The sequence below is a fragment of the Nicotiana tomentosiformis genome, chromosome 5 (assembly GCF_000390325.3).
Source record: "Nicotiana tomentosiformis chromosome 5, ASM39032v3, whole genome shotgun sequence".
Taxonomy (NCBI): Eukaryota; Viridiplantae; Streptophyta; class Magnoliopsida; order Solanales; family Solanaceae; genus Nicotiana; species Nicotiana tomentosiformis.
In genome coordinates, this window is record NC_090816.1 from 48,685,705 (window position 1) to 48,757,793 (window position 72,089).

The 72,089-nt window shown below is 40.9% G+C and overlaps 3 protein-coding genes and 1 non-coding gene across 4 annotated transcripts; all 4 read right to left on the reverse strand.

The window, feature by feature from the left end:
- Nucleotides 1–3,776: 3,776 nt before the first annotated feature.
- Nucleotides 3,777–3,883, reverse strand: LOC117281979 (small nucleolar RNA R71). Its single transcript, XR_004512614.1, has one exon. It is a non-coding gene; the product is annotated as a small nucleolar RNA R71 (small nucleolar RNA).
- Nucleotides 3,884–26,457: 22,574 nt separating this feature from the next.
- LOC138892307 (uncharacterized) lies at nucleotides 26,458–32,295 on the reverse strand. The gene is made up of 3 exons (XM_070176014.1): nucleotides 32,139–32,295; nucleotides 27,502–27,890; nucleotides 26,458–26,889 (listed from the first exon to the last, which is right to left on the reverse strand). The coding sequence occupies exons 1-3, from the start codon at nucleotides 32,293–32,295 to the stop codon at nucleotides 26,458–26,460; spliced, it is 978 nt and encodes a 325-aa protein (XP_070032115.1).
- Nucleotides 32,296–41,601: 9,306 nt separating this feature from the next.
- LOC138892308 (uncharacterized) lies at nucleotides 41,602–41,976 on the reverse strand. Its single transcript, XM_070176015.1, has one exon. The coding sequence runs from the start codon at nucleotides 41,974–41,976 to the stop codon at nucleotides 41,602–41,604; it is 375 nt and encodes a 124-aa protein (XP_070032116.1).
- A 28,176-nt stretch (nucleotides 41,977–70,152) lies between these two features.
- LOC138892309 (uncharacterized) lies at nucleotides 70,153–71,090 on the reverse strand. Its single transcript, XM_070176016.1, has 2 exons — nucleotides 70,955–71,090; nucleotides 70,153–70,778 (listed from the first exon to the last, which is right to left on the reverse strand). The coding sequence occupies exons 1-2, from the start codon at nucleotides 71,088–71,090 to the stop codon at nucleotides 70,153–70,155; spliced, it is 762 nt and encodes a 253-aa protein (XP_070032117.1).
- Between the last annotated feature and the right edge of the window lie 999 nt (nucleotides 71,091–72,089).

Here is a 72,089-nt window from a genome sequence, read left to right on the forward strand (position 1 = left end):
TATCAAAACAGTAACAACAATGGTCACCCCACACTTAAAATACTTAGAACAATTCAGACAATATGCACTAAGAAATTCAGGGGAAAAAACTCGTGGGTGTTAAGAATTTCCAAAAGATTACGCTAAAACGCACATATAATATATACCATGAACATGCTCAACCATCATCAAACTGAGCTTGTACTCATAATAAAAAAATTTGCATAAAAAATTATCCACAATATACATCATAAAATTATATAGTATGAGATCGATCAATATTCAAGCAACTATTCCAACACTTTCAATCACACCTCAAGGCAATATTGCTTGTTCTTAATTCAATGCCACCCCAACAATGGTCAAATGCTGCCTCAACTCATTCTCCAACACTAAATAAACCTCACCCCGAAATTAATTCACTCATGCAGAACGTAGGTGTCATGACTCTATAATCCCATCTTTAGGATAGTGATGGCACCTAGTACCTAGGACTATGTAAGCCTATCACATAGAAAGATCAACAGAACCAACACCAACTTAAATAATAACAAAAGAAGAAAAAGTGGTTTAACATAACCAAAAGCAAAAATACATAAATTACATAAATCCCATAACCGGTGCTACCGAGTCATAAGCTCTACAGAGAGTAAATGCGAAATCACAAATACAACAATGTTTGAAAATACAATAAATAATAGTAAGAAAATTAGCAGAAGGTGACTCCGAGGCCTGCAAGAATAATGGTAAGTATACCTTCAAGTCTCCACAGCAATCTCAAATCTGCTCACTAACGACCGACATGCTCAGAGGTATCTAGACCTGCACAAAAATGTGCAGAATTGTAGTATGAGTGCACTATAATTGGTACCCAGTAAGTATCAAGAATGACCTCAGTGGAGTAGTGACGAGGTTCAAGTCGAGACACTCACTAGACAATAAAACCTGTGCAGAATATCAATATAAAGCTTATAACGGAAAGCAAAATTAATAAATTGTGACATAGAGTAAACATTTGATAAAATAGCAAAATAACCAAAACACAGTTTAAATACAAGTGAAATCAATTAAGGAAAGCAATGACAATTGAAATCATCAAGCCGTTTCAATACAAAGTTTACAACAAGAATCACCCAGAGGTACCACACCTCATAATCACAAATCATGAATCACAAGTCCCCCTTTTGATGCCGTGTGAGCTTTACATTTTTAAAATATTTTTTCCGAAATAGCTTCACGCGCATAAGCCCCCTTTTGATGCCGTGTGAGCTTTACATTTTTAAAATATTTTTTCCGAAATAGCTTCACGCGCATAAGCCCCCTTATCCCGCCGTGTGTGCTTCGCTATAAAGTATTTTTCCTTACTAGCAACACATGCATAAGCCCGCTTATCTCACCACATGCGCATCAATATACACACCACCCTTATTCAGGAGCATGCGCATCTCAATCAAAACACAATAATAAAAATCATCCGCACCTCACATACACATGTGCCACAACATCACCACAATAACAGTACCAATGTCACAGCAAGATATAGCCCACGACTCAATAACAGTGTACAAGAATCATAACCATAATATAAGGGTGCGGGGAGTGAACAATAAAATAAAAGCATGTTTCATTTAACAAACAACTCCAAATAAGGCATACTAATAGCTTAAGGTCTAATCCGATCACAACCAACACATACACCCGTGTACACACTTGTCACCTTATGTACATGTCGTTTCACATAGTACAAATAATGCAAAATAGACTAAATCCTAAGAAAAATTTCCCCCACACAATGTTAAATAAGATACTTACCTCAATCAAGCTAAATCAATCCTCTAATAAGCCTTTCCCGCGTGAATCAACCTCCAGACAGCTCAAATCTAGTCAAAATAACTTAATATCATAAATAAAAGCCATATGAAACGATTCCGAATAATAAAGCTTCGATCTTTAACAAAAATCCAAAAGTCAATCTCGGGCCCGCACCTGTGCAATTTTCCCAGAGCTATTTTCCTGTTTCGGCTAAGAAAGGGTGGTTTCGTCCTGGCCCGACCATACTTGCTATAAATACATGGAAAACATTATTATCTAGGCTTTTGACATACTTTTGTCCTAAGGAGGAGTTGGAAGAATACAAGCACAAGGATTTCATCATTCCTTCCTCACTCAAGACCCGAGTATGGATCAAATCTATGTATTCCTATACTTTAATTATATTTGTGATAAATTTCTCCATGTATATGGAGTAGTTCCCTTTAGGATCTTATGGATTTGGTATATTGCTAATTGTTTATGGATTATAACTTTAATTTTATGTATTGAATTGTTTTGGAGGATTTAATTATTGCATCTATATTCACTAGTTCATGTAATCGAGAGAGGCATAACTTGTGATATCTTTGCATTATATTATTGGTTGAGTTCATAGGTTCTACTAAATAATCAAAAGAGGCTAGTTGAATCATTGATTAAACCTAGTTAGGAGAATAATCAAAAGAGGTTTTCCTAAGGACCAATCCACTACTCATTCTCGCATATCTTCACAGTGCTTAATTTCGTTCATCTTGTGAGGTTGAGACTTAATCGAGAGAGGAGTTTCTACTGAACGTTTGAACTAATAATTGAGTGAATTCGAGAAACTCCCTTGAACATTAGAAGTGAATTATCTAGAGTTAGATCCCAAACAATTATCTTACACCTATCCGGTCAAAACCCTCTCTTCTCCGCCTAATAACCTTATTTGCTTATTCCTTGTCTCGATAGTCACTAGTCAATAGCTTTCGATTTTGAGTTAATTTTAAGTAGTAATCATATAAATCTCAATTGTTGATCCTCCTGGATAGCAATCAAGATAGAAACTACAAGAATAATGTTTAAATCCAGTCCCTATGGATACGATATTATACTATACTATCTTTGATTAGCGAACATAATTTAAGTGTGTGTTTTGCGCTCGTCAAATTTTGGCGCCATTACCGGGGATTGGCAATCAATAGTGTTTGAAATAGTGTGTAGTGCTAATTCAAGATTTTTTTTCCTTTTATTATTTTTTTGGTCTTGTTACGTTTGGTGTTCTTTGATTGTGCACAGGTTACAAGTTAAGAGTGGTGCATGACTCAAGCTTCTGCGAAAGAAGTGCTACCATACAAGCCAGAGATAGAAAAACAACTGCTACAGCTGAGGAAGGAAAGAAATCTCACTGGGACATTGGAAAAGGTTGGGCAATCCTCAACCAAAGAAACTATGGCCAGAAACGGTGATGAAGAGGTAGATTTGGCTGCAATTGAGGCAACCCAACAACGAGAAAAAGTTGTGCGAGATGCTGAGGAAGCAGCTATTAGAGCTGCACAGGTTGTCTATGAAGAAGAGAGGGGTCAGAGAATTAATCAACATCAACCCTTGGTTGCAGACCAGTTCGAAAATATAGCTCCCGTACCTGGGAGACCACTCGACGACTATGCTAGACCGGTCTACAATCAAGGATTATCAAGTGTTAGACCACCTCCAATTGTAGCCAACAATTTCGAGTTGAAGCTAGGGTTGCTTCAAACCATTCAGAACTGTTATGTCTTTAGAGGGAAGATGAATGAAGATGCAAACACATATCTAATGGACTTTGAGGAGATTATCATCACCTTTCAATGCAATGGGGTGTCACAAGATGCAGTGTACTTAAGGGCATTTCACTTAAAGATGATGTGAATCAGTTTAGAAGCTCGCCCACGGGATCGATTAGAACATGGGATGAGATGACCAAAATATTTCTTGATAAATATTTTTCCTCAGCTAATACAGACAAGTTTAGACGAGAAATCCATAACTTTGCCCTGAAAGAGAATGAAATTATTTTTGAAGCATGGGAGAGATTTAAGGAGATAGTGAAAAGGTGTCAACATAGCGGAATTGAAATCTAGATGCAACTCCAGGATTTTTGGGAAGGATTGACACCAGACTCGCGTAGAACATTGAGAAATGCAGTTGGAGGCCCTTGGATGAAGAAGACTCCAGAGGAGATAGTTACAATTCTTGATGAGTTATCTGAAGATGCTAATCAGTGGCCTGCTGAGAGTGCTGAAAGAAGAAGATCAACTGGTGTTCACCAAGTTGATGCTAACACATCTGTGCAGGTACAACGCTATGTTATGGCTAAATAAATACGGAAGTTAACCTTAGCCACGATACAAAGTGAGCCTCATGCAGCTTGTGATATATATGGAAGAGGACAACCTACTCATGAGTGTCAAGCCTCAACTGAGGAAGTGAATGTTGTGGGAAATTATAATTTAAATGCAATGGGTCAGAAGCACCCCAATTTTTCATGGAGTTTACCTGGGGGTACCGCAAATGCATGGCAACAAAACAATCCCAGATTCTAGGGACAAGGAGCTCTTAGTTTTATGAATCAACAGAGGTCGCAGTTTCAGCCTCAATGGCCCAATCAGCCTGGTCTCGAAGATCTAGTGAATGCCTTCATTGTGAAAATTGATGAAAGATTTGAAGTACAAGGGGCAGCAATTCAAAATTTAGAGAAGCAAGTGGGACAAATTGCAATGATATTATCTGAGAGGGTTCCAGGAACTCTTCCTACTAATATTGAAAGAAATCCTAAGGAAATAGTGAATGGTGTAACTTTGAGAAGTAGGCAAGTATTGAAAGAGCTCACCCCATTCCAAAAAGATGTGAGACTTGAAAAAGAAAGTGGGGAGCAGCTGAAAAGTGATGTGGATAAGAAGAAGAAAGGCCGGACGAAAGCTGTGAATAAATAAGAAGGAAGAAAATACGATAAGGGAAGAACCAGAGGAGAGCAAGCATGTGCGTGCTCTACCTTTCCCCCAAAAGCTAAGTAGAGAAAAGCTGGACAAGTAGTTTGAGAGATTTCTGGATGTGCTAAAACAGGCTCATGTAAACTTACCATTCATAGAAGTTCCCTCACAAATGCCTGCTTATGCTAAGTTCTTAAAAGAGATCCTTACAAAGAAGAGGAAAATTGAGGAGACCTCAGTGATCAAGCGCACAGAGCATTGCAGCGCGATATTGCAAAATAAACTCCCACAAAAGTGTGGAGATCCATGGAGTTTTACTATACCTTGCTCTTTAGGAACTATTAATTTTGATAAATCCTTATATGATTCTGGTGCCTCCATTAATATAATTCCTCTATCTATCTATAGTAAACTGGAGTAGGAGATTGGAGAGATAAGGTTTGCACCCATATCTTTGTAGCTGGCAGACCAAACGACTATAACACCCAAGGGGATAGTGGAAGATGTGTTAGTTCGGGTGGATAAGTTCGTATTTCCTGTGGATTTTATAGTGGTAAATATGGAGAAGAACAAGAAGGTCCCTCTCATCCTAGGAAGACCATTCTTAGCGACGGGAAGAGCTATATTAGATATACAATAGAGAAAACTCATGCTTAGAGTAGGTAAGGAGACTGTGACTTTTAAAATGGATATAGCAAAGGGGAAGGAAAAAGACAAACCAGCTGCGAGTGTTGAGTGTAAAGTAAAGGGCTTGAAAGAGAAGGCTGCAGTGAGCAAGAAAGATAAGTGTGGGGTGTACCCTACGAAGGCCGAGAAGAAGCAATCTGCATGGATGTGTGAATTAGTTCGGACGTGAGGAATGGAGCCCAACTTCGACTTAGACCCCGACTATATATTCAGGAAAGTTTACTTTACCTTATGCTTTTTAATTGTGTGCCTTGGGGACATGCCACAATTTAAAGTATGGGGTGGGGGATATGTGTAAGTATGTATGTATATATTATGAATAATTAAAAAAATTGAGAGTAGAATAAGAGAAAGGGTAGGGGTTCGGAACTGGGCAAAACATTAGCGAACAAAATCAGACCTAGGTTAGAAACATGAAGGTTGAAACCCTAGGTCGCCGGATTTTGGTGGTCGACGGCTGGTGGGGTTAAGGGGGTTGCGATCAGAAAAAGAAGAAAAGAAAAAAAAAATAGAAGGAACAGTGAACGGTAAGAGACAAAAAAGAAGAGAAAAGGGAAAGGAGAAGAAGAGTGGGGAGGAGAACCTTACCTGGTCGCCAACGTGAAGGGGGTGGCAGCGGTGGAGGGGTAGTAGCAAAGGGATTTAGGGGCTGCTAGGTTATAGAGGGAAAACACACACACATACGGAAAAAGACCAGGTAAGTAATGTTTATACACTTAACCCAACCCGACAGGTGAGCCAAACAGTATAAGTTACAACTATAACTAGATATCATCATCAATAATAATAAAGAAGATTGTGAAAATCAATATAATTATCCCAATGTCACGACCCAAACTCTCCCTCCGTGAATCGTCGTGACGGCACCTAGTCTCTACGACTAGGTAAGCCTAACACTTGCGGAAAAGAAATGAAAAGCATGAAAATTAACAACTAATAGTAACAGATATTTTTAATAAGCAATTGAGATGCCGCTCGGCATATACGATAATCAACTCTCAAAATATACAAAACACTCCCAAGACCCGGAACACCGTAAGTCACAAGCTTCTATGAAGTTCTAACTGCTCTATACATCAGTGTCTATAGAAATAAGAGAAAAATCAACATAGGGGGATAGAGGGGGACTCCGAGGATCTGCGGGCGCGGGCAAATGTACCTTCAAGTTCTAAGAAAATAGCAGCGACTGCAACTAAGGACGAGGCTAGTAAAAGGAACCTGGATCTGCACACGAAATACATGTGCAGGAAAGGGCGTGAGTACACCACAACGGTATCCAATAAGTGCCGAGCCTAACCTCGGGTGAGTAGTGACGAGGTCAGGTCAGGCCCACAGGTATATAATAATGAAAACATGAGAATAAGCAGTATAATAAGAGACTAAAGTTCAACAAAGGAAAGCACCGTGAAATAACATAACAGTGCATGGAATTAAGCAACATGGGATCTCCCGAGATACCGTCTCGTAGTCCCAAAAGTAAATATGCAGGGAGAACTCCCGAGGTACCGCCTCGTAGTCTCAAAGTAAATGTGTAGGGGGATCTCCCGGGATACCGCCCCGTAGTCCCAAAACTAAATATGCAGGGGGATCTCCCGGGATATCGTCTCGTAGTCCCAAAAGTAAATACACAACGCAATCAATTACAAACGACAAGTACAGCAAGAGAATCTACAGTCTAAACTAAGTACAAGTCAGGAAAGAAGCAAGAATTCAATAGGCATGCTGCAAAGAGTTCAATTAAGAAAATAAGGCACGTAGACATGTTATTCTAAGCTAACTGGGTAACTACGCATACTAGTATATTCAATTAAGGTGGAAACAGGGAATTTCTCAGTAAAAATCAGGTTTTTCAACAAATAGCCCATGTACGCACTCATCACCTCGTGTACACGGTGCTCACATAGTAAAATCAGTACCAAATCCTAAGGGGATTTCCCCCACGCAAGGTTAGGCAAGCCACTTACCTCAAACCAAGCTCAATCAATCCATAACAATGGTCTTTCCACGAATATCCAGCTCTGAATGGCCCAAATCTAGCCAAAATCAATTACATACCATAAATACAACTATAAGAATTAATCTAATTAATGAAATCAAAGCTAAAGCAAGAAATTGAAAAATCGCCCTAAAAAGCCTCCCCGTGCCCACGTTTCGGAATCGAGTAAAAGTCACCAAATATGAACACCCATTCACTCATACCAAAATTACTCAAATCCGATACCAAAATCTCGATCAAAATCCCAAAATTCGGCCTAAGAACTTTTCTCAAATGTTTCCCAATTTTCCAACCCAAATCACTAATTTAATGATGAAATTAAAGACATGATCATTGGAATTAACCAAAACTAGGTAAGAATCACTTACCCCAAATACCCACGTGAAAATCCCTCCATGAATCGTCAAATTGCGAGCTCTCAAGTCCAAATGGTGAAAAATGGCATAAACCCTCGATTTTGAACTTTTAAATCTGCCCAGGTGTTACCTTCTTCGCGAACGCGAGATTGGATATTTCTGAGCCGATTCGAGTGTTGGCTTATGTGGTCTCTCAGTCTTCTCTTTATGATCGCATAAGGGAGCATCAGTATGATGACCCCTACCTGCTTGTCCTTAAGGACACGGTTCAGCACGATGATGCTAAGGAGGTCACTATTGGGGATGATGGCATATTGAGGATGCAGGGCAGGCTTTGTGTGCCTAATATAGATGGTTTGTATGAGTTGATTCTTCAGGAGGCTCATAGCTCACGGTACTCTATTCATCCTGGTGCCGCGAAGATGTATCAGGACTTGAGGCAGCATTACTGGTGGAGGAGGATGAAGAAAGACATAGTAGAGTATGTGGCTCGGTGCCTAAATTGCCAGCAGGTGAAGTATGAGCATCAGCGGCCGGGTGGGTTGCTTCAGAAGTTAGAGATTCTGGAGTGGAAATGGGAGCAGATCACTATGGATTTCGTTGTTGGACTCACACGGACTCAGCGGAGGTTTGATGTAGTTTGGGTGATTGTGGATAGGCTGACCATGTCAGCTCATTTCATTTATGTGATGACTACTTATTTTTTCGAGTAGCTGGCTCAAATTTACATCCGCAAGATCGTCAGGCTTCATAGAGTACCAGTATCTATCATCTCTGACCTAGGTACACAGTTTATATCACGGTTCTGGAGGGCTGTACAGCAGGAGCTGGGTACTCGGGTTGAGTTGAGCACAACATTTCACCCTCAGACGGATGGACAATCTGAGCGCACTATTCAGATACCGGAGGACATGCTTTGCACTTGTGTGATAGATTTTGGGGGTTCTTGGGATCAGTTCTTGCCACTTGCGGAGTTTGCCTACAACAACAGTTATCAGTCGAGCATTCATATGGCACCGTATATTGCATTCAGATGCTCTCTAGTGGGTTGGTTCGAGTCGGGCGAGGCTAGATTATTGGGTACAAACTTGGTTCAAGATGCCCTGGATAAAATGAAGGTGATTTAGTATCGACTTTGCACAGCCCAGTCCAGACAGAAGAGCTATGCAGACCGGAAGGTTCGCGATGTTGCATTCATGGTTGGAGAGCGGGTCTTGCTCCGTGTTTCACCTATGAAGGGCATTATGAGGTTCGAAAAAAAGGGCGAGCTAAGCCCACGGTTTATCGGCCCATTTGAGGTGTTGCGACGTGTTGGGGAGGTTGCTTATGAGATTGCCTTACCTCCCAGCCTAGCAAGAGCCCTTCCGATATTCCACGTTTCTATGCTCCGGAAGTATCACGGTGATCCGGCTCATGTATTAGATTTCAGCTCAGTCCAGTTAGACAAGGATCTATATTATGTTGAGGAGCCAGTGGCTATTTTGGATAGGCAGGTTCGAAAGCTGAGGTCAAAGAGCATTGCTTCCATGAAGATTTAGTGGAGGGGTTAGCCGGTCGAGGAGGCGACTTGGGAGACCGAGCATGTTATGCGCAACCGTTATCCTCATCTTTTCACCACTTTAGGTATGTCTTTATGCTCGTTCGAGGAAGAATGATTGTTTTAAGAGGGGAAGGATGTAACGACCCGGCCGGTCGTTTTGAGAGTTATAGCCCCGATCCCTATTAACTGCTTCTCCCATATCTTTTTCTGCTATTGTGACTTGCCGGGAGGCTTAAGCCTTAGGATTTGGACCGTAGTCAAAACTGTGTGAAGACGACTCCGAAATGGAGTTTCATCGGTTCTGTTAGCTCCGTTAGGTGATTTTGGACTTAGGGGCATGTCCGGATAGTGTTTTGGAGGTCTATATCTCATTTAGGCTTGAAATTGCAAAACTCGAAGTTTTGGAGATTTTGACCGGTAGTGGACTTTTTGATATCGGGGTCGGATTCCGGTTTCGGAAGTTGGGGTAGGTCCGTAAGGTTGATTAAGACTTGTGTGCAAAATTTGGGGTCAATCGGACGTGGTTTGGTAGGTTTCGGCATCGGTTGTCAAATTTGGAAGTTTCAAGTTTTTTAAGTTTGAATCGGAGGATGATTCGTGATTTTAGCATTGTTTGATGTGGTTTGAAGGCTCGACTAAGTTCGTAAAGTATTTTAGGACTTTTTGGTATGTTTGGTTGAGGTCCTGGGGGCCTCAGGTTGATTTCGGATGGTTAACGGACCTTTTGAACTTAAGAGAAGATAGCAGATTTCTGGTGTTTTTGTTGCACGTATTTCTTCATCGCTTTCATGAGAGAGGTCTCGCAATCGCGTAGGGCATCTAGGAGGCCAGCTCAAGTTTGTTCTTCGCGTTCGCGCGAAGGAGCCCACGTTCGCGAAGGTATGGTTAGTGGAAGCATCGCGAATGCGAAGAATTGAACGCGTTCGCGTAGAGGAAGTGAGGCAGCTGGGGACCCCGGTCATTTGGTCTATGCGTTCGTGTAGTGGGTATCACATTCGCGAAGGACCAGGAAGTGAAAGGTATGCATTCGCGAGAGGTCCCTCGCATTCTCGAAGGAGGAAATTTGGTCAGTGGAATTTTTTTATACGCGAACGCGAGTCAAAGCATCGGCCACCATATTGGCTTTCCCTGGGTAGTACAAAATGGTGACATCATAGTCCTTAAGTAGCTCCAACCACCTCCGTTGACGCAAGTTAAGATCCTTTTGCTTGAACAGATGCTGCCAACTCCGATTATCAATATAAATCTCACAAGGAACACCGTACAAATAGTGCCGCCAAATCTTCAGGGCATGAACAATAGCTGCTAACTCAAGGTCGTGGACAGGATAGTTCTTCTCATGCACCTTCAGCTATCTAGATGCGTAAGAAATCACCCTACCATCCTGCATCAACACCGCGCTAAGACCAATACGCGACACATCATAATATACAGTGTAGGACCCCGAACCTGTAGGCAATACCAAAACTGGGGCTGTAGCCAAAGCTATCTTGAACTTCTAAAAGCTCTCCTCACACTCCTCTGTCCACCTGAACGGAGCACCCTTCTAGGTCAGCCTAGTCATAGGTGCTGCAATAAATGAGAATCACTCTACAAAGCGACGGTAATACCCCGCCAAACCAAGAAAACTACGGATCTCTGTAGTCGATGACGGTCTAGGTTAGCTCGACACTGCTTCTACCTTCTTCGGATCCACCTTGATCCCATCACTCGATACTACATGGCCCAAGAATGCCACGGAGTCTAGCCAAAACTCACACTTAGAAAATTTTGCATATAACTTCTTTTCTCTCAAGGTCTGAAGCACAGTCCTCAAGTGCTGCTCATGATCCTCCCGAGTTCAGGAATACACTAGGATGTTGTCAATGAACACAATAACGAAGGAGTCAAGATAGGGCCGGAACAAACTGTGCATTAAATGCATAAAGGCTGTTGGGGCATTGGTCAGCCCGAAAAACATGACAAGAAACTCATAGTGACCATATCGGGTCCTGAAAGCAGTCTTCGGAATATCTGGCTCCCAAATCTTTAACTGATGATAGCCTAAACATAAGTCAATCTTGGAGAACACTTTGGCACCCTCTAACTGATCAAATAAGTCATTAATACGAGGTACTGGATACCTGTTCTTCACTGTAACTTTGTTCAGTTGGCAATAATCAATACACATACGCATAGAACTATCCTTCTTCTTTACAAACAAGACTGGAGCACCCCAAGGTGACACACTGAGCCGAATGAAGCCCTTATCAAGCAACTCCTACAACTGCTCCTTCAACTCCTTCAACTCAAGAGGAGCCATACGGTATGGAGGAATAGAGATGGGCTGAGTGCCCGGCATCAAATCAATGCCGAAATCAATATCTCTGTCGGGCGGCCTGCCCGGAAGATCAGCTGAAAACACATCTGGGAAATCCCTCACTACTGAAACTGTCTCAACTATAGGGGTATCAATACTGACATCTCTCACATAAGCTAAATATGCGTCGCACCCCTTCTCAACCATTGAGCCTTAAGAAATGAAATAACTCTACAGGGAGTATACTCTAAGGTACCTGTCCACTCTAATCACGGTAAGCCTGGCATAGCCAGCGTCACGGTCTTAGCGTGACAATCAAGAATAGCATAATGAGGCAACAACCAGTCCATGACCAAGATAACATCAAAGTCTACCATGCTGAGTAATAATAAATCAGCTCTGGTCTCAAAACCACTAAGAGCAATCAAGCACTACCGATACACGTGGTCCACAATAAGAGAATCTCCCACAAGAGTAGACACATAAACATGGGAACTCAAAGAATCCCGAGATACATCCAAATGTGGGGCAAAATAAGACGACACATATGAATACATAGAGCCTGGGTCAAATAATATCGACGCATCTCTATGACAGACTGGAACAATACCTATAATGATAGAGTAGGAAGCAACTGCCCTTGTACGAGCCGAAAGAGCATAATACATGGCATGGCCTCCCCCTCTAGGGCAACCTCGACCTCTCCGGTCTCCACCTCGAGCTGGCTGAGCAGGTGGGACGGTAGCTGGTGCTGGAATCATAACTTGAGGAGCCGGTGGAGTACGTGGTGGCTAAGAAGTCTGTGGAGGTGCAACCCTCCTAAGTCTGGGGCAATCCCTCACCATATGGTGGGTGTTGCCACACTCAAAACAACCCCTCGGAGGGCGTGGTTGTTGTAACTGACTCGGGCCAGGTCTGCTGGACTGGTCGCTAAAAGTACCCCGAGCAGGAGGCACACTAGCTACTGGCGGTGCATAATAAGCCTCCTTGGGCCTAGAAGAGGCTGGAACACCACTGACGGCTAGAAGAGCTGAATGAATAGGACGACCCACATAACCCCTACCATGGCGAGCTATTGGGGCACGATCTCCAAAATAAGAACCAGGCTCTCGAGACCTCTTTTCCTCTCTCTCCTCTCGGTCCCGGGCAAGCATTCCCTCCAATCTCCTAGCACTACTCACAACTTGCTGGTAAGAAATATCCATCTCCAGCTCCCTGACCATACTAATCTTGATACTGGGGTGGAGTCCCTCAATAAACCGACGAACCCTCTCTCGATCTGTGGCAACCAAGGCCGGTGTATGTCGGGCCAATCACTAAAGCAAACTGCATACTCTGACACAGTCGTAGCACCCTGGCGCAGCTACTTAAACTCCGCACGCCATGAGTCACTGAGGCTCTGAGGGACATACTCTATTAAAAATATGTCTGAGAACTGAGTCCATGTAAGTGAAGCTTCCTCTCCGGACTACTCAACTCATAAGCACGCTACCACTGATAGGCTGCTCCTCTAAGCTGAAGGGTGGTAAATGAAACCACACTCGTCTCCGCTACGCCCATCGTACGGAGAATACGATGACCCTCCTCCAGAAAATCCCGAGCATCATCTGTAGCCAATCCGCTGAAGGTGGTGGGTGGTACTTCTTGTACCTCTCAAGTCTGAGCTGCTCTGCCTCAGAAGCGGTTGTCCTAGTTTCATGCTGAACCGGGGCTACCGGCGGCATAGGAATGAACTCTGGGGCCTGATCAACTTGGACCCTCTGCTTAGGAGTGCGGGCTGTGGGAGTATGTGCCCCTCCCCCGGCCTGAGATGTGACAGGAGCTAATGGAATCAATCCAGCTTGAGCTAAGGTGCTGAACATGCTCATGAACTGGGCTAGAGTCTCCTGGAGGGCTGGTGCAGCAATAAGAATCTCCAGTGCCTGCCCTCTCGCTGGACCTGCTGGGGGCTCCTCTGTCACAGCTCGCGCGGGTGCTCTAGCTGCATCGCATTGCAGTACTCTACCCCGGCCCCGGCTCTACCGTCTCTCATAGGGGGCGCGGGTGCCTGGTCATCAGATCCTCCGGTACGGGTCCTCACTATCTATGAGAAAGAATATAATAGAGAAGTTTTAGAATTTGATGTCAATAACTCACACGACAAGGATTCAAAAGAAGTATGATTGTTCCTAACAGTTCCATAGCCTCACAAAGATAAGTACAGACATCTCCGTACCAATCCAAGAGACTCTAATAAACCGGCTTGTGACTCACGACACCTATGAACCTAGAGCTCTGATACCAACTTGTCACGACCCAAACTCTCCGTCCGTGAATCGTCGTGACGGCACCTAGTCTCTACGACTAGGTAAGCCTAACACTTGCGGAAAAGAAATGAAAAGCATGAAAATTAATAACTAACAGTAACAGATATTTTTAATAAGCAATTGAGATGCCGCTCTGCATATACAGTAATCAACTCTCGAAATATACAAAACACTCCCAAGACCTGGAACACCATAAGCCACAAGCTTCTACCAAGTTCTTACTGTTCTATACATCAGTGTCTATAGAAATAAGAGAAAAATCAACATAAGGGGATAGAGGGGGACTCCGAGGATCTGCGGGCGCGGGCAGATGTACCTTGAAGTTCTCCGAAAACAGCAGCGAATGCAACTATGGACGAGGCTGGTAAAAGGAACCTAGATCTGCACACAAAAAACATGTGCAGGAAAGGGCGTGAGTACACCACAGCGGTACCTAGTAAGTGCCGAGCCTAGCCTCGGTCGAGTAGTGATGAGGTCAGGTCAGGCCCACTGGTATATAATAATGAAAATAGGAGAATAAGCAGTATAATAAGAGACTAAAGTTCAACAAAGGAAAGCACAGTGAAATAACATAACAATGCACGGAATTAAGCGACATAGGATCTCCTGAGATACCGTCTCGTAGTCCCAAAAGTAAATATGTAGGGAGAACTCCCGAGGTACCGCCTCGTAGTCTAAAAGTAAATGTGCAGGGGGATCTCCCGGGATACTGTCCTGTAGTCCCAAAAGTAAATATGCAAGGGGATCTCCCGGGATACCGTCCCGTAGTCCCAAAAGTAAATACACAGCGCAATCAATTACAAATGACAAGTACATCAAGAGAATCTACAGTCTAGACTAAGTACAAGTCGGGAAAGAAGAAGGAATTCAATAGGCATGCTGCAAAGAGTTCAATTAAGCAAATAAGGCACGCAGACATGTTATTCTAAGCTAACTAGGTAACTATGCATACTAGTATATTCAATTAAGGTGGAAATAGGGAATTTCTCAGTAAAAATCAGGTTTTTCAACAAATAGCCCGTGTACGCACTCGTCACCTCGCATACACGACACTCCCATAGTAAAATTAGTACCAAATCCTAAGGGGATTTCCCCCACACAAGGTTAGGCAAGCCACTTACCTCAAACTAAGCTCAATCAATCCGCAACAATGCTTTTTCCACGAATATCCGACTCCAAATGGCCCAAATCTAGCCAAAATCAATTACATACCATAAATGCAACTATAAGAATTAATCTAATTAATGAAATCAGAGCTAAAGCAAGAAATTGGAAAATCTCCCTAAAAAGCCTCCCCGTGCCCACGTTTTGGAATCGAGTAAAGTCACCAAATACGAACACCCATTCACTCATACCAAAATTACTCAAATCCGATACCAAAATCTTGATCATAATTCCAAAATTCGGCCTAAGAACATTTCTCAAATGTTTCCCAATTTTCCAACCCAAATCACTAATTTAATGATGAAATTAAAGGCATAATCATGGGAATTAACCAAAACTAGGTAAGAATCACTTACCCCAAACACCCACGTGAACATCCCTCCATGAATCGCCAAATTCCGAGCTCTCGAGTCCAAATGGTGAAAAATGGCATAAACCCTCGATTTTGAACTTTTAAATCTGCCCAGGTGTTCCCTTCTTCGCGAACGCGGCCACTAACTCGCGTTCGCGTATAACAAAATTCCACTGACCAAAATTTCTACTTCGCGAATGCGAGGGACCTCTCGCAAACACGTACCTTTAACTTCCTGGTCCTTCGCGAACGTGATACCCACTATGCGAACGCGTATACCAAATGACTGGGTCCCCAGCTGCCTCACTTCCTCTACGCGAACGCGTTCCACTATTCGCGTTCGCGATGCTTCCACTGACAATACGTTCGCGAATGCGGGCTCCTTTTTTGCGAACGCGAAGAACAAACTTGAGCTGGCCTCCCAGATGCCCTACACGATCGCGAGACCTCTCTCGCGAACGCGATGAAGAAATGCCTATAACAAAAATGCCAGAAATTTGCTAACTTCTCTTAAGTTCAAAAGGTCCGTTAACTATCTGAAATCAACCCGAGTCCCCCGGGACCTCAACCAAACATACCAACAAGTCTTAAAATACCATAAGAACTTAGTCGAGCCTCCAAACCACATCAAACAATGCTAAAATCATGAATCATCCTCTGATTCAAACTTAAAAAACTTAAAACTTCCAAATTCGACAACCGATGCCGAAACCTACCAAACCACGTCCGATTGACCCCAAATTTTGCACACAAGTCATAATCAACCTTACGGACCTACTCAAACTTCAAGAATCGGAAGCCAACCCCTATATCAAAATCTCCAAAACTTCGACTTTCGCCATTTCAAGCCTAAATGAGCTATAAACCTCCAAAACACTATCCGGACACGCCCCTAAGTACAAAATCACCTAATGGAGCTAACGGAACTGACGGAACTCCATTTCAGAGTCATATTTACACAGTTCCGACTACAATCCAAATCCTAAGGCTTAAACCACCATTTAGGGACTAAGTATCCCAAAACACTCCAAAAAAACCAAAACGAAGCCTACCGGCAAGTCACAATAGAAAAAAAAGATATGGGAGAAGCAGTTAATAGGGGGATCGGGGTTATAACTCTCAAAACGACCGGTCAGGTCGTTACACCCAAGCACTGGTAGTACAAGTCACGAGCGACTAAGAATAAGAGTACAACTCTTGTTTGAGAAAAGATACATCATCTGCTTGAAATTCACATAAACATAAATATAAGTCTTAAACTACCACTACAAACGGTATCTTGTATTTGGAACGCAGGCATGTCTTCAATACTAAGCCTTGAACTCCATACCCGCTCATCTCCAAATATCTGCACACATGATGTAGAAGTGTAGTATAAGTACAACCAACCCCATGTACTCAGTAAGTTTCTTGACCAACCTCGGCAAAGTAGTGACGAGGTATCTAAGTTAAAAGATACTCACTTAATATAACATGTGCAGTTCATAAGCTAGAAAAATAATTAGGAGGAAGACAATAAATAATGAAAAGATTGAATAAAAGAAATAATGAGCATGTTTCACAATTATAACAGTCGAACCTCTCCACTAAATCATGTATATGAGGAGGAAACATTATACGTGAACCAATATAAGCCATAACTGCAAACCCGCATAATAAAAAGGGCTATGTTCAAGATATCAAATTAAATGGTAGAGCAACACCCTTCGTGCATTTATCTCCTCCTTACTAAACAAAGGCATGTATGTCAAATCAAATGGCACGGCAACACCCTTCATACATTTATCACTCTTCCTCATAATCACATGTATTACAACAACCAAATCAGGTAGAAGGCATATAGCTAAATAACAATAAGGTAGAAGGCATAGATGTGACAACAACAACATAGGTAGTAAACACAGATGTAATAATAACGAGCAAGGTAAAAGGCATACAGATATTACTAAAAAATAAGGTAGAGGCATACAGATGGCAGTAACAGGCAAGCTAGAAGGTATATAGATAAAAGTAATAGATAAGGTAGAGGCATGCATATAATAGTAACAACCAATATAGAAGGTATATATGTAACAACAACAAGTCAAGGAAAAAAGGCATATGTATGACAACACAAGATAGAAGGCATAGATAGAATAATAGCAAATATGGTAGAAGGCATAGACGCGACATCAAAAAACAAATATAACAACTTAGGAAAAAGGCATAAATGTGTAGGTGATGGAAAGAGAACACAATATAATGCATGTCTCTCGTCCTCGCCTACATGCAAACACCCTTCGTGCCATGAACTTTCATCCTCACTTGTACGAAAATACCCTTCGTGCCAATATCTTATCACTCTTCCTCATCAAGCACAAAAACATCCTTTGTGCAATAATAATAATATCAAGAAGCACGGAAACATCCTTCGTGCATCAATCACTCTTCCTCACAAGCATAGAAACATCCTTCATGCAATTATTTCTTCCTCACAAAGCATGTTTATAACAGTACTAAGTAAGGTAGGAAGCATAAACAACATCAAGAAGAGTTATTAAGCATAACACTCCATGTGATAGATAATCATAACTTTTTCACCAATAGGCAAGGCAATATTTCAAGACCCATACTGTTAAAGTATCTTAACAAAACTAAAACATGATCTTCAGCATAAATATGGAATCCAAGTATCATATGAATAACGGATATAGATATGTGTTCATGATATAGGCATTTCTACGGCCGAATTAAGTACATCAACAATCTCAAAAGTAGTCCGTTATATTCAATTAAGTTGTAATAAGCTAAAAACATGATCTCTAGCGTTGGTATTTATACTCATGTTATCATAGAAATCAAGTAAGACATAAGTCAAGAAAATCACAAAGTTCAACAAGGCACAAAGAAGCATATAATCTACCTCGAGCATAGATAAACCTGCTACATGCTTTAACACTCGTCATCTCACCCCCCCCCCCCCCCATGTAGCAAACAATATCATTTATTAGAAAAACATCCTTCAACAAAGTTAGACAAGATACTTACCTCATTTCAAAATAAATTCTACAACCCAATACCGTCTTCCTTAGAAATACTCTTCAAAACCATCAAAACCAACTCAAATATCATCTAAGGATGTTAAATAATGCTACAGGAATCATCCCCAATCAATAAAGGTTCAATCTTTGAAGAAATCCCAAGAGTCAACAAAAGTCAACTTGGGTCTACATGTTGTAAATTCAAAATCGAGACCAAATCCCGATGACCCATAGCCTCGCGGTCTAAATAAAAAATTAGTTTCAAGATCCGACCTCAAATTGAGGTCCAAATCTGCAAAATTAGCTCTCGTAAGTTTTACCCCAAAACCCCAATTTCTACACTATAAAATCTTGGATTTAAGAGTAGAAATCTATGAAGAATTATGAAATTAAATAAAAAATAAGTAAAAATTACTAACCTTAGAAGTTGGGAAGAAAATCAGCTAAACAATTGCCTCCTAACGAAGTCTAGGTCTCAAATATGGGATAAAATGAGCTAATCTCAGAACCCTTCCCTTATAACCCAGCTACAGATGTCTCAAATGTGAACAAAAGCATCGCAAATACAAAGCTCGTAAATATGATTAACTAATCGCAAATGCGAACTCCCATGAGCCTGCCTAGTCGCAAATACGACAATAACCTCGCAAATGTGATGTCTACAAATGCAACCAACTGATCGCAAATGTGAATGTCACGACCCAAACACGCTTGCTAGGAAAGCAAAACATAATAATAGCGGAACAAAATAACAGAAATAATGAGAATAATACAAGTCTAAAGACAATAACATAATATAATAGCGTCAATACATAATAAACTCCCAAAACTGGTAATACAAAGTCACGAGCTCTAAAACTGAAGTACATGCCTGTAATATAGAGTAAGATATTGTCTGAATGAAAGAAAAAATACAAATTACCATGCCCCTCTTTCTCGCGAAATCGGGTTTCGACATTGACAACTCTTTTAAAAAGGAAGGGTTATTAAAAGAGAGAGTCGCCACCTAACGGATTAAGGTGCGTTAGGGCACCTATTTGCAAATGACCCAGGTTTACTAGTTTACGTCACCAAAGATCGGGTAAGGGCTCAAATTACCTTGAGGAGAAGGTGTTAGGCACTCCTCTAGGTCCACAACGGTGGGTCCCGGCCGAACTCAAATCATGTGAATTAGTCTAAGAGAAAAGAAACAATTTAGACAAAGAAAGAACTATTTTAACAGGAATGGGGGGGTCCTAAGTTTTTTACCCTAAAGGATCACCCCGTGCAACATAAATAATACTTCGTAACTCCCTCAAGATGGGGTGTTACTCATATTATTCAGCGGGCACAGACTATCATCTCCTGCTACCCGATTACTATCTTTAAGTTATTTACCTAAAGCGCTCTATTTGATTCTAAGTCATATCTTATGCGTGCACTACCCGCCCCATGCCTATGGTCCAGGAGGCATTTGGACCTCTATTTCAGGGTAGTTCTAGACCTTAACTTAGGTTGCTCAAAAGGAGAAAACTAGGCGACATACAAAAACAGTTAGGACTTTCAAATAGAAACAAGTATGGGCTTAAGTTACCCTCTGCATTTAGACATCAAATACACGCCAAACTGATTAGCACTAACTAGTTTTATTAATTGCAAAATCGCAGAATCCTATAGGCAGGATCTCTATGTGATACTGAACAAATGAGGAGACAGTTATACACAAAAGCTAGTTTCTTAATACGATTACCAAGACCTACATAAATTTGCCGACTGATTTTAGCATAATGAGATTAAACCTACTAGCATGATGTCTAGATGTTTTACGTGATAATAAATAGTGGCAATCACAGAAGCATATCCAGAATCACTTGTTTTGATCCTATAGGCATGTTTTCTAATGAGGATAGTAGCACAGTGTGTGACAAAACTCCTAAACCAATAGGCAAAATGATAAATAAACTGATTCAAACCTATAGACATGCTTTCTACAATTTGGTCCAGTTTTAGATCCTATAGACATGGTTTCTAGAATAAGGCAACATGTAAACAGACTTTGTTTTGCACATACATTGAATCACACCATTTCCTATAAGCATGGTCTCTAACAAGCAGAAATAGAACACAATTGAACCAAGTATTGAACCTATAGGCAGGGTTGCTAGCATATGATGACTGAACATAACAAAGTACCTATAGGCATGATTTCTAACACACAACATATAATAACACATTATCGAACCTATAGGCATGATCTCTACCCAACTTGTTGCAGGTAAGATAAAAATCCCTTACCCAATTTTACTAATACCCCAGAATTGTTATTACAAATAATTATTACAGACCAGAATGAATATATTAAATTACAAAATAGATATAGCTATAGAAAGCGTAAAGCAGTCCCAAATACATCTAGACAGGCCAGGCCTTCATTCTCACAATTCACAATAGCTCCATAATTTCATATTCGTAGATACAAAATAGCTAATTATTGAGTGATTCACCCAGTGAGCATATGTCAAGGCTGAGCATACAGAACCCAAGACCCTACTGTGTCAGAGTTCCCAAGGGCTTCAAGAACTCAGGGCAGTGCTCACACTAAGGTAGTTGATCAGAAATAATTCAGAGGAAAGACTAGGGACCAGGTCCTAGTATGTCAGAGTTCACAAGGGTCTCAAATGAACCCTGAGCAGTGCTCACACTAGGGAGGTCAAAGGACAGAATCTAAGTAGCCTTGGCTTTCAGCCGGCGAAGGATAAGAATTCAGACGGACCAGATAGTAGAGGAACAGAATGAAGTCAATGGATTCCACTGAAGGACAGAATCAATTGAGCATATAAAACAAATAACAAACATGCTTAAACTTAAGGCACACTTAATCAAGTTTCAGGAAATGAATTCAATCATATGCTAACAAGGTAAGTTACAAGACAGATTTATAGTGGTAAAAGAGAATTCAGATTAGGCTAAGTGCAGAAACTAGTGTCATAAGAAGAAATCATACCAATTGGCAATAGACCATAACATGCTGAAAACTAATTAGCGTATGCAATTACTAGAGATGTCAAGATATGATGAAAACGGGATCAAAAAAGCCATATTATAGTGGATTCAGAAACAGACTTGTTATCCTATTAATGAATACATCCATACCTAGTTAACTAATCCATAGAAGGAGATATGAGAGCATGTTCAAAGAGCAGGATAATAACAAACTTAAACTTCAAGAGGTGGCTATCAGTGACATATAGGTTAGGCAGAATCAAATTAATCAACTCAAAGTAGGTCTAAACATGTCTCAAACTACGGACGTAATGGCATTTAGGTTAGCAGAGTCTAATTGAAGAAACACATTAAACGAAATGACAGATAAATCAGAATAAAATGGCAAAGGCTTGGTAACTCACCAGTTAAAATGAAACAAGAAAGAAAGGTATCCCACAGTATTGTGAATATTACTCAAAGAGCAAGAACTCAGAATTTCTAGCCTTGGCTTTTAGCCGGCCGAGAACCAGAGTACGAAACAAGATCATTCAAGAGTAAGGTTTATACAGCTTTAGTTTTATAGGTTTTTTAATGATTTTTCTAACTTAACCAAAGGGGAATGGGGAGGGGTTTAAATAGTGTAGGAACTAAACACATAAATATGGAAATATAATTCATTCAAACAATCAGTAAAGAAAAATTTTGAAACCCTAATTTTTAGGTAAATTCCACAAAATCGGCAGAAAATAAAGGCAAGGAATCACATATTGTATAAAATGAACATAGACATGAATATTATTCACAAAACACAGAATCGAACCAGATTTGGTTCAAATAAAAAGGATCTGAAACCCTAATTTAGGGCAAGTAAAGATAATCGGCAGAAATAGATAGATTCATACATAATAAGGTTAATATAGATGAGACAGTACTTAAAATTAAAGCTTGAACCAATTTCGGTTCGAATCAAAGAGAATTTGTAAACCCTAACCTTAGGGTTAAGTATGAATCAGCAAGATACGAACAAATCGGACTCATACGGTGCAAAATAACATTCGTCCAGATTCAAGAGACGAAAGTTAAATAGGATAGAATCAAAGTAAGAGTACTTGCCATGTTTAGGCAAGTACTAGGTAATACCGTAGAGAATCTCCCAATAATGAAAATATATTGAAATGGTAAGTGAATGGGAAGAAAATCCCATTAGAAGCGGGATTAGGAGAGGAGTTTTTGTGAGGCGGCGGGCTAGGGTTCTTCAAAGGGGAGAGAGTAGAGAGGCAGCGGGTTTGGAGGAATGGGGTTAGGGTTTGAGGACGGGTGATATAAGGAAAAAGGGGAGGCGTTTGTGAGCCGTTGATCATTTTTGATCAACGGCTGAGATTTGAGCAGGGGTTGGGTCGGGTTAATTAAATGGGTATAGGTATTGGGCTAATGAGTTTGGGCTTGGGGTAATTGGGCCATGTTTGGTTAGTTAGGTCCGAAATTAGTTATGAAATTAGGGCCAGATTTTAAATACCCAATTTTAATAAATAAACAATTTATAAAATAATAGATAAATAACAAAAATATCATTTGGGCATGCAAATGATTAAAAACAATTATTTAACATTATAAAAATATAAAATTTTATTTTTTGTATAAATAATGTAATTATATGTACATATGGGATATTATTGCAAAATGTGCAATTTAGCCCTGAAAAATGCAAATGTAATTATACGAAATGCACTGAAAATATTTAAAACCTCATATTGGTATAAATGATAAGTTTAGATGATTAAATAATCATAAAAATAATTAGGAGGGTAATTATTGGATATTTATATAATAAAATGAAGAAATAAATTGATTTAAAGTCTTTAAAAATCATGGAAGATTATGAAAAATACTTGTGTATGCTTGTAAATCAAATGATAATGCATATGCACTATTTTGAAAGTATATATAGATATATATATTTGAAAAAATATGAGTGAAAAATTGGGTATCAACAACTGCCCATCTTTACCCGGGAAGGATGAAAGAGTTATCGGGTAAAGAAATGATGACCGATTTTGACCGAATGGGGAGATTTGAAAAAATATAGGTCGGACCCTTGTCTCTGAGCTGCTTACATATCCCTGGTTTTACAGGAATCAGGTCATGTGTAGTTCCGGATCCAACGGTGGAATAAACTGATGGAGTTATTGTAAGAACAGACAAGATATTCTGGATAGGACAATATCGGGATTGGGAATGGATGTATCTGAGAATGGTTATGGATATTTGAACGGTTATCAGATGGCATGGGTAACAGACAGTGATCGGTTACGTTTGAAATAATTGAAGGATATGAACGTTGAATGGAAACCGGAGCGAAGATTGCTCCAGTTAGGAGAACGGTTATTTCCTGGGTCACCTGCAAACTCAAAACACGATGTATGCATAATATATATATTGATTATTTCAAGAATTTAAACATGATGCAAATTTCCTTTGGACCATGGAGATCGTCTTTGGACGGTAAGGATGACGTCCTTAGACCATGATGTCCCGAGACATGAATTGTGCGGTAAAGGATTCGCAGGCTATGAAATGATGTTCTCGGGCTATGAAGATGGTGCATCTGAACCATGATGCCTTTGAATAATGATGTGCAAGATTAAGAAATCCTCAATCCATGGCATAGTGTCTCTCGGCTAAGAGGATAATGCCTTTGAACTATGACGCCTTCGGACAAATTGGCTATGTATCAGCCCATGAGATGCAGAGATATGATGCTTGAGATAAAACAATATAGAGCTTAATCCTGTGTAGAGTCGGGAGCAGAGCTTAGTCTCGAGAGAAGAGAATAATGCAAGGTTTGGAGCAGAGCAACATTTGTGGTTATGCAAGGAGAGACAATGCTTAGTCTCATGCAATGAGAAGGCAATGCTTAGCCTTGTGCAGTTGAGGAGGCAGGGCTTAGCCTCATGCAAGATGGAGACAGTGCTTGGTCTCATGCAAGGGAAAGGAAATGCTTAGCCTTATGCAGTTGAGGAGGTAGGGCTTAGCCTCATGCAAGATTTGAGACAATGTTTAGCCTTATGCAAATGGAAGGCAATGCTTAGCCTTATGCAGTTGAGGAGGTAGGGCTTAGCCTCATGCAGGATAGAGACAATGCTTAGTCTCATGCAAATGGAAGGCAATGCTTAGCCTTATGTAGTTGAGGAGGCAGGGCTTAGCCTCATGCAGGATGGAGACAGTGCTTAGTCTCATGCAAATGGAAGACAATTCTTAGCCTTATATAGTTGAGGAGGCAGGGCTTAGCCTCATGCAGGATGGAGATAATGCTTAGTCTCATGCAAATGGAAGGCAATGCTTAGCCTTATGCAGTTGAGGAGGCAGGGCTTAGCCTCATGCAAGATGGAGACAATGCTTAGTCTCATGCAAATGGAAGGCAATGCTTAGCCTTATGCAGTTGAGGAGGTATGGCTTAGCCTTATTCAAGATTTGAGACAATGCTTAGTCTCATGCAAATGGAAGGCAATGCTTAGCCTTATGCAATTGATGAGGCAGGGCTTAGCCTCATGCAAGATTTGAGACAATGTTCAGTCTCATGCAATGGGAAGGCAAAGCTTTGCCTTATGCAATTGAGGAGGCAGGGCTTAGCCTCATGCAATATTTGAGACAATGCTTAGTCCCATGCAATGGGAAGGAAGAGCTTAGCCTTATGCAATTGAGGAGGTAGGGCTTAGCCTCATGCAAGATTTGAGACAATGCTTAGTCTCATGCAATGGGAAGGCAGAGCTTAGCCTTATGCAATTGAGGAGGCGGGGTTTAGCCTCATGCATGATTTGAGACAATGCTTAGTCTCATGCAATGGGAAGGCAGAGCTTAGCCTTATACAGTTGAGGAGGCAGGGCTTAGCCTCATGCAAGATTGAGATAACGCCTAGTCTCATGCAGTGAATAAATAATAAGTGATAGCGGAGTATGTTTTAGTTGTGGATACGTTCGGTAGCTTTGTTGTTGTGAAGACAGTGATTCTAAGGTGCGCACGTACTGGCGACTATCTCTTGTTCCTACATTCAAAGAAAAATTGTGAGTTTTGCAAGGGAGGTTAGTTCGTGCCTTTGTCTGCTCCGCTCCGCATTGGAATCCTATTCGAGTTACCATGGGTAGCATCTGGCTAAAAATAAAGTTTTCGAAAAATATGCATGCATAGTTATTCAAAACACAGTAATGTGCAATTTAAAAATTGATCAGGTGAACCAATAACTGCGACATTATTAGAAACATTGCGACCTTCTTGCCATAGAATTTTGAGGGTCCTCCTCAAAATTCTGCCCCAGTTACCTAGACGAATCTCTGGTTGTTCCGCATACAATGTCGTTGGCTGAACTTGCTTCGGAATTTTGAGGGTCCTCCTCAAAATTCTGCCCCAGTTTCCGATTATGGGGAAAATGGAAATTTTATTGTATTATGACCGAACCCACAGGGCTACCTACATATCCTCTCTTAAACGGGAATCAGGTCAAGCATAGTTCAGTTACATCAATTGCATAAATGTAAACAGCTTTAAACATAGTATTTTTTGACTGCATCTGAGTTAGTAGGCTTTGGCCAAATTTCTCCATCCATTTCTGCGAGTATGAGCGCTCCTCCTGTTAGTACCCTGTGAACCATATAAGGCCCTTTCTAGTTGGGTGAGAATTTTCCTTTGGCTTCATCCTGATGTGGAAAGATCCATTTCAGCACTGGCTGCCCCCGGTGCGAACTGTCTAGGTTTGACCCTTTTGTTGAAAGCTCTAGACATTCTATTCTGATAAAGCTGACCATGACACACCCCATTCATTCTTTTCCCATGAATGAGAGCTAACTGCTCGTGTCGGCTTCTTATCCATTCCGCATCACTGAGCTCAAATTCTTGTATAATTCTCAAGGAAGGAATTTCTACCTCGGCGGGGATGACGGCTTCAGTACCGTAGACCAATAGGTAAGGAGTTGCCCCTGTTGACATGCGAACTGTGATACGGTATCCCAATAAGGCAAATGGTAACTTCTTGTGCCACTACTTGTGATTCTCTACAATCTTCCTTAGTATCTTCTTAATGTTCTTGTTGGCGGCTTCCACAGCTCCATTCATTTGGGGTCGGTATGCTGTGGAGTTTTTGTGCTTGATCTTGAAGGTTTCGCACATGGCTTTCATTAGATCACTATTGAGATTGGCGGCATTGTCAATGATGATGGATTCTGGAACTCCGAATCGACAAACAATATGGTCCCTGACAAAATCTGTGACGACTTTCTTGGTTACAGCTTTGTAAGATGCAGCTTCAACCCACTTTGTGAAATAGTCGATGGCCACTAGAATGAACCTGTTCCTATTTGAAGCGGTGGGCTCGATTGGTCCAATGATATCCATTCCCCAGGCAGCAAAAGACCAAGGTGCGCCGGTTGCATTAAGTTCATTTGGAGGTACCCGTATCATATCTGCGTGTATCTAGCACTGATGACATTTCTGGACATACCGGATGCAGTTTGTTTCCATAGTCATCCAAAAGTATCCTGCTCTGAGTATCTTGTTTTCTAGGACGAAACCATTCATATGTGGGCCACAGGTTCTGGCGTGTATCTCTTCAAGTATTTTGGAGGCTTCTTTGGCGTCAACACACTGTAATAGCCCTAGATCTGGAGTTCTTCTATATAGAATTCCTCCACTCTGGAAGAAATGGTTAGACAACCTCTGAAGTGTGCGTTTCTGGGTGTGGCTTGCGTGCTCTTGATATTCTCCTTTTGTCAAATATTCCCTGATATCATGGAACTATAGATTCCCATATGTTTCTTCTTCAACATGAGCACAGTAAGCCAGCTGATTATGGATTCTTACCAGAATGGGATCGATGAAGTTCTTTTCCGGGTGTTGTATCATGGAGGACAAAGTGGCCAATGCATCTGCGAACTCATTCTGGATTCTCGGGACATGTCTAAACTCTATCTTCGTGAACCTCTTCATCATCTCTAGCATATGATATAGATATGGTAATATCTTGGTATTCTTTGTAGCCCATTCTCCCTGCACTTGATGTGCCAGTAGATTTGAATCGCCAATTACCAATAATTCTTGGATATTCATGTCAAAGGCCAAATTGAGCCCCAATATGCAAGCCTCATATTCTGCCATATTATTGGTGCATGGAAATCTGAGTGTCGCGGATACCAGATAATGTTGACCTATTTCTGACACCAAAACGGCTCCAATACCTACTCCTTTGAAGTTTGTGGCTCCATCGAAAAACATTCTCCACCCGTCATAGGCTTCGGAGATATCTTCTCCTACGAATGATACTTCTTCATCAGGAAAATACATTTTTAGTTGTTCGTATTCTCCTCCTACAAGATTTTTCGCAAGATGATCTGCTAATGCTTGTCCTTTAACTGCCTTCGGAGTCACATAGACAATGTCGAATTCACTCAACAATATCTGCCATTTTGCCAGCTTCCCTGTAGGCATGGGTTTCTGGAAGATGTACTTCAGAGGGTCCATACTTGATATGAGATATGTGGTATAGGCACAGAAGTAGTGCCTCAGTTTCTGGGCTATCCAGGTCAAAGCATAGCAGGTGTGTTCCAGCAAAGAATACCGTGGTTCATAAGGTGTGAACTTCTTACTCAAATAGTATATGGCTTGTTCTTTCCTTCTCGTCTCGTCGTGTTGTCCCACAACACAACCGAAAGCCCCATCTGATATGGAGAGATAGAGTAGCAGTGGTCTACCAAGTTCTAGTGGGACCAGGACTGGCATTGTGGACAAATATTCTTTGATTCTGTCAAAAGCTTTCTGGCAGTCTTCAGTCCAATTGGTTGCGGCATCCTTCTTTAACATTTTGAAAATCAGCTCACATATCACGGTTGATTGTGCTATGAAGCGGTTGATGTAATTAAGACGTCCCAAGAAGCTCATCACGTCTTTCTTGTTCTTTGGAGGCGGCAAATCCTGGATAGTCTTGACCTTTGATGGGTCTAGCTCAATTCCTCGGCGGCTAACGATGCACCCTAATAACTTTCCTGCGGGGACCCCGAAGGCACATTTTGCGGGATTCAATTTCAAATTGTACCTCTGAAGCTGATCAAAAAATTTCCTCAAGTCTGCTATGTGATCTGTACTCTTCTTGGATATGATGATGACGTCATCCATATATACCTCTATCTCCTTGTGTATCATGTCATAGAAAATAGTTGTCATGGCCCTCATATAAGTGGCCCCAACATTCTTCAGACCGAACGACATCATTTTATAGCAGTACACCCCACATGGTGTGATAAAAGCTGTCTTTTCGGCATCCTCTTCATCCATCCAGATCTGATGATATCCCGCGAAGCAATCCATAAAGGATTGGAGTTCATGCTTGGCGCAATTATCGATCAGTATGTGTATGTTGGGTAACGGTAAATCATCTTTGGGACTTGCTCTGTTTAGGTCCCGATAATCTACGCATACTCTGACTTTCCCGTCTTTCTTCGGAACCGGCACGATGTTGGCCAACCAAGTTGGATATTCAACCACCCTGAGAACCTTAGCTTTGATCTGTTTGGTGACTTCTTCTTTGATTTTCAAACTCATATCTGGCTTGAACTTTCTGAGCTTCTACTTTACTAGCGTACACATCGGATTGGTAGGTAGCTTATGAGCTACTATGGATGTGCTCAATCCGGTCATATCATACGATCATGCGAAAATGTCTTCATACTCTTTCAAGAAATGAGTGTATTCTTCCTTCCCTGATGGTGACAAGTGAATGCTTATGCGAGTTTCTTTGACTGTTTCGGAATCTCCCAAGTTGACTATCTCAGTTTCGTCCAGATTGGACTTGGGCTTATTCTCAAAATTCTCGACCTCTCCGACAATTTCCTCAGGTCATATCTTCTTCTTCTATTTCTTCTGAGTCACTGTCCTTATGTTGCGTTGTCTCATTACATGTCACAGTCGTAAGTTCATCGGGGTAGGTAATAATAATTCTGTAGAAAAAAACGTAAAGAATAATAATAAATACTAAAAACATCAATGCATTTAGATAAATCTTGAAAACGTTAAACAGGTGCGGCTCGATGACCCAGGCAATTATTTCAAAACAAAACAAGCTTAAAACAAAATGCTGAAAACGCCTTAAATGACCATAAAAATTGCTTTAAAAAATAAATGATGCTAATTGCCAGGCTACCCATGAACTCGATGGGCCCTTGATGGTACAGCAGTCCAATTCTTGAGAACAACTCCCTTCTCCACGATCTGAATAATGAGGCCTTCCTCCTCAACTATCACACTGCAATCCATGTCTCCATCATCCAGAAACAGATTCCTTATACCGGCTAGAACTTCATCTTCTTCGGACTCCCACATCATGTCAGCTTGGTGAAATGACTGGCTCAAATGTGGTACTTGTTGCTCTAGAGGGTAATAAGGACCACGCCATGGTGGTGACCAATTCTGATACTCGTGCCGGGTGAATTCATACCCAAGCCCAAAAGTTATGTCGTGACGCATTAGCTGTATTGGTTTGGTGATCCCCTGGAGATTCTTGCCAAGACCTTTGCCATGCTCATACCATGTCCATGCCAATATGCCTTCTATATTACTTCTCCACCATTTGTCCTATTCAATTGCGTTGACGTGCTCGATGCGATGGTATTTCTCCACCCAACTTCTTTCTATTCTTGATGACCGGAACAGTTTGACTGGTGTAAATGGGATTACTTCTGTCCCCGTGGATGATCACTTCCTGATGGTTCCGCTCAAACTTCACGACCTGTATCCCAGGTCGTCCCAATAATAGGTTGTAGGTAGTAGATATGTCCAACACTTGAAACTTAACATCAAACCAGGTTGGGCCCATCTGTAGGCTGAGGATGGTTTCCCCAAATTATGGCCCTTTGAGACCCATCAAATGCTTTCACATTCATACTTCTTGCTCGTATCTCGTGCAGGCCTTTACCTAATCTTTTCATAGTAGTTAGTGGACATATGTTAAGATTCGAACCCCCATCTATCAGGACTCTGGCAATGAACTTATCCTCAAATTGCACTGTGATATACAGTGCCCTGTTGTGACTTAGCCCTTCTGGTGGTAGCTCGTCTTCATGAAAAGTGATCTTGTGGCTTTCCAACACTTGTCCTACCATATTGGCCATCTCTCCACTGGTAATGTTGTTGGGTACACAAGCCTCACTCAACACTTTCATCAACGCGTTCCTGTGTGCCTCAAAATTTTGCAGTAGTGATAGAATGGATATCTGAGCAGGGGTTTTGTTCAAATAATCAACCACAGAATATTCCCTTGCTTGTACCTTTCTCCAAAGATCATCCGAGCCGGTTTCAATGATGGGCTACTTGGAAGCGGCTTCTTTACTTGTTCCCCCTAAATGCTCGGGCGTGTAAACCCTACCAATTCTGGTCATACCTTGTGCTGCACCAGTTTCTTCCATTTTCCCCTTTCCTTTCCTTCTTGCCTCTGCAACATAATCCCATGGTATAGCTTTAGACTTATAAGACGGTGTAGGTGCTACCATCACGGTGAAGGGTGTTGTTACTTCAACCTCAAACGGAGTTGGTGCAGCTACCTCAACTTCAATTGGTGTCTGAGTTTGTACTATGATAGGTGTGAGAGTGACTGGAGATGTTTCAGGATTATCCCCTTCTCGAATGAGTCCAATTGACCCCTCTGAGTCCCATTCTTCATCGGTCTCTACTCATGTTTACCCCTCCGCCCCTGTGATCCGGGAGAGGATTGTTACGGACATTGGGTGTAGCCTCCTTTGCATGTATGACTTTGGTGTCAATTAATGTCTGAATCTTATCCTTCAAAGTACGACACTCATCAATAGTATGACCTTTCATGCCTGAGTGATAGGCACATGTCTTATTTGGATTGACCCATTGAGAGGAAATTTCCATGGCGACAGCGGGAATGGGAGTGATATAACCGGCAACCTTCAGTCTCTCGTACAATTGGTCTACAGGTTCAGCAATTAGGGTGTATTGTCTAGGTGGTCTGCGGTCGAAATTTGGTCTAGGCTTTTGGTAGTTTTAGCGAGTCGGTGGTGAGTGGTAGTATGCGGGTTGGGTGTTATAGCTATGGTAAGTGGTCGCAGGTTGTTGGTATCTGGGAGGTGAAGGCTGATATGTGGGTGGAGGTGTTTGGTATGTGAGAGGAGACTTCGGACCTTGGGCTACCATTACTGCACCTACTTCTTTCTTCTTGGAGATACCTCCTGACTGCAAGGCCTTATTTGTGGCTTGGAGTGCTTCAAAATTTGTCACCATTCCGCTTTTGATCCCTTTTTCTATTCTCTCTCCCAACTTGATGATATCAGAAAATTTATGGTTCAATAACCATCAATCTTTTGTAGTATTGCGGATCCTGATCTCTAACGAAGAACTTATTCATCTGTTCTTCTTCCAGCGCTGGCCTTACTTTTGCAGCTTCAGACCTCCACCGAGTAGCATACTCGTGGAAAGTTTCCGTTGGCTTCTTCTTGAGATTTTGAATATAGAAAATGTCTGGTGCATTTTCTGTGTTAAACCTGAACCGATCCATGAAATCCGATGCCATGCCTACCCAATTAACCCATTTTTTTGTGTTTTGACTGATGTACCAAGACAGGGCATCTCCAGTGAGTCTTCTCATGAATAGCTTCATGCGGATTCTTTCATCCCTGCCAACTCCTACAAGCTCAAATGCACCTTCGGATCACCTGTTCCGTCAAACATCTCGAACTTGGGAGGTTTGTAACCCTCCGGCAGTTCTACGTCTGGCTGAATACACAGATCTTCATAGTTCAAACCTTCAATGACTTTACCCTCTTCGACACCCTGGACTCGGCTTCTGAGCTTCTTAAGTTCCTCTGCCATATTCTTGATGAGCAGGTCCTTCTCGGCAGATTCTACTATGTATGGGGTTTGTTGAATGGGGTGAGGTAGAGTTTCTACGTATATGGGGTTACTTTGGTGGATACCAGGGATTTGGGTGTAGTGATGATCATTGGTTGAGTTCTGCGGATCGGGGGTAGGTTGCAGTGTATTTTGAGGAGTATGGTAGGTAGTAGTTTGTGGTACTGAGTCGGAAGATGTTGGTGTTGAGGAGGGGTTGGCACTGGTGGAGGGTTAGGATTTTGAGGAGGTATGGCATATTGATGAGGTGCGGGAGGATTTTATGGATGTTGGTTTGGTATGTTTTGAGGAGGTGCTGGGTTTTGGGCATTCTGTTGGTTAATAACCGAGACGTTTAAGGTGAGGGAGAGGTTTGCCAAGTTGCGGACCTACTCAAGTTTCCCTTGCAATTCCAGTATTTTTTGCTCCAAACGTAGAATTAAATCATACTGTGCCGGAGTACTCCGACCATCTGAAGTTTCAACATTTTCTGCATGCGTAGCATTATCTTTCCTGATACCACTCATGTCATCCATCTTAGCCTTTACCTTACTTTTAGGATCACTTGGAGGAGGAGGAGGTGGAGGGCCTCTGGATCTGGTATGATACGCTGATAATGCCAGTATGCAAGAACCAACCTTAGGGGATGGGAATAATCAAAACAAAGAAAAGCAAAAAGGTAAACAAGTCAGAAGGGGATTTTGGAAGGATATTTGCAGTATTTAAACATGTATTGCGTAATTATAAATTCGTGTCCTAATTTTGGGGACCTCATTGTGCCTGAGGTAGGCCTAGCGACACATAGATTTGAAGAAACTTGATGCCGATAACTGCATCATTTCATTAATGTAATAAATAGATCAAACCTCTAAAATGACAATAATTAAAAGAGTTGCTAGTGGCATTTGCCTTATTACAATCAATTTCTAAAACGACTCTAGAAAAACAACAATTCTATTCTATTTGGTCCCAGAGGGACCCTCTCCAAGCTTGGCCTTCTTGGCCCCATTGATCAGATTCCCCAGGTCGCGCATGTCCAGCAGCAGATATGCCCTTTCTAGGTGTCCTCCTTCGTTGCCCTCTGCATTCTAACAATCCATGATCCTTTTCCTCATCTTCCCTTCAAGTTCCATTAGACCCTGCTCTAAGTACTCCAACTTCTCTGTTGATTTTGTAGCAACTTCCCTCCATTCATTGATTGATTCCATGTCTATCTTGTGTTGTTCCAAATGTCTGGCTTCAGACACAAGGATTCTCTTGCGCAACCTCTTGTATTTTACTTGTGCTTCAGCAGCATCGTCTATGACCCTATTTCCTCGATCGATCCCTGGCTCGACTTCTCCTACTATGTCATCATCCAACCATGATAGGTAGAAATACACATGACCGGTGTGGAACCGATCTGATTCGATGGTCAGGGCTATCCCAGGGTAGCCCGGCAAAACCTCTTATTTCCTCAAGAAGGGGAGTCATCTCTATGTTACCAAAACGGAAAACAGCCCTCTTTTCATTCCAGAAAATAGTAGCAGCCTCGATCAGTACATTGTTTGGCTGAATGTCCAGCAAAGAAGGTAAATTTCCAAGAATTCTTTTTACATGGTTCTTGTCGCTTGGCGATAGATTTTCCCACCAGTCTAGTAATAGAGGTGAGATACTTCGGACCATGCCAAACCTGGGGACTCCGTGCCTCATTTCTGCAAAACAAATAAAGTTAGCCCTTTCCCCCTCCGGTTTTGACTACTTACACATTAATGATTAGCATATCGGCACGTTTTCTCCAAATAATATACATATCTTGATCTTGCCCGTTGGATTATGGAAATCCCGATGGACTTTGGACAAGGCTTTCCTTAGAGAGTTATTATGCGGACAACATTCTAACTCATGCTAGGTTTGGACATGATGCATGCACAGTTAACATCAGAGTAGGGTTTTCTATAGAAGTCTAGACTGGTACCCTCAAGCGGACAACTTGAGAGGGAAAGGCACGGAATCGTCGACTGCACCACTGATCGACTAGTTTTACTGCAAATAAGCTTTCCAAATTTAAAAAGGGTAATATAGAAAGAGCACGGATACTCATCAAGTGCCGTTATGGTATTAATTGCGCACGAGTGGAATATGATGCAGAGCATGTAATTATGCAAAAAAAAAAACAACACCTTGTCAAGTATTTTGCATGATGAAAGCGATAAATGCAGTATTTAATAAATGTAAAGACAGGAAAGAAAGAAAAACAAAGAAGTAGTTAGTTCGCATAATAGAAAAATTATAATAAAACGGTAAAAGGGATAGGGATTGGGAAAGACATAAAGATTGAAGCCAGCGAACAAGGTTAAACGAAAAGTTGCATGTAAATTCATGTAAAAGGGAAAATAGGGAAGGGGGTGTGCATGTAGCAAATAAGCGGTGAATTTTAGCATAAAATAATAAAGACACGCTTATCGAGGAAGACTAATTCACACAGACCAAGTTCATTATGGTAAGAGCCTAAGGATATCCCCAGCAGAGTCGCCATGCTGTCGTGCCCCTCTTTCTCGCGAAATCAAGTTTCGACATTGACAACTCTTTTAAAAAGGAAGGGTTATTAAAAGAGAGAGTCGCCACCTAACGGATTAAGGTGCGTTAGGGCACCTATTTGCAAATGACTCAGGTTTACTAGTTTGCGTCACCAAAGATCGGGTAAGGGCTCAAATTACCTCGAGGAGAAGGTGTTAGGCACTCCTCGAGATCCACAACGGTGGGTCCTGGCCGAACTCAAATCATGTGAATTAGTCTAAGAGAAAAGAAACAATTTGGACAAAGAAAGAACTATTTTAATAGGAATGGGGGGGTCCTAAGTTTTTTAGCCTAAAGGATCACCCCGTGCAACATAAATAATACTTCGTAACTCCCTCAAGACGGGGTGTTACTCATATTATTCAGCGGGCACAGACTATCATCTCCTGCTACCCGATTACTATCTTTAAGTTGTTTACCTAAAGCGCTCTATTTGATTCTAAATCGTACCCTATGCGTGCACTACCTGTCCCATGCATATGGTCCAGAAGGCATTTGGACCTCTATTTCAGGGTAGTTCTAGACCTTAACTTAGGTTGCTCAAAAGGAGAAAACTAGACGATATACAAAAATAGCTAGGACTTTCAAATAGAAACAAGTATGGGCTCAAGTTACCCTCCGCATTTAGACATCAAATGCACGCCAAACTGATTAGCTCTAACAGGTTTTATTAATTGCAAAATCGCAGAATCCTATAGGTAGGATCTCTATGAGATATTGAACGAATGAGCAGACAGTTATACGCAAAAGCTAGTTTCTTAATACAATTACCAAGACCTACATAAATTTGCCTACTGATTTTTATCATAATGAGATTAAACCTACTAGCATGATGTCTAGATGTTTTATGCGATAATAAATAGTGGCAATCACAGAAGTATATCCAGAATCACTTGTTTTGATCCTATAGGCATGTTTTCTAATGAGGATAGTAGCACAGTGTTTGACAAAACTCCTGAACCAACGGGCAAAATGATAAATGAACTGATTCAAACCTATAGGCATGCTTTCTACAATTTGGTCCAATTTTAGATCCTATATACATGGTTTCTAGAATAAGGCAGCATGTAAATAGACTTTTTTTGCACATACATTGAATCACACCATTTCCTATAAGCATGGTCTCTAACAAGCAGAAATAGAATACAATTGAACCAAGTATTGAACCTATAGGCAGGGCTACTAGCATATGATGACCGAACATAACAAAGTACCTATAGGCATGATTTCTAACACACGACATATAATAACACATTATCGAACCTATAGGCATGATCTCTACCCAACTTGTTGCAAGTAAGATAAAAATCCCTTTCCCAATTTTACTAATACCCCAGAATTATTATTACAAATAATTATTACAGACCAGAATGAATATATTAAATTACAGAATAAATATAGCTATAGGGACCCTACAGCAGGCCCAAATACACTTGGACAGGCAAGGCCTTCATTATCACAATTCACAACAGCTCCAAAATTTCATATTCATAGATATAAAACAGCTAATCGTTGAGTACTTCACCCAGTGAGCATATGTCAAGGCTGAGCATATAGAACCCAAGACCCTAGTGTGTCCAAGTTCCCAAGGGCTTCAAGAACCCAAGGGCAGTGCTCACACTAGGAAGGTTGATCAGAAATAATTCAGAGGAAAGACTAGGGACCAGGTCCTAGTGTGTCAGAGTTCACAAGGGTCTCAAATGAACCCTGAGCAGTGCTCACGCTAGGGAGGTCAAAGGACAGAATCTAAGTAGCCTTGGCTTTCAGCTGACTAAGGATAAGAATTCAGAAGGACCAGATAGTAGAGGAACAGAATGAAGTCAAGGGATTCCACTGAAGGACAGAATAAATTGAGCATATAAAAACAAATAACATACATGCTTAAACTTAAGGCAGACTTAATCAAGTTTCAGGAAGTGAATTCAATCATATGCTAACAAGGCAAGTTACAAGACAGATTTATAGTGGTAAAAGAGAATTCAGATTAGGCTAAGTGCAAAAACTAGTGTCAAAAGAAGAAATCATATCAATTGGCAATAGACCATAACATGCTGAAAACTAATTAACGCATGCAATTACTAGAGATGTCAAGATATGATGAAAACAAGATCAAAAAGGCCACATTATAGTGGATTCAGAAACAGACTTGTTATCCTATTATTGAATACATCCATACCTAGTTAACTAATCCATAGTAGGAGATATGAGAGCATGTTCAAAGAGCAGGATAATAACAAACTTAAACTTCAAGAGGTGGCTATCAGTGACATATAGGTTAGGCAGAATCAAATTAATCAACGCAAAGTAGGTCTAAACATGTCTCAAACTACGGACGTAATGGCATTTAGGTTAGCAGAGTCTAATTGAAGTAACACATTAAACGAAATGACAGATAAATCAGAATAAAATGGCAAAGGCTTGGTAACTCACCAGTTAAAATGAAACAAGAAAGAAAGGAATCCCACAGTATTGTGAATATCACCCAAAGAGCAAGAACTCAGAATTTCTGGCCTTGGCTTTCAGCAGGCCGAGAACCAGAGTACGGAACAAGATCATTCAAGAGTAAGGTGTATACAGCTTTAGTTTTATAGGTTTTTTAATGATTTTTCTAACTTAACCAAAGGGGAATGGGGAGGGGTTTAAATAGTGTAGGAACTAAACACATAAATATGGAAATATAATTAATTCAAACAATCAGTAAAGAAAAATTTTGAAACCCTAGTTTTTAGGTAAATTCCACAAAATCATCAGAAAATAAAGGCAAGGAATCACATATTGTATAAAATAAACATAGACATGAATATTATTCACAAAAAACAGAATCGAACCAGATTTGGCTCAAATAAAAAGGATCTGAAACCCTAATTTAGGGCAAGTAAAAATAATCGGCAGAAATAGACAGATTCATACATAATAAGGAGAATATAGACGAGATAGTACTTAAAATTAAAGCTTGAACCAATTTCGGTTCGAATCAAAGAGAATCTGTAAACCCTAACCTTACGGTTAAGTATGCATCAGCAAGATACGAACAAATCAGACTCACACGGTGCAAACTAACGTGTTTGGACTCAATATCGTCCAGATTCAAGAGATGAAAGTTAAATAGGACAGAATCAAAGTAAGAGTACTTGCCATGTTTAGGCAAGTACTAGGTAATACCGTAGAGAATCTCCCAATAATGGAAATATATTGAAATGGTAAGTGAATGGTAAGAAAATCCCATTAGAAGCGGGATTAGGAGAGGAGTTTTTGTGAGGCAGTGGGCTAGGGTTCTTCAGAGGGGTGAGAGTAGAGAGGCGGCGGGTTTGGAGAAATAGGGTTAGGGTTTGAGGACGGGTGATATAAGGAAAAAGGGGAGGCGTTTGTGAGCCGTTGATCATTTCTTATCAACGGCTGGGATTTGAGCAGGGGTTGGGTCGGGTTAATTAAATGGTTATGGGTACTGTGCTAATGAGTTTGGGCTTGGGGTAATTGGGCTATATTTGGGTAGTTAGGTCCGAAACTAGTTTTGAAATTAGGGCCTAATTTTAAATACCCAATTTTAACAAATAAATAATTTATAAAAATAATAGATAAATAACAAAAATATTATTTAGGCATGCAAATGATTAAAAACAATTATTTAACATTATAAAAATATAAAAAGTTTTTTTTATATAAATAATGTAATTATATGTACATATGGGCTATTATTGTAAAATGTGCAATTTAGCCCTGAAAAATGCAAATGTAATTATACGAAATGCATTGAAAATATTTAAAACCTCATATTGGTATAAATGATAATTTTAGATGATTAAATTGTCATAAAAATAATTAGGAGGGTAATTATTGGATATTTATATAATAAAATACAGAAATAAATTGATTTAAAGTCTTTAAAAATCATGGAAGATTATGAAAAATATTTGTGTATGCTTGTAAATCAAATGATGATACATATGTACTATTTTGAAAGTGTATATATATATATATATATATATATATATATATATATATATATATATATGGAAAAATATGAGGCAAAAATTGGGTATCAACACAAATATGAAAAGAGACGCAAAGTCTGCGATCGAAATGCTGCTCTACCTCGTCTCTTTAAGATTATCACAGCAATAAAACACAGCTACTCCCAGCACGGTTCAACACCTGGATCTACATAATTAAGTGTTGACTGTAGTATGAGTACAACTGATCTTATATACTCATAAAGTATCATAACTAACCTCGGTAAGGTAATAGAGGCAAGAATTATTAGTGATACTCGCTAAACACCCGTACCGTTTATAAATCTTACAAGTACATAGTAATAACATCATCAAGTCATAAACTACGGAAAACTTCACCTCGGTGCCCAAAGATAATGTAACATGCTATGTTTCAGTTAACAATCCAGCATATAGAGAAGATAAGCAAAATAAGGCATGTATACATTTCTGATCTAGCATATAAAGAATATATGCGAATAAAACATGTATGCATCCAAGGAAATTGGAAGTAGAGAACAAATGGAATAACCAAAACACACTGGCTAGTTTTCCTCGTACAGCGTATACACCATCAAGAGAGAAATATGACAGGGTGACCCTAGGGGGATGGATCTTTATCCACACGTTGCACGGACAACTCACGTGCCATATATAACCACCGCACGGACAACGCACGTGCTATCAACCCAGTCCATATCACACAGAAAGCATATACAAGAATACATGCACATAAATATTGAATATCAACTTACATGCTCATGGGCTGGTATAAGTGACATGTTAAAGTGTATGCATGTGCGAAGTATGCTACCACAGCTCTAGTCAGGAGATTATGCCAGAAGAATAGCAACTAACATGTTTGAACAAGAGATCAATCAACATATAATCTCTAACATGACTCAACTAGCTCAAAAAAGGAGTACAACATGAGAAACATAATAACATGAAACTAAGCAATCAATTCGAGGGATATAATAGCCTAATCACTACCCCGAGCATGGATAATACCACAGTGTACGCACATGGGCTCAATCCCTTGACATGGGCGCCACTCATAGAACGTAGCTACCACTAATAACTCAGGCAACTAGTGCCTCAACCAAGTTTAGGTAAGATACTTACCTCAAGCAAGCCAAATAAATACTCTAGAAAGCCCTTCCCGAGTGAATCAACCTCCGAATGGCTCAAATCTAGCCAAAATAACTTAACTACATCAATAAAAGCCATAGGAAACAAACCCAAACAATAAATCTTTGATCTTTAACAAAATAAAAAAGTCAACTTGGGCTCGCCTCCCGAAACCCGGCGAAAGTCACAAATTCTGAACACCCCTTCGAAACCGAGTCTCACCATACAAGTTTCATCAAATTCTGACTACGAATCGGGGTTCAAATCCTCAAATTTCATTTAGAAACATTTTTACGAAAATCCCAAATTTCTTCACTTAGATTCACTAATCAAACGCTAAAGTCAAGGTTGAATCATGAATAATAAACAATTCTGAGTAAAAACACTTAACCCTATACAAATCGTGAAAATTCCCTCAAATTTCACCCAAATCCGAGCTCCTAGTCTCAAATATGATAAAATAAGTAAACCCCTAGAAATAGATTACTTAAGGGTCTGCCCAAGCATATGCATCGCAATCGCAGGACCCACATCGCGATCGCGAAGGCCAAAAACTCTCAAGCACAAAAATGCCTTTTGTGAACCCAAATTCCTTCACGCGAATGCAACCTTTCTCCAGACAGGCTTACGCGAACGCGACCACCCATGCGTGATTGCATAGGCAAAAACTCTAGTCAAGCCACGCATGCCTCCGCGAATGTGACACCTAAGCGCAAACGTGGAACATCACCTCCCAGAGCTCCACGAACGTGACCACAAAGCGTAAAGCCCCGCCTGCACAAAATTCCACTCCACGATCGCTAGCCTCCAACTGCGATCGCGATGAACAACCGCTGCACCAGAAATCAACATATCCAAAAATAGGAGAAATGTTCCGGAACCTATCCGAAACATACTCGAGGCCTCCGGGACCCCGTCCAATCACATAATCAATCCCAAAACGTAACACAGACCAACTCGAGGCATCAAATCACATAAAATAATATCAAAACCATAAATCGCACCTCAATCTAAAATTAATGAACTAATCCAAATTTCTGAATTCATATTACGTCGAACATGCCTAAACAACTCAAAATGACCTCAAATTTGGCATGCAAGTCTCAAATGACATAACGGACCTATTCTAACTCATGGAACAACAATCTAAACTCGATATCAAAAAGTCAACTCTCAGTCAAACCTATGAACCTTCCAAACCTTCAAGTTTCCAAATTTTGCCAAATAGAACCAAATCAGCCTAGGAATCTCCAAATCCAAATACGGACATACGCCTAAGTCCAAAATCACCATACAAACTTCTAAGAACCATCAAAATACCATTTCGGGGTTGTCTATGCAAAAGCCAAACACTGGTCAACCCTTAAAACTTAAGCCTCCAACCAAGGAACTAAGTGTCTCAATTCAATCCAGAACTCTCCCTAAACCAAACCAACCACCTAAGCAAGTCACATAATGATAAATACATATATGTAAAGCATCAAATAGATAAACGGGTCTAAAACACGCAAAATAACCCCAGAAAACATTCATCCTCGAACGAGTCTAGAATCATACCTGGGGTATAAAAATGGTGAAGATAACTGCTCCACATTTCCTGCTCGGTCTCTCATGTAGCCTCCTTGACCGGCTGACCTCTCCAATGAACCTTCACTGATGCTATATTCTTTGACCGCAACTTTCGAATTTGCCGGTCCAAAATGGTCGTCGGCTCCACATCATAAGTCAAATCCTCGTCCAACTGCACCGTGCTGAAGTCCAATATATGTGATGCCTCCACATAGTATTTCTGGAGCATGGACACATAAAACATTAGGTGAACTCCCGATAATCTAGGTGTCAAGACAAGTCTGCATTCCATCTCTACATCTCTCTCTAGCACCTCAAAAGGACCAATATACCAAGGGCTCAACTTTCCCTTTTCCCTGAACCTCATCAGACCCTTCATGGGCGAAACTCTGAGTAAAACCTTCTCACACACCATATATGCTACATCACGAGTGTAACACCCCGAAAAATTTTGAAGTACTTAAGTGCAAGGTCTGGTAAAATTTGCAAAGAAAATAATATTTCATGGTGTCGGACTAGGCTTACGTGTTTGAGGATTGTAAAAATTCTTCGCGGCGAGCAAGCTCGCCGCGGCTCGGACTTTTTGGGTGGAACAATGTACAGGAAAGTAAAGGAAAATTTTTGCATGAAAAGTGCGTTTATGCGGTCCATTATGCAACCGCATAATCACTCTGCGGGCCGCATAATGGCCGCATAAGTGATCAGGAGAGGGCTATTCTGGAAGCAGCTATGTAGTCGACTATGCGACCGCATAGTGACCGCATACACAGGCAGTTCTTTTGGCAATTTTGTAACCAATTATGCGACTGATATGCGGTCCGCATAACTATTATGCAGTCGCATATGCGACCGCAGAACCTGTTCCGGAGCTCCATTTTTGGGTTTTTAAAACCCGACCCTATTTCGTTAAATACACTCTTTGGGTCATTTTTGAGCTATTTTCTGACATTTTAGAGTGAGAGAGGGTGCCCTGGAGTGAGGAGGTATTCTCCAATAATTGTTCTTCAATTCTTGCCCAAATTTTAGAAGATTGAGAAGGGAAACTCACTAGGTATTCATCCTAGAGGTAAGATTCTACACCCTAACCCTCAATTTTGAATTTTGTGTAGAAATGGATAATAAGCAAGATAATTTCTGGGCAAGAGGGTCGGTTATTTTACATGCATGTGTTATCAAAGGGTGTAGAAAGATTGTTGAGCTAAAAATGGTAAAGGTTGGGTTGTGGGATGATGGAATCCTCCATAAAAGGACCTTGAAACCTTAATACACATCTAGTGTTTGATAAAATGCTCAAATGAGCTCGAACCATGATCATCTTCCTAATTTTGATTCAATTTGTTATATTTCTATAATAGATTGAAGTTGCTAAGAATTCCGGAATATTTAGAGTGTAAGGAAGCTCAAGTGAGGTATGTTGGCTAAACTCTTCTCTTAGAATTGAATCCCACGATATTCATGTAAATTATGTAAGTCCCGAGTGATTCATTATGAAACTGGCTATTCCGAGTAAGATTGAGTTGAAAGATATATATTCAACAAGCATCCCAAATGCTTTATTCATGTTATGTTACCAATTGAGGATGTTTTAAAATATGGGTTGTGCATTAATAATGTTTAGACTTCAAGTCAAGTTCAAATGAAGGCTATTATGCCAAATTTTGTGAAATATCTATATGTGCCTTAGACTCTAAATTGCTCACATGTGTACTACACACCTTGATTTGAATTGGATTTGTTGTTGATGATGATAATGATATTTGAAATTGATAAGGTGAGCATGAAATATTGAATATGGCCAGCGTGCCAAGAATGATCTTATAATTTTGGCCATCAGTGCCAATGAAATGAAAAGATGTGTAAGTAATGTGAAATGTGATGATTGATATAAAAAGGTTGATGTCTCAAATAAGACAGCCTAGCCGGTCGGGTCGTGATCGGACACCATGCCGCATACATGGTGGTGATTGTGCTGGAAATTGTAATTGAAATGGTAATTGTGGTTGATGTCCCTAATGGATAGCCTAGCCGATCGGGTCGTGATCGGACTCCGTGTTAAAGACGGTGGTATTGATATTGAGAGAAATTGTGGTTGATGTCTCTAATGAGATGGCCTAGCCGATCGGGTCATGATCGGACTCCGTGCTAAGAGTACGGTGGTACTGGTATTGTGAATAATGGTATTGTGGACAGTGGTATATCGATACTAAAAATCTCCCAATGTGAGATATAGAAATTTATTTGAACATTGTATTGATCCTAAATTGAGTTTTGATGTTGATTAAGGCTTTCATTGATATTATGATAATCTTATTTGTATTATTTGTCATTCTATTGAGAGGGTGTTTAGTTATACATACTAGTACTATTCGACAGTACTAACGTCCCTTTTGTCGGGGGCACTGCATCTTTCAATGGATGCAAGTGGTTCCACAGCAGGAGATATTTGTCAGTGATAGTAGTGCACCTTCTTCCTAGCTGACTTGGTGAACCCCACTTCATTCCGGGGTCATTAATCTTTTGCACTTTGTGTATTCTATTTGAGGTATATCCGGGGCCTTGTTGTCGGCATTATCATTGTACTCTTCTTTATCTATAGAGGCTCCGTAAAAGTAATACAACCACAACATAGCATAGTTTGTCTTTCCCAGCACCAATACACAACCCACACTATATCTTTAAATGAAGTAACTAATGGTAAAAAAATTAGTATTGCAGACATGATCACTTTATTATTTGATTAACGAAGATATATATTCTCTTTATCCATGAATGAGTTTGGGTAGAAGGAATCTAACAGGCTTTCTCGGTCGGGTTCACTCGGTTGAGCGCCAGTCGCGCTCCTCAGTTTTGGGGCGTGATAGCGGCCTTGAATTATGATATGAACTATGGAAAGATGGTGGCATTCGCTCAAGCCACAGAGACCCACAAATTAAGGAACGGAATGGAGCGAGAGGGTAGTAATAAGGTTCGGTCTACGGGCAACTTTGGTGTTCTTCAGGTAGTGGCAAGTCAACATTCAGAGGAGGGTCGTCACGGCCATCACAATCCTTTGCTCAGTCTTCGGCTAGTGCACCGCCATCAGGGCCTAGTCAGCAGCAGCAGTGGAGCCGTTTCAGGCCCAGTCAGGGCAACAAGTGATCCAATCAGCAGGGTCGTCATGGTGGTAGATTCCAGCAGCAGAGGAAGCCCTCATGCCCTAGGTGTGGAAAGATGCACCTAGGAATATGCTACATGGACTTACCCATATGCTACGGATGCGGATTGAGGGGTCACATTCAGTAGGATTGTCGTTCGTCCCGCCAGGGTGCGGGCAGAGGCATGGAACAGCTAGCCAGTTCTGTAGCTACTACATCTGCAACACCTCCTCCAGCTCGAGGCACTCCAACACCCGCATGGCATGGTGCAGCTAGGGGCAGAGCTCAGAGTTTGGGAGGATCCGGTCATTTATTTTCTATGAGGGGTCGCCAGAATTCAGAGGCTTCTCTAGATGTTGTCATAGGTATATTGATTGTCCAACCTCATGAAGTATATGCTCTTATTGATCCTGGTTCCACTATGTCATGTATCACACCTTATGTTGCTATGGAATTTGGGATAGAACCAGAACAGCTTTATGAGCCGTTCTCTGTATCTACTCTGGTTGGTGAGTTTATTTTAGCCACGCGGGTTTATAGGGATTGTGTTGTTACGTTGGGTGGTCGGGACACCGTGGTCGATCTTATTGAATTGAGAATGGTCGATTTTGATGTGATAATGGGGATTGATTGGCTTTATTCTTGTTTTGCCAAGCTTGATTGCCGAACCAGAACTATTAGGTTCGAATTTCTAAATGAGCCAGTTATTGAGTGGAAGGGTGATGATGTAGTGCTGAAGGGTAGGTTTATTTCTTACCTAAAGGCCACGAAAATGATCAACAAGGGATGTATTTACCATTTGGTCCGGGTTACGAACACCGATGCTGAGGCACCTACACTTGAGTTTGTGCCTGTTGTGAATGAATTTCCAAGAGTCTTTCCGGATGAACTCCCTGGGATCCCACCAGATAGGGAGATTGATTTTGGGATTGATGTGATGCCAGACACGCATCCTATATCTATTCCACCCTATAGAATGGCACCGATAGAACTGAAGGAGCTAAAGGAACAATTGAGAGATTTAGTAGAAATGGGTTTTATCCGGCCAAGTGTGTCGCCTTGGGGCGCACCAGTCCTTTTTGTGAGAAAGAAAGATGGGTCACTGAGAATGTGTATTGACTATCGGCAGCTTAATAAGGTAACAATCAAAAATAAGTACCCACTGCCAAAGATAGATGACTTGTTTGATCAATTGCAAGGTGCCAGGTACTTCTCCAAAATTGATTTACGATCCGGGTATCACCAATTGAAGATCAGGGAGCGGGATATTCCGAAAACAGCATTTAGAACCTGGTATGGGCATTTTAAGTTTCTAGTAATGTCTTTTGGGCTAACAAATGCTCCAGCAGCCTTCATGGATCTTATGAATCACGTTTTAAAGCCATTCCTCGACTCCTTTTTGATAGTGTTCATTGACGATATTCTTGTATATTCACGAAGTCAGTAGGACCATGCTGACCATCTTAGGGTAGTTTTGCAAACCCTACATCAGCACCAGTTATATGCAAAGTTTTCAAAGTGTGAATTTTGGCTTGAATCAGTCATATTCTTGGGTCATGTAGTTTCTAGTGAGGGAACTAAGGTTGATCCTCAGAAAATTTCAGCTGTGAAGAATTGGCCGAGGCCTACAACTCCAACAGAGATTCACAGTTTCTTAGGCTTAGCTGGATATTACATAAAGTTTATGGAGGGGTTTTCTACTCTTGCCTCTCCATTGACTAAATTGATGTAGAAGGCAATTAAGTTCCAATGGTCAGATGCTTGTGAAAAGAGTTTCCAGGAATTGAAAGCAAGATTGACTATGGCACCGGTGTTGACTCTACCAGAGGGTATAGATGGATTTGTGGTATATTGTGATGCTTCAAGAATCGGGCTTGGGTGTGTATTAATGCAACATGGGAAGGTGATAGCTTATGCTTCTAGGCAACTAAAGAATCATGAGAAGAACTATCCAACACATGATTTAGAACTTGCGGCAGTGGTATTTGCATTGAAAATTTGGCGTCATTATTTATATGGGGTCCATGTTGATATATTCACGGACCATAAGAGCCTTCATTATATTTTCAAGCAGAAGGAATTGAATCTGAGGCAGAGAAGATAGCTTGAGTTACTCAAGGACTATGACATTGATATTCTATATCATCCAGGAAAGGCCAATGTTGTGGCTGATGCTCTTAGCCAGAAATCTATGGGTAGTTTGGCTCACTTGGAGGCATATCAGAGGTCATTAGCCAAGGAAGTTCACCGATTGGCTAGTTTGGGAGTTCGTCTTGCGGACTCTAGTGAAGGAGGGGTAATTGTGCAAAGTAGGGCTGAATCATCGCTTGTTGTGGAAGTCAAAGAGAAGCAATACAATGATCCATTGTTGGTGCAGTTGAAAGAGGGGATTCATAAACAAAAACCCATTGCCTTTTCTCTTAGCATGAATGATGGTACACTAAGGTACCAAGGGGGACTCTATGTTCCAAATGTGGATGGTCTCCGGGGAAGAATTATGACTGAAGCTCACACTTCTAGGTATTCCGTGCATCCAGGTTCTACAAAAATGTATCATGATCTTAAGGAAGTCTATTGGTGGAATGATGTGAAGTGGAATGTGGTGGACTTTGTGGCAAAATGTCCGAATTGTCAGCAAGTGAAGGCCGAACACCAAAGGCCTGGTGGGTTGGCACAAAATATAGAAATTCCAATGTGGAAGTGGAAAATGAATAATATGGACTTTGTGGTAGGATTACCGCGCACTTCGCGAAAGTTTGACTCAATTTGGGTAATTGTGGATCGGCTCACGAAGTCATCACACTTTTTGCCGGTCAAGTCTACCGACACAGCGGAGCAGTATGCCCAGTTGTATATCAAAGAAATAGTCATGTTTCATAGCACACCAGTTTCCATCATTTCTGATCGGGGGGTACAATTCATTGCTAATTTTTGGAAGAACTTTCAGCAAGGTTTGGGTACTCAGGTGAATTTTAGTACAGCCTTTCACCCACAGACTGACGGGCAGGCAGAGCGGACTATTAAGACGCTTGAGGATATGTTGCGCGCTTGTGTTATAGACTTCAAAGGTAGCTGGGATGATCATTTACCACTCATAGAATTTGCATATAACAATAGCTATCACGCTAGCATTCAAATGGCACCGTTCGAAGCTTTATATGGTAGTAAATGTAGATCTCACATTGGGTGGTTCGAAATTGGGGAAGCAGATTTGATAGGGCCAGACCTTGTGCATCAGGCTATGGAAAAAGTTAAAATCATTAAGGAGCGGTTGAAGACTGCTCAGAGTCGTCAAAAATCCTATTCGGATGTTCGTCGTAGGGATTTGGAGTTCAAAGAAGATGATTGGGTATTCTTGAAAATTTCCCCTATGAAGGGTGTAATGCGATTTGGTAAGAAAGGGAAATTGAGTCCGAGGTATATCGGACCGTACAAAATCATTCAGAGGATCAGCGAGGTGGCTTATAAGCTTGAGCTACCACCTGAGATGTCATTAGTACACCCGGTGTTTCATGTGTCTATGTTGAAGAAAGTAGTTGGAGATCCGACACTCATTGTTCCGGTTGAGACTATTGAGGTAAATGAGAAATTGACTTACGAAGAGATTCTGTTATTGATCGGCAAGTCCGAAAATTGAGAAATAAAGAAATTGCCTCCGTGAAAGTGTTGTGGCGAAACCAACAGGTTGAAGAGGCTACTTGGGAGGCCGAGGAAGAAATGAAGAAAAAGTATCCTTATTTGTTTGAATGACCATGTATTTAAAGTTGTGATCTAGGAAAAAATTATAAGACTTACTTTTTATGAATTTTGTATCATGTGAACAATTAGCATTAAGGGTGTTCCTTTCTGGATATATATTGCTTATGAGACCACATTTGGTGTTGTTTTGTATTATGTTATGTCACTGGAATACGTATATGTTGATTAGGATGTGTTTCTGGGGCTCTCTGACAGGTGGATAGGCCTAGTTACAAGGGAAACTCTGGCAAAATTTTGGGAGTTAGTCAAATTCGGGACTGCTCGAAAGTGGTATGAAACAAACTGAGTTGCATAAGATGCTAATGACAGATTTTTACCCTCATTCGAGGATGAATGATCCTAAGCGGGGGAGAATGTAACACCCCAAAAAATTTTGAAGTACTTAAGTGCAAGGCCTGGTAAAATTTGCAAAGAAAATAATGTTTCATGGTGTCGGACTTTTTGGGTTGAACAATGCATAGGAAAGTAAAGGAATACTTTTGACGGAAAAGTGCGTTTATGCGGTCCATTATGTAACCGCATAATCACTCTGCGAACCGCATAATGGCCGCAGAAGTGAGCAGGAGAGGGCTATTTTGGAAGCAGCTATGCGGTCGTCTATGCGACCGCATAGTGACCGCATACACAGGCAGTTCTTTTGGCTATTTTGTAACCAATTATGCGACCGATATGCGGTCCGCATAAGCATTATTCAGTCGCATATGCGACCGCAGAACCTGTTTCGGAGCTCCATTTTTGGGTTATTAAAACCAGACCCTATTTCTTTAAATACACTTTTTGGGTCATTTTTAAGCTATTATTTGGCATTTTAGAGTGAGAGAGGGTGACCTAGAGTGAGAAGGTGTTCTCCAATAATTGTTCTTCAATTCTTGCCCAAGTTTTGGAAGATTGAGAAGGGAAACTCACTAGGTCTTCATCCTAGAGGTAAGATTCTACACCCTAACCCTCAATTTCGAATTTTGTGTAGAAATGGATAATAAGTAAGATAATTTCTGGGCAAGAGGGTCGGTTATTTTACATGCATGTGTTATCAAAGGGTGTAGAAAGATTGTTGAGCTAAAAATGGTAAAGGTTGGGTTGTGGGATGATGGAATCCTCCATAAAAGGACCTTGAAACCTTAATACACATCTAGTGTTTGATAAAATGCTCAAATGAGCTCGAACCATGATCATCTTCCTAATTTTGATTCAATTTGTTATATTTCTGCAATAGATTGTAGTTGCTAAGAATTCTAGAATATTTAGAGTGTAAGGAAGCTCAAGTGAGGTATGTTGGCTAAACTCTTCTTTTAAATTGAATCCCACAATATTCATGTAAATTATGTAAGTCCCGAGTGATTCATTATGAAACTGGCTATTCCGAGTAAGATTGGGTTGAAAGATATATGTTCAACAAGCATCCCAAATACTTTATTCATGTTATGTTACCAATTGAGGATGTGTTAAAATATGGGTTGTGCATTAATAATGTTTCGACTTTAAGTCAAGTTCAAATGAAGGCTATTATGCCAAAATTTGTGAAATATCTCTATGTGCCTTAGACTCTAAATTGCTCACATGTGTACTACACACCTTGATTTGAATTGGATTTATTGTTGATGATGATAATGATATTTGAAATTGATAAGGTGAGCATGAAATATTGAATATGGCCAGCGTGCCAAGAATGATCTTATAATTTTGGCCATCAGTGCCAATGAAATGAAAAGATGTGTAAGTAATGTGAAATGTGATGATTGATATAAAAAGGTTGATGTCTCAAATAAGACAGCCTAGCCGGTCGGGTCGTGATCGGACACCATGCCGCACACATGGTGGTAATTGTGCTGGAAATTGTAATTGAAATGGTAATTGTGGTTGATGTCCCTAATGGATAGCCTAGCCGATCGGGTCATGATCGGACTCCGTGTTAAAGACGGTGGTATTGATATTGAGAGAAATTGTGGTTGATGTCTCTAATGAGATGGCCTAGCCGATCGGGTCATGATCGGACTCCGTGCTAAGAGTACGGTGGTACCGGTATTGTGAATAATGGTATTGTGGACAGTGGTATATCGATACTAAAAATCTCCCAATGTGAGATATAGAAATTTATTTGAACATTGTATTGATCCTAAATTGAGTTTTGATGTTGATTAAGGCTTTCATTGATATTATGATAATCTTATTTGTATTATTTGTCATTCTATTGAGAGGGTGTTTAGTTATACATACTAGTGCTATTCGACAGTACTAATGTCCCTTTTGCCGGGGGTGCTGCATCTTTCAATGGATGTCGGTGGTTCCACAGCAGGAGATACTGGTCGATGATAGCAGTGCACCTTCTTCCCAGCTGACTTGGTGAGCCCCACTTCATTCTGGGGTCATGAATCTTTTGTACTTTGTGTATTCTGTTTGAGGTATAGTCGGGGCCTTGCTGCCGGCATTATCATTGTACTCTTCTTTATCTATAGAGGCTTCGTAGACATAGTGTGGGTTGTATATTGGTGCTGGGAAAGACAAATTATGCTATGTTGTGGTTGTATTACTTGTCCATTTGAGACTTTAAAAATGGTAAAACTTATGGTAAGAAATTGGTAATTGCAGACATGACCACTTTATTGTTTAATTATGGAAAACATATATTCTCTTTATTTATGAATGAGTTTGGGTGGAAGGAATCTAACAGGCTTGCTCGGTCGGGTTCACTCGGTTGAGTGCGGATCGCGCTCCTCGGTTTTGGGGCATGATAACGAGCCTCTCTGCCAGCATAACTCTTCTACATGGATTGCGTTGTACGAAGCCGCTCCTGAATCAACTTCACCTTCTCCAAAGCATCTCGAACTAGATCAGTGTCTAACAACCTAGCCTCTCGCAGATCAAACCAACTAACTAGAGAACAACATTGCCTCCCATATAAGGCCTCATACGGAGCCATCTGTATACTCGACTTATAGATGTTGTAGGAGAACTTTGCTAACGGTAGAAACTGATACCATGATCCCCCAAAATCAATGACACGTGCTCGCAATATGTCCTCCAAGATCTAAATAGTACACTCGGACTGTCCGTCCATCTGGGAATGAAATTTCGTACAAAGCTCGACTTGTGTGCCTAACTCATGCTGCACTGCTCTCCAAAAATGCGATGGGAACTGAGTGCCTCAATATAGGATAATAGACACGGGCACACAATGAAGGTGAACAATCTCTAGAATATAAATCCGAGCCAACTTCTCTAAAGAGTAGGTAGTCATGACTGGAATGTAGCATGCATACTTGGTCAGTCTGTCCACAATAACCCACACTGCATCAAATCTCTGCAATGTCCATAGAAGTCCAACTACAAAATCCATAGTTATACACTCCCACTTCCACTCCGGATTATCAATCCTCTCAAGAAAACCACCATGTCTCTGATGCTCGTACTTAACTTGTTGAGAGTTCAAATACCGAGCAACATTTTCAACTATATCCTTCTTCATCCTCTGTCACCACTAATGCTGTCTCAAATCCCGGTACATCTTTGCCGCACCTGGATGAATAGAATACTACGTACTATGGGCATCCTCAAGGATCAACTCACACAAACCATCCACATTAGGCACACAAATTCGGCCCAGAAGCCTCAATACCCCATCATCACCAATAGTCATCTCCTTAGCACCACCGAGTTGCACCGTGTCCCTTAAGACAAGCAGGTGGGGATCATCATACTGACGTGCCTTGATGCGCTCAAATAAGAATGATTATGATACAACACAAGCAAGAACCCTGCTAGGCTCCGAAATATCCAACCTCACGAACATGTTGGCCAAAGCTTGAACATCTAAAGCGAACAGTCTCTACCCCGCTGGGATAAAAGCAAGACTACACATGCTCTCCGCCTTCCTACTCAAAGCATCGGCTACCACATTGGCCTTCCCGGATGGTAAAGAATGGTGATACCTTAGTATTTTAATAGCTATAACTACCTCCGTCACCTCAAGTTCAAATCTTTCTGCCTGAATAAATGGTGGAGACTCCTATGATCCGTGAACACCTTGCAAAAGATGTCGTAAGGATAATGCCTCAAAATCTTGAGCGCATGAACAATGGTTGCTAACGCCAAATCGTGCACTGGTAGTTCTTCTCATGGGGCTTCGACTGACGTGAAGCATAAGCAATCATTCTCCCTTCCTGCATCAACACACACCCAATGCCAATTTGTGAAACATCATAATAGACTGTATAAGAACCCGATCCTGAAGGCAAAACTAGAATTGGAGTTGTAGTCAAGGCAATCTTGAGCTTCTGAAATCTCTCCTCACACTCATCATACCACCTAAATGGGGCACCCTTCTGATTAATCTAGTCAATGGTGCTGCGATAGATGAAAACCCCTTCAAAAAAAGGCAATAATACCCAGCCAAACCTAGAAAGCTCCGGATCTCAGTAGCAGTAGATTGTCTGGACTAACTCTGAACTGCCTCAATCTTCTTTGTATCAACCTTAATCCCCTCACTGGACACCATGTGGCAAAATAATGTCACTGAGTCTAACCAAAACTCGCACTTGGAGAATTTAGCATATAGCTTTTTCTACCTAAAAGTTTGGAGCACGATCCTCAAGTGCTGCTCATCCCCTCCTAGCTGCGAGAATACATCAATATATCATCAATGATGTAATACCCCAAAAAATTTCACAAATGAATTCAAGGTTCAGACTTTTTGGATTGAACAATGCGTTGGGGAGTTGAAGAAAATGTTGGGCAGAAGTAGGCATTTCTGCGGCCTATTCTGCGAATACAGAACCACTATGCGAACCGCAGAATGGTCATAGAGTGGGTCAGTTTTCTGGGTCATTTTGATGTCAAATTTCGCAGCCATTATGTGACCGCATAACCACTTCGCGGGCCGCACTCTTGTCGCGTATCTCGCTTTGGGAGTTTTTGGAGGGAGGTTCTGCGGTGCACTATGCGACCGCAGAACCATTCTGCGGTGCATTATGCGACCGCAGAACAGGTCTGCGGGCCGCATAGTGACCGCAGACTGGTCAGTTCCTTTCCAGTTTTGGCACCCAAATTTCACGGTCATTTCGCGGACCGCATAATCATTATGCGGTCGCATATGCGGTCACAGAACCTATTCCAGAGCTTCATTTTTGGGTTTATTAAAACCCGACCCTACTTCGTTAAAATAGATGTAAGGGGCCATTTTTTAGCAAAACCTGATACTTTAGAGTGAGAGAGAGTTCTTAGAGTGGGGGAGTAACCTTCAACCTATTATCCATCAATTCTTGCTCAATCATTGAAGATTAACGAAGGAAGTCTTCATCCCAATGGTAAGAATCTATGTCCTAGCTCTCAATTTCGAAAATTTACAAAAATGGGATAGTTAGAGAGAGACAATTCTTGGGTATGGGAGTTGTTATCTTGCATGCATGTATTATCAAAGAATGTGGGAAGGTTATGAGCTAAAAATGGCAGAGAATGGGTTGGGAAATGGTGGAATCTTCCACAAAAAGGGCCTTAAGAACTTTAATGCACACGTAGTGTTTGATAAAATGCTCAAATGGGCTAGAACCATGATTAAACTCCTAATTTTGATTCAATTTATTACATTTTCAAAGTAGATTGAAGTTTCTAAGATTTCTGGAATATTTTAGAGTGTAAGGAAGCTCAATTGAGGTATGTTGGCTAAACTTTCTCTCTTAGAATCGAATTCCATAATGTCCCCGTGAGTTTCAAAGTATGGGTTGCATATTAAAATGTTATGGCTTTGAATCGTATTTCAAATGAAAGATAGTATGCCAAATTGTGTGAGAAAATCTCAATATTCTTAAGACTCATAATTGCTCATATGTGTACCTAAAGTCTTGATTGAAAATGTCTTATTGTTGATAATCTATGAAGATGGTTGGAAATGAAATAATTGAATTGGGGGTATAGTGTGTGGCTAACGTGCCAAGAATTTAAGTTATGATTGTGGCTAATAGTGAAAATGATTTGAGAGAATGCGATAAAGAATATGAAATGAGCCTCGTCTCAATTGTTTAAAAACGATTTCGAAAATAGAATTTCTTAAAAGCTTTTGTTTCCAATTCATGCCCATAAGAGGCTGCTTTAAGTAATGCTTTGCTTTAAAAATATATCCAGTGTGATTCGAGTTCTTACATACTCATGTGTTCAAATTGTATATTGTCATTTCTGGGAAGGAGTATTGCGAGAATAAATGGTGTATTAATTGCTTATGATTTTGATGTGTGCTTGTATTGCTGGTCAGTATGCCCCATTATTTGGGAAGAAACCTTTTGTGTTTAAAGTTTCCATTACTAATAAATTTGAGTTATATGATTGCTGAAATATTCTACATGTTGATATTTGATGGTGATCTTTGAAATTGAAAGAGGTGAAAGTGTGGAATATGAAATATGGCCACCGTGCCAGGAATAAAGAATCTTGTGAATGGCCAAGTGAGCCAAGGAAATATTGTTGTTGTGAGTGTCTGGAAATACTAATAAGAATTTATACAATGTGAAAAATATTGAGGTGAGTACAATTGTATTTATGTTACCCCTGGGTACAAATCAAATCAAAAATATTTTTGGGAGCATCATTAGCAAAACCGAGAAAGGGTGGGTCATAAGGCCCACACCTGAAACTACACATGCTCGTATAGGGGTAGATTGTGATTATTTCCCTTATTTGGGATGAAATTGAAATATTGTAGAAATTTTGATATTATTCCCCTTAATTAGGATGAAACTGGTAATAACTGTGAATTGGAAAAGTCAACCCACACAGCATAAGTGGGAAGGCGACCTAGCTGATCGGGTGGAGATCGGATGCCATGTTGCGCACATGGTGGTACTACTCTTAGTAACAACTTTCTTTCGCATCACATGTCAAACCACATTGTTCGTGGGGAGATGGCCTAGCCGACGGGCGTGATCGTACTCTGTGCTAACAAAGACGGTGGTATATCGGTGCTAAAGATCTCCCAACCAAAAAAATTGTATATGAAGTTCGTATTTTAAAAATTATTATGTTTTAACTGGACATTTGGATATTGTTGATTTTGACTTGTTGTTTCTATGTGTTGCCTTTCCTTATATGGGTATTCTATTTTGAAAGAGGACTTTTAGCTATACATACTAGTGCTATTCGACAGTACTAACGTCTCTTTTGCCGGAGGCGCTACATCTTTAATGGATGCAGGTGGTTCTACAGCAGGCGGCATTGATCAGTGATAGCAGTACACTCTTTTCAGCTGATTTGGTGAGCCTCACTTCATTCCGAGGTCATGTATCTTTTGTTTCTCATATACTGTGTTTTGAGGTATAGACGAGGCCTTGTTGCCGGCATTTTCATATTACTCTTCTATTGTACTTAGAGGCTCCGTAGAGAGGTTGTGGGTTGTGGTTGATGTTGGGAATTGAACTAGAAATGTTGGTATTTAGGAATCATGTTTTTCATTAATTATATAAACTCGTAATATTTTGGAAATTTTGAATGAAGCTTCTAATGGGAATGAAATGGAAGTTGTTAATAAAAAATCTTTTCAGTGTTTGATTAATGGAGTACATCTCCTATTTATTCATGGATGAGTTTGGGTAGAAGGAAATCTAACAGGCTTGCTCGATCGGGTTCTCTCGGTTGAGCGCCGGTCATGCTCCCCGAGTTTGGGCTTGACAAATGAAAACTATGAAGAATCCAAATAAGGCTTAAATACGTTATTCATCAAATGCATGAAAGCTGTTGGGGCATTGGTCAGCTCAGAAGACATCACCAATAACTCATAGTGGCCATAACGGGTCCTGAAAGCCGTCTTAGGAATATTTGAAACCTTGATTTTCAACTGGTGGTACCCTGATCTCAAGTCAATCTTCAAGAATACCCTAGCACCCTAAAGCTTATCAAATAAACTATCAAAATGCGGTAGTGGATACTTGTTCTTGATATTAACCTTGTTCAACTGCCTGTAGTCCATGCACATCCTCATAGAACTTTCTTTCTTCTTCACAAATAGTATCGGTGCACCCCAAGGTGGCACATTAGGCCTGATGAAACCCTTATCAAGAAATTCTTATAATTGTTCCTTCAATTCCTTCAACTCGGTTGGTACCATTCGATATGATGGAATATAGATAGGCTGAGTCTCCGGCACCAAATCAATACCAAAATCAATATCCTTATCAGGTGGAATGCCTGGCAGGTCTGCAGGAAATACATATGAGAACTCCCTCACTATTGAGACTGACTCAACTTTAGGAATGTCACCACTAACATCTCTCATAAAGGCAAAATACACTAAACACCCCTTCTCAACCATCCGTTGAGCCTTCAAGTATGAAATTACTCTATTGGGAGTGTGACCAAGCAAACCTCCCCACTCTAACCTAGGAAACCCTGGCATTGTTAACGTCACGGTCTTAGCATGACAATCGACGATAGCATAGTACAAAGATAGCCAATCCATACCCAAAATCACCTCAAAATCAACCATGCAGAACAATAAAAGATCAACCCTAGTCTCATAACCCCCAATGGTAACCACACATGACCGATATACACGATCCACCACAATAGAATCACCCAGCGATGTAAATACATGAACATGTATATCTAAAGAATCATGAGGCAAATCCATATAATGAGCAAAATACGATTACACATAAGAGTAATTGGAACCAGGGTCAAATAGCATTGAAGCATCCCTGTGACACGCTGAAACAATACTTATTATCACGACGTTAAAAGAAACTGCCTCTGGCCTAGCAGGAAATGCATAGAAATGGGTTTGTACACCACCTAACTGACCTCCCCCTCTAGGGTGACCTCGAACCGATTGAGCCCTACCCCTAGCTGGTCGTGCGGGTGGTGTAGCTTCTGGTGCTGGAACCATAGGTTGTGCGCTCTATTGTGGTGCACTATTCAAAAGTCTAGGGCAATCCCTTTTGAGGTAACTCAAGTCTCCACATGCGAAACAACCCCTCCTCTAACAAGAATGTAGACCCTACGACTGACCCTAATAACCCGAGTAACTTCTGGAGGAACCCTGAGCAAATGAAGCACCGTAAGAATTTTATGTCGACAATGCACTGAATGATGATTGAACTGGGCGAGCATTGTATAAGTTGTGGCTAACTAATTAACCACGAGGAATTTGACAAGATGCCCGAGCAGGCCTAAAAGGACAACCTCTGTTATAATGTGACTGGCCTCCAGACGAGGCACCACCAAAACCACCTAAACCGCGAGGCCTCTTGGCCTCCTGCTCTTCTCTCTCAAGCCTGCGAACAGGCTCCAAGCATCTAGAAATCTAGACCACCTGGTCAAACCTAGCATCCGTCTCAGACTCTCGAGTCATACCATATCGTAGACCATAGTTGAGGCCAATAATGAACCTCATGATCATCTCCCTCTCAGTAGGGACCAAAAATACTTCATGACATGCAAACTTCGTGAACCTCATCTCATACTGAGTCACAGACATGCCCTCCGCGTGTAGATGCCCAAACTTCTGACGCAACTCCTCTCTGCGAGTCTATGGAACAAACTTCTCTAAGAAGAGAATAGAGAACTGATGCCACATAAGTGGTGCGGTGCTAGTTGGCCTGCCTGACTCATAGGTCTGCCACCAGCTATAAGCTGGCCCTATGAGCGAGAAAGTAGCGAAGTCGACTCCATTGGAGTCCACAAGGCCCGTTGTGTCAAGAATCTGATGACACTGATTAAGAAAACCCTAAGCATCCCTGACTCTCCTCCATTAAACTAGGGAGGCAAAGTCTCTGACATTGCTCTAACCTCTTCTGCTCCTCATTAGTCAATGATGGTCCAGCCTCAACCCGAGCAGTAACAACTAGCTGAACTGGCAACACCCTCGGTGCCTGATAGCCTTGAGCTAGCTACTCCGGTATACGGGCGGTGGGAGTCTGGGCTCCTCCCCCAGCCTGAGAGGTAGCTGGTGCAACTGGTATCATACCTGCCTGAGCCAAGCTTGTGTACATACTCAAGATTTGAGCCAAAGTCTCTTGAAGGCCAAGTATAGCAATAAGTTCCGCCGTTGTCTGAGGTGGTCCCACCGGCTCCATAATATTCGAAACTTGCTCCTCAACTGGAGAAACTAGTGGCTCCATAAGTGCTGCTCTAGTTATAGTGTGAGCCCCACCTCGGCCCTGACCTCTCGCGGCCCTAACTGGTGGAACTGGTGCCTGCTCGCCCGATCTGTCTGAACTTGTCCTCACCATCCATGAGAGAATAGAAGAGTAAAGATTCAAACTTCAAAATTAACAAATTCGCACGATAAGAATGCAAGAAAATAAAGTTTTTCCTAACAATTTGGCAGCCTCTCGGAGATAAGTACAGACGTCTCCGTACCGATCTACAAAACTCTACTAAACTTGCTCATGACCTATATAACCTATGAACTTAGGTCTCTAATACCAACTTGCCACGATCCAAAAATCACCAGCCGATCATGATGGCACCTAGCACACTTGCTAGGCAAGCAAACATAATAAAAGCGGAACAAGATAACAGAAATAACGAGAATAATACAAGTCTAAAGTCAATAACATAAAATAACACCATCAATATAGAATAAACCCCCAAAACTAGTAATACAGAGTCACAAGCTCTAAACGGAAGTACAAGTCTAGAACACAGAGTAAGATACTGTCTGAATAAAAGCAACAGTACAAATATGAAAAGAGACGCCAAAGTCTGCTGTCGAAATGCAACTCTACCTCGTCTCTTTAAGATGATTACAACAATAACACACAGCTACTCCCGGCTCGGTTCAACACCCGGATCTACACAATTAAGAGTAGAGTGAAGTATGAGTACAACCGACCCCATGTACTCAGCAAATATCATAAATAACCTCGGCGAGGTAATAGAGGCAAATAATTATTAGTGATACTCGCTAAACACCTGTACAATTCATAAATCTTACAAGTACACAGTAATAACAATATCTAATCGTAGATTATGGATAAAGCCACCTCAGTGCCCAAAGATAACATAACATGCTCTGTTTCTGTTAACAATCCAGCATATAGAGAAGACATGCAAAATAAGGCATGTACAAATTCCTGGTCTAGTATATAGAGAAAATATGAGAATAAAACATGTATACATCCAAGGAAAATGCAAGTAGAGAAGAAATGCAATAACCAAAACACACACTGACTAGTTTTCCTCATACCGCGTGTACACCATCAAGAGAGAAACATGAGAGGGTGACCCTAGGTGGGTGGATCCTTTATCCACAGGCTGCACAGACAACTCCCGTGCCATATATAACCACTGCACAGACAATTCACGTGCAAACATACTCAGTTCCGCACGCAACTCACGTGCTATCAACCCAGTCCATATCACACAGAAAGAATATACAAGAATACATGTACATGAATAATGAATATCAATTTACATACTCATGGACTAGTATAAGTGACATGCTAAAGTGTAGGCATGTGCGAAGTGTGCTACCACAGTTTTAGTCAGGCGATTACGCCACAAAAATAGCAACTAACATGTTTGAACAAGAGACCAACCAACAAATAATCTCTAACATGATTCAACTAGCTCACAATGGGAGTACAACATGAGAAACATGAAAACATGAAGCTTATAAATAAATTCGACGCTATAATAGCCTAATCACTACCTCGAGCATGGATAATACCCCGGTGTACGCATATAGGCTCAATCCCCTCACATGGGCGCCAAATCACTAATAACTATGACAACTACTTCCTCGACCAAGTTTAGGTAAGATACTTACCTCAAGCAAGCCAAATCAATACTCTAAAAAGCCCTTCCTGCGTGAATCAACCTCCGGGCGGCTCGAATCTAGCCAAAATAACTTAATAACATCAATAAAAGCTATAGTAAAAAACCTTAAACAATAAAGCTTCGATCTTTTACGAAAATCAAAAAGCCAACCCGAGCCCGCCTCTTGAAACTCGACAAAAGTCATAATTTTGTATACCCATTCAAATACGAGTCCAACCGTATAAGTTTCATCCAATTCCGACTCCAAATCGGGGTTCAAATCCTCAAATTTTATTTTGAAAAGTTTTTAGCAAAATCCCAAATTTCTTCACTTAGATTCACCAATCAAATGTTGAAATCAAGGTTGGAATCATATATAATAAACAAATACGAGTCAAAAACACTTAACCCAATCTAAATCGTGAAAATTCCCTAAACAATCGCCCAAATCCGAGTTCCCAATCTCAAAATATAGAAAAATGACTAAAATACTCGAAATAGAGTACTTAAATGTCTTCCCAGGCATATGCATCGCAATCCCAGACCCACATCGCGATCGCCAAGGCCAAAAACTCACCAGCCCAAAAATGCCCTTCGCGAACGCGAAGTCATTCACACGAACGCAAACTTTGTCCAGACAAGCTTACACAAACGCGACCACCCATGCGTAATCGTGTAGGCAAAAACTCCAGCCCAGCCATACGCCTCCGCGAACACAACACCTGAGTGCAAACACGGAAAATTACCTCCCAGAGCTCCAGGAACGCAACGCATCTCACGCGACCGCGAAGGGTAAAACCCCGCTTGCCCAAAATTCCACTCAGCGATTGCAAGCCTCCAATCGCGATCGCGATGAACAACCTTTGCACCAAAAATCAGCAGATCCAAAATAATGAGAAATAGTCTTAAACCCATCTGAAACACACCTGAGGCCCCTTAGAACCCGTCCAATTACGCCAACCATTCACAAAACATTATTTGAACCTACTCGAGACCTCAAATCACACAAAATAACATCAAAACCACGAATCGCACCTCAATCCAAACTTAGTGAACTAATCCACGTTTTTGAAATCAAAACTTACGTCGAACATGCCTAAACAACTCGGAATGACCTCATATTTTGCATACAAGTGCAAAATGACATAACGGACCTATTCCAACTCGCGGAACAACAATCCAAACTCCATATCAACAAGTTCAACTTTCGTGTCAAACCTATGAACCTTCCAAAACTTTAACTTTCCAACTTTCGCCAAATAGAACTAAATCAACCTAGGAACCTCAAATCCAAATCCGGACATACGTCCAAGTCTAAAGTCACCATACGAACCTATTTGAACCATCAAAACATTATTTTGGGGTCGTTGTTGCTCCCAAACGCACACGCAAGTATACGTTGTCGTACAAGTAATAAAATGATAAGTCGAGTATCGAACCTATAGAGACTTGTGTTAACTACCCACTAGTTTCACCAAGATTATTATTCAGTCAAGTCAATTAGAGTTTAACGGTGTGATTGTACTGGGAAATAATTCTAACAAGTAACTAATTTATCAAGCAGCAAAGTAGTTATTTTGTATTCAATAGAGATGAATATTCCAGGGTTGTGATCGATTCACCAATCCTATTGTGCTCTAATTAACTCTCTCTTTCATACAATTCACTCATGGTTGCTAATTAATCGAACAATTTCTCTCGTAGTATTCTCCCTAATTCCTACTCGCCTATTCAAAATAGATTAATGCTTATATTCCTATAGAATCAATCTATTAAGAATGCACTAAGATTGCGATATTTAATTAAGCACAGTGACTAGGTATATTCCTATCCTAACCACAAATTCCCCCCCCCCCCCTACTCAGAGTTAAGATCATGCTCTCTTCAATTCTTCTCTAATCTAGATGTAGCTTTCCCACGCATAGCATAGATAGAAAATAGAACCTAACTATTGGCCAGACAATTAAGCAATTAATTACAAAATTGAAAAAACAACCATATATTGGTGAATTGTAATCAAGATTAAGTCAACTTTAAACAAGAATATTCATGGCTAAATCACAATCCCAGAACTATGGATTTTAGCCACTTATGATAATATCAAAACAAATTCACAAGTGTTGAATAATTGAACATACTAAGAAAAGATGGAGAAAACTGAGATATCCTCGCTCCTGGTTGTTCCTCGTGTGTATTTTTGCTTCAAAGTGGCGTCTCTCCTCTCAAAGTAGGCTTAGCTTTGCTTTTATATGTGTTGGGTAAGTCTTGGGCTGAAATAACCTTGTCCCAGGCGAAGTAGGAGAGTTTTCCCGTCACCAGCGCCTAGGGTAGCGTGGGGCGCTATCCCTGGTGCTGGGAAATTTTGGAAACTGCGCCACAGGTAGCGCCCCACGCTGCCTGTGGTGCTACAAAATTTTTGCTCCTTTTTGGCTCTAATCTCGCACCTTTCGCCCCATATTGCCTCCGGATGATTCCTACATATAAAAATAAATTAGCATAAATCAATACATTTCACATCCAAAATCCACAAAACACGAGTAAAATATGAGGCGATATACATATAAATATATAAACTTTAAGCTAAATATCAACACCCCACACTTAGACTCTTGCTCCTCCCCGAGCAATGGGACTATCAACTACACCCCAACAACGTACACATCTCAACTAGATAGGAGCATTTCAATTTTTTAACCATACACTCTACCCTTGACTATGATTGATACCGGCAATCAAGCATGAACATACAAATTTCATCTTCCCGTTTCAAACATGCCCAAGTATAAACATTTCAATTCAAACAACCAATTCGTCACCACCCTACCTCAAGAGCCAACTCGCAACCACTAAGCACCCTCAACTCGTGCACTCACCCAACAAAAGAAGTTTGCAACATTACCAATCCGTTATGAGATCATGTGCTCTCTCACCAACAAACAAAAAAGTGAATATAGAATAGTCCACACATTCATGTATGCCTTTGAACATAAATTAAAGACATCAAACAAAAGAGTGAATTTATAATAGTCCACATATTCAAGTATGCCTTTGATTTTAAATTAAGGACATCACACAATTTGAACAAATAAATCACTCACTCTCACAAAGAATTCATGTGCATCCTGTGGTCGTACCATAAGCTTGCCCGTAGTGTACATCTCTACTAATCTAAGCTAGCCAAATCTAGGATCAATTAGGACTTTAAGGTTGTAATGTAGGCTAAGGGACGGGTAGATACATTTAGGAATAGTGACTAACCCTCCTAAGCACTTTAATACACTACACTCATAAATCGAGCACATATTCTTCTCAACCAATTCACTCGCCACAAATCATATATAACATAGCCTTTTTTTCAATTAAGCACTTCTATACTTCCACTAGGACGAATTAGTAAGATTAGGAGGTGTGTGTTTCTCTACATCATTTGAACTATCATTTTTTTTTCTTTTTGTCTTTTCTTTCTCTTTTCTTTCTTTTCTACACACCCTCCATACATTAAGGTTCATCGGCTAGTGACCTTTTTTCCACAACTTTAGTGCACCTTAAGGGCCCTTCCATGGTTCCACTCAAAAGCTACTCCCCAATCTCTCACCTTACTTCTTTTAGCGACTAAGTACCTTAGGAGGTAAAGGTTCAACAATCTCAAATTAAGAACAAAATAGGGATACGACTTGTAATGTTGGTGCCAAAGAAAAGGTCTATAGGCTCAAAGGGGATAGCAACGAAAATTTTTTACTTTTAAGTGACAAGCACATCTATGATCAAGTAAGAAACGCCTACGTCATCTCCTAGACTAGCACAACTTAATGATTTCGCTTCGATTAACACACGGGGCAAGTTCTAGACTACACAGGATAGCACAAAATATCACAATTCCTCACACACACATTGCACATTACTTAATCAAGATGGTTTTGTTCAACTCTCAAGTCAATCAAGCACATATAATTGAGAGATTTTAAGCAATATTGCACTATGTGGCATACAAGTCAAACAACTGAGAAAAGGCGTCACATAGCAGGCTATTTATTTTACTCAGGCATCACAATTCAAATCAAATGCATGGGAAGACAGAGCACATGCCATAACCTAATGTGAGAGCACCAAACACGTCAATGGGTACCTCAAAGAAACTCAGTTTCTTCCTAACCTACTCCTAAAAAGAAAAACAAAGTACCCGGTTCGAGCTACACCCTTGAAAAAGAACCGGCGCCCAAAGAAAACCAAGGGATACTACCTAACTATCCTAAAAAAAATTGGTTTGGTGTTTTTTAATCGGAATTTAATCCCTAAAGAAAATTGTCCAAAAGATCCATCATCGGAAAAAATCCGAGTTTTTTCTAATTTTTTTTTCTTTTTTCTATTTTAGTTTTTTTTCTTTTTCTTTTTCTTTCTAAAACTAGACTAAGTCTACTACGGGTTCCTAAAAAAACTAATAAAAAGAAATAAATTTATACAATTTACATCACAAGAAGTAGTTCCCTCACCCCACACTTAGCATATGCATAGTCCCCGATGAACGTAAAAATGTAAAGCAAAGTAGGGTGAAAAGAAAAACCCCCTGCTAGTCAGATTCCTTCTCCTCAGAATGCCCGCCAACCGCAGCTCCAAGATCATCATCATCATCAGCTCCCAGGGGCACCAAAGCCATGGGCCAAGTGACTTCATCACCAATCTCATCCTCAGTGTCGGAACTTTTGTAAGTGTTCTCGTCCTCTGACGGGTGAACGGGACAGCCAGGTGCAATCCCCAATATCTCTTTGGAAGAACTAGACAAATCATTGCGTAGATGCATACGCTCCTCGTCCGATACACCCATCCTGCTCATGATCACATTTAATGAATTATAGAGATACCTGTTGAAGTTCTCATCCCTCTCATTCCGTGTTGCCTGGCTAAGCTTAGACGTAGTCTCCAACAAAGATGTGATGTCCATCAACCCCTTAGGAGCCTCCACAACCTCGTCATGCCTGGGGTATTCAAGCACCTCCCGGGATAGCATGCATTGTGTGAGCAAGTTTCCAAAGAAGAATCTCTTGATCTGCCGCCCAAATCGTGTGCGGGCCATCTCCCCTAGCATTATATCATCCACATTGATGGGTCGCCCAGTCATCAGAAAAAATATCACACATACTCGAGCTCGAGTGCATTCACTGTTGTGTTCAACCAGCATGAGTCGGGCCTGCAAGAAATTTTTCCACACCTTAACGGTCTTGTTGCAATCGAAGCGGATCATCTAAAGATGGGCATCGCCCTTAGTTCTGGTCCTCTTGGCATTTGAATCGACGCCACAAAGAGTGTGACGTATCGTCGTGTAGCTTGGGCTTTTGACAAATTTTTGTAGCCTCCGCAGGTTAGAGTTATCAACTCCCAAAAATTCAAATAAGGACTGCCTATCAATTGGCACCTTCTTTCCACGGACCCATGACGTGACTAAGTCCGCATTCCAATTGGCATACAATTCTCACACCATGCTCAAATTCTCATGGCCGAGGCACTCTAGGAATTTATGCATTTTCAGTTCTTGCAACCGGGAAAGCACGTCCGGGAAGTTCTTTTCAAAAGTTTTCACATTAATACCCATCTCGGAGACATACCACACATATGGCACAAAGTCCCTATGCCATTGGATGGCACTATCACGAACTAGATCCAAACAAGTTCTCGATCGCAATGGTTCCATTTTTTGATCCATCGGCAACTTGTTTCCCTTTCGCTTGCCCAGACGATCCTTCTCATTGCTTGCACTTTTTAGATGCTGGAGCAGTGATTGAGGACTTCCCTACTCCCTTACCCTTGTTCGCACTATCACGAACCATAGCAACCTACAACACAAATAATCATGAATGTGAGAATAAATCAAGAAATCCGTCTAAGGTTATCGTGAGAGTCAAAGATGTCCCCACACTTAAAACTGAAGACTCACTGTAATAGACTCACAATCTTGGTGTTAAACGCACAAGTGTTAAACCACAAGGCAATGGGTACTCAAGACTTCCCCATGCCGCACAATTAGATTCACTAACTATGCCACACAAGTCAAGTGGTCGATCATGGCGAAGTGATGTAGCCTTAAGGCAAGCAAATAACATATAGTCCTTAATCTCTACAACGAATACACTGCACTAGCTAATTCTAACAAAGTGCTAAAATATACATAATACAAGATATATGGTATGGGCGATATGTGCACATTAAAACCAAGCTCTGAATTATGTAAAACCACCCCCAAACACCCCACACTTAGCCCGATATCACATACAACTACACTCGGTTACTCAGACTTCACCGGTGCACAAAGTACTTATTCAAACAATTTAGCAAACACGTGGTGGGCATGAAGTGTGTGCAACTTAATTCGACAATGGTGGAACACGGTGGCCCTCCCAAATTTCAACGAAGTAGAGGGAATTCTAGTTTACTATTCCGTATATAATACAACAATCAAGTGTTGTCAACAAATTTCATTCTCATTATACCCACCCACCATAAAAAAAACTCTAAGAAATAATTATGGGGGAATTTGGGGATAGGGTATTTGGGAAGGGGGTGTTCATTATTACCTACCAACTAAAAGAAAAGAAGAAGAAAAAGAAGAAGAGAAACATATCTGTAGGATTTAGGATGAGAGCAAGAGAAAAGCATGAAAAACTTGAGAGAGGGGAGGAAGAAGAAACGCGAGCAGAGAGGAGTTTGAGAGAGAGGGGGAGAGAGAGAGATTTACGGGTGAGATGGGGAGGGGTTAGAATTATGTTGAATTTGTTTTTAAGTGAAGATGGGTTGGGTTATTGGGTATGGGTTAATCAAATAAATAAATAAAATAAAAAGAAATAAAAATTTAATACATACCTGACCCCTAGCCCAGCGCTCCATGCTAGGCCTGGCGCTGGGGGTCCGAACTTTCTGTAAACTGCGCCCCAGGCAGCGTGAGGCACTGGCCTGGGCATTGTTCTGATGATTTTCTATTTTTTGTTGTATGAAATCCCCTACCCCCCCCCCCTCCCCGAGCACTTTATATATCTAATTTATACACTCTACACCATTCTATCTATGATTTCTATGCCTATAAAGATAACAAAAATTCTAATCTACTCTAACTAAAAAAAAATTGAAAAACTAAGCTATGAAAGCAATAAAAATTGGGTTGCCTCCCAACAAGCGCCTGATTTAATAGCGCGGCACGACCCATGGCCTTGCTTACTCATCTGCGAGTACTACTTTGGTATTCTCACGATCAATAATTCCTCCCCAATAGTGCTGGACTCTTTGCCTATTCACCAAAAATTTTCTTTCACCATTTAGAGTGCGCATCTCAATTACACCATAAGGAGTGACTCTCACCACCTTAAATGGACCTTCCCACCTCGATTTTAACTTCCACTTCCCATGAAATAGCTTGAGCATAGAGTTGAACAATAGTACTTGTTGGCACGGTTCAAAATGATGTGGCTTGATACGCTTGTCATGTCATCTTTTTGTCTTCTCCTTGTAACTCTTAGCATTTTCATAAGAGTGCAGCCTGAACTCATCTAACTCATTCAACTGCAAGAGCCTCTTCTCGTCCGCGGCTTCAAAGTTCATATTTAACTTTTTAACTGCCCAGTACGCCTTATGTTCAAGTTCAACAGGCAAGTGACATGCCTTCCCATAAACAAGCTTATACGGCGATGCCCCAATTGGTGTTTTGTATGCAGTTCTATATGCCCATAAGGTATCATCTAACTTTGTAGCCCAATCCTTCCTATTCACACTCACTGTCTTCTCTAATATTTTCTTTATTTCTCTGTTGGACACCTCAGCTTGTCCACTTGTTTGCGAATGATATGTCGTGGCAACTCTATGGTGGACCCCATATTTAGCTAGAAGATTATTCAACAACCAATTGCAAAAATATGTCCCTTCATCACTAATCAAGGCACGTAGAGTCCCAAACCTCGATAATATGTTCTTCTTCACAAAAGCGGCTACCACCTTGGCATCATTTGTTGGCAATGCGATTGCTTCTACCCATTTTGACACGTAGTCAACTGCTAGCAAGATATATTTGTTTCCTCTGGATAATGAGAACGGTGACGTAAAGTCTATCTCCCACATATCAAATCTCTACCTCCAGGATGTTATTCAAAGGCATCTCATGCCTCTTTGTGATAGTCCCTGTTCTTTGACACTGGTCACACTTCTTAACAAATGCATGGGCATCCTTGAACAATGTTGGCCAATAGAACTCGGATTTTAACACCTTTGCAGTTGTCCTATCGCCTCCACGATAGCCCCCATAAGGTGAGGCATGACAATCATACAACACTAATTCCACCTCCTTTTTCTGGAATGCACCTCTCATCAAGTGATCAGCACACTGTTTTTACAAGAATGGCTCATCCCAGTAGTAGAAAATTTCATCATGTAGAAACCTCTTTCTAGCTTCAGATTCAATTTCAGGAGGAAGTATCCCACTCACAAGATAATTCACATAGTTCGCGTACCATGGAGGGGGGGGGGGATCTTAGGTGATAGCAAAAAGTTGCTCATCAGGAAATGCCTCCTTAATTTGTCCACCTTCCTCCACATGCTCGTGATTTTCCAGTCTTAATAGATGGTCGGCTACTTGGTTTTTTGTGCCCTTCCGATCTCATATTTCTACATCAAATTCCTGCAACAACAAAACCCAGTGCATCAATCTAGCTTTGGATTATTTTTTTGAAAATAAATTTCTGATTGCCACATGATCGGTATGGACAATGATTTTTGTTCCCACCAAGTACGCCCGAAATTTCTCAAAGGCCCACACAACGGCCAACAACTCCTTTTCAGTGGTGGTGTAATTCAGGTGTGCATCGTCAAGAGTCTTACTCTCATAGTATATGGAGTAAAACATTTTGTCCTTCCTCTGGCCTAGCACTGCCCCAATAGCATGGTCACTTGCATCACACATAAGTTCAAATGGTAAGGACCTATCCGGTGCCACAATAATGGGGGCACCCACCAACTTCTTTTTGAGCTCCTCGAATGCCTTCAAACAGGCTTCATCAAAATTAAGGGTTACATCTTTTTCAAGCAACCTGCATAAAGGAATAGCAATTTTTGAAAAATCCTTAATAAAGTGTCTATAGAACCCCGCGTGTCCCGAGAAACTCCGGACACCCTTCACAGATATGGGTGGAGTTAATTTTTCAACCGCCTCTACCTTCGTCTTATCAACTTCAATGCCACTCCTTGACACTCTATGGCCCAACACGATACCTTCTTGTACCATAAAATGGAATTTTTCCCAATTTATCACTAAATTTGTTTCTTCACAATGGGCCAACACCTTGCCCAAATTCTTCAAACAGTCATCATAAGAAGACCCAAAGATTGAAAAATTATCCATGAAGACTTCCGCAAATATTTTCACCATATTAGTGAAAATATCCATCATGCACCTCTGGAAAGTGGTCGGCGCATTACAAAAGCCAAACGGCATTCGCTTGAAAGCGAAAGTACCAGAAGGACAAGTAAAATGGTCTTCTCTTGATCCTCTAGGCATATGACAATCTGATTGTACCCCGAATAACCATCAAGGAAGCAATAATATTCATGCCCCGCCAATCTGTCTAACATTTGGTCAGTGAATGGAAATGGGAAGTGTTCATTGCGACTTGCTTTGTTGAGCCTTTTGTATTCAATGCAAAATCTCCACCCCGTCACGATGCGAGTAGGAATTAGATCATTTTTCTCATTCTCTACAATAGTCATCCCACCTTTTTAGGCACACGTTGCACTGGGCTTACCCAGTTGCTATCAGAAATAAGGAAGATGATACTTGCATCAAACCACTTAATTACTTCCTTTTTCATGACCTCTTTCATAATGGGATTTAATCTCTGTTGTTGCTCAACACTAGGGCGGTGTCCATCTTCCAGAAAGATTTTATGCATGCAAAATGATGGGCTGATTCCTTTGATGTCAGCAATTGTCTACCCAATAGCCTTTTTATGCTCACGAAGCATTCTGAGCAATTTTTCTTCTTGTATATCGGTCAAGCTGGATGAGATAATCACTGGCAAAGTCTCAGAGCTTCCCAAATAAGTATAGCGCAGATGCGCTGGAAGGGGCTTAAGCTCTAGCTTTAGAGCTTCTTCGATAGATGGCTTAGGAGGGGTCAGAGTAACAGGTCTGTCCAACTCCTCAAATCTCCCAAACCCATGGACATAACTGCAAGACATGGTAAGTACTTGCTCAATTTCTTCCATCATTTCATCTTCATTGTCTTCTTCATCCCCAATCAAGGCTTGTTCAAGAGGATCTATGGGGCTCATATAATGCACCAATGATGTCACATCACTTTCCACCATAAAAATCATGGATAGCTCTTCATAGTGGGCTGGAAATCTGAGTGCTTTATATCCATTGAATACCTCCACTCGATCACCCACTCTCATCGTCATCTTTCCTTTGCATACAACAATAATAGCTCGGCCCATGACTAAGAATGGATGCCCTAAAATAAATGGGACTTCCTGATCAGGCTCATAGTCTAAGATAATGAAATCAATAGGGAATATGAAAGAACCCACTTGAACTAACACATCTTCAATCACTCCTTCAGGATGAGCAAAAGAGCGATCAGCTAACTGTAAAATCACCGTGGTTGGGCGTGGCTCACCTAACCCCAACTTTCTGAACACAGATAGTGGCATTAAATTGATACTTGCCCCAAAATCACACAAAGCTCGCCGACAACGTGCTAACCAATCGAGATTTGGATAGTGAAACTACCTGGATCCTTCAATTTCTGAGGTAGCTTACTTTGAATTCTTGGGCTACATTCTTCAGTGAGTGCCATAGTCTCGAACTCTGTCAACCTCCTCTTATTTTCCACTATGTCCTTGATGTATTTGGCATATTTGGGCATTTCTTGCAGGATGTGTACCGGTGGAATATTGATTTGCACCTGCTTCAAAATATCAAGAAACTTTTTATAGGCCGCATTATCCTTCACTTTCTGCAATCTCTAAGGGAACGGAGGTGGTGGCCTCGCAACTAATGGTGGGGGTTGCTTAGCCACCGCCTCTTCAGCTGGCTTCTCTAACTCATTTGCTTTTTCTAATTCTTCTTCTATGGTGGCCGATTTCTCATAAAAGGTCACTTGCTTTCTCTTTTTTGATGGGACTTTTTCTAACCGTCTCTCATTCCTCAATGACACAACATTAATAGATGCCTTAGGATTAGCCTCAGTATTGCTTGGAAGAGTTCTAACTGGTCGAGTATTTTGGGCACTGGCAAGTTGCCCCATTTATCGCTCCAAATTTCTCATCGTTATTGCTTGGGCCTGTTGGTCAGCCATCAGTTTCTTTAGCATCTCCTCAATGTGACTCGTCGGGTTTATAGTTTGTTCAACCTATGGTGGTCTATATTGCTGTTGAAGAGCTTGTGGCCTGTACTGATTCTGAGCACCTTAGTTTCCATCCCAAGAGAAGTTTGGGTGGTTCCTCCAGTTAGGATTGTAAGTATTCCCATACTGGTTTGTCTGGCCCCTATTTGCATTACCCATAAAATAGACAGACTCTGGATTAGCTGGGCATAAGTCGCTCGTGCGACTCTCTCCACAAACTTAACAAAATATCTGAACACGTTGCACTGGCTGAGCTTGTTGCTTGTTAATAACTAAGGTTATCTTATTGACTTGGTTGGCCAATGTGGCAACCTGCACTGATAATGCAGAGACAACATCTAACTCGAGAACCACTGCAGATTTTTGCACTGTGTGTCTGCCCATCTCTCCTTGCCAATCAGGATTGCTTTTGGAGAATTTGTTCAATAATGCATATATCTCATCGAAGCTTTTCTCAAACACTTGACCTCCCACTGCAGCATCCACCACAATCTTTGTCTCAGGATGTAGCCCTTATAT

Coding starts and splice junctions, on each gene's coding strand:
- LOC138892307 (XM_070176014.1), bottom strand. CDS start 32,295: ATGGCAGAGGAACTTAAGAAGCTCAGAAGCCGAGTCCAGGGTGTCGAA. Junction 27,891..32,138: donor CGAGATGTTTGACGGAACAG/GTGATCCGAAGG, acceptor CCATGCCTACAG/GGAAGCTGGCAAAATGGCAG. Junction 26,890..27,501: donor TGAATATCCAAGAATTATTG/GTAATTGGCGAT, acceptor CATCAGTGCTAG/ATACACGCAGATATGATACG.
- LOC138892308 (XM_070176015.1), bottom strand. CDS start 41,976: ATGGTGTGTGAGAAGGTTTTACTCAGAGTTTCGCCCATGAAGGGTCTG.
- LOC138892309 (XM_070176016.1), bottom strand. CDS start 71,090: ATGCCCAAATATGCCAAATACATCAAGGACATAGTGGAAAATAAGAGG. Junction 70,779..70,954: donor TCAGAAATTGAAGGATCCAG/GTAGTTTCACTA, acceptor CTCATCCTGAAG/GAGTGATTGAAGATGTGTTA.